The following is a 60,948-nucleotide window of genomic DNA, read 5'->3' as shown; positions in this document are numbered from 1 at the left end:
TAGGAAGACCAAGATATAACAAGACTATTGTACTTCACTAGAACTCAAGAGAGGGGTTTTTTTGTGTCTCTTAGAATGGAGGAAAGGAGGGGTTTATATAGTAATGAAGGAGAAAATATGAATGGAAGGTCATTTAATGAGGGTTAACAAAGAATCATGAACCTAGACCTTATTTTAGCCTTTGGAGAAATCTAGTGTATTAAATGTAGAGATTGGTAGGAGTGAGGAGCAAGCAAAATTCAATTTTCTTGTAGCTATTATAACAGCTTGTAAAGCCAACTTCAAAAAATCATATATTACTCAATTCTGATCAAAATTGCCTCATTTTTGTGCTCAAATTGAAAGCCAAATGTCTAGTTTCTGAGAAAAGTGAGCTCATTCACAGATTCAAAATATTTTGAGAGATATCAATGAAATAGTGAGTAGAGGTCATTTGTTAGAAAAGAATTTCATCACAATTAACATTAATAAGTCCCAAATTAGTTTCCAATTAATATTAATAGGCTCCAATCACTCCCATTTCAGACTTAGCTAGTTCCAAATTTACTCTAATTAAAAGATAATTGCACAAATTACTCATTGAATAATTAATGTTTGACTATCTAATTAATTAAGTGTGTGCAACTTTACTATAAAATGTTGTCCTAACCAATCAAATTATGACACGTCATTAATCTCAAATTAATTATAATTATAACCAATTGGAATCAATTATTCATAATTACATATAGTCAGACTTAATTTGTGATAATGCATCTCGACCATTAAAACTTGATTTGATGATAACTTTCAAATTTGATAATCCGGGTAGGGCCAACTGATTTGATCATTACAATTTCAAGATCATTTTGGTGAAATGAGATTAAGGATCTAATGACTAGAATCAAGATGCATATTACTAAGGTAAAATTATCTTATTACTAAGGTAAAATTATCTTTTTACCCTCCTTGTGAGGTTAAATGAGCACTGTTTCACTTTGACCATCCCTACTGAACATATGCCTAGCCCTAGTAGTTGTTGAATGGGCATTAAGCCAATTATATGCATCTGCATCAACTTCTTTCAGTTCATTCATTGCCCTTTCAAACTGTTGTTTATATGTTGCCTTGGCTGCTTTCCAGAACAAGTCTCTAATGAGCACACCAGGATAATATAGAGTAATTCACATGTTATTTTGAAAACCAACTAGTTCACATTAAATACATACCTTTTGTTGATCTGAAATGAAAGTCCATCTTCTGTCATCACCTATGTCAACAAGCAACAATCTTAGAAACCAAATCCATAAATCCTTATTTTCAACCTCTACCACTACAAAAGCAAAAGGGAAGTGCTCCTCATTAGGGTCTCTAACAACTGCACCAATCAACTGGCCTTTTGTCTTAGTCTTCAAATGACATGCATCCAATTAGGGGTGTTCACGGTGCAGTGTGGTGCGGTTTTGGGCCATTTTTAGCACCGCACTTTGCAGTACAATTTAGCTAAAACCATAACTGCACTGCATCTTATTTTTGCGGTCAAATGTGCGGTGCGGTGCGGTGCGGTGTGGTGCGGTGCGGTTTAAAGTTTAGCCAAAACCATAACCGCACCGCACCTCACCTCATTTTTGCAATCACATATACGATGCGCTGTAAAAGATGCGGTTTGAATGATTTGAAATTGGTATATTTTTCAAATTTTGGGCTTTTTCTATTCAGCCCAAAACTAATTTTTCCCTTTATTTTGGTCCAAGTTTTAAACTATTAAGTTAGTTTTTCTTTATTTTGGGCTAGCTTTCCTAATCAACACTTGCTAGGGTTATCAAAGTTTTTTTTTTTTTTTTTTGGAAAACTAGGGTTATTGAACTATTAATAATATATTTAATATTAAAAATAATTAAATATATTAATATATGGAGAGGGTGCGGTGCAGTGCGGTTTTCTTATTGTAAAACCACAAACCGCATTGCACCATGAGGTGTGGTGCGGTGTGGTGCACTATTACTTGCGGTGTGGTGCGGTGCGGTGCGGTTATGCTATTTTATGGGCGGTTTTGGTGCGGTTTTTGCAGTTTGTGCAGTTTGGTGAACACCCCTACATCCAATCCAATGATTAGTCTGCATCCAGCCAAAAAACCCTTCTTGCAACCCTCTAGGCCTATCTATAATCTTTCAAAATAAGGTACACCAACTGTCAAGCCCATCTCAGCTGCTAAATCACCATCATTGAAGGTGTGGACCTTCATCAATACTGTGCTGCCAGGACTACACCTCATTAATTCTTCACAACACTCCCACAGTTGGTTGTATTATTGTATATGAGCTCCATCAACAAAATCTTGGGCCTTCTCTCTAGCTCTGCTTGCTTTGCCTACAATTATATTCACTATATATTTCTCATAGATAACATCTTGAATATCTTTCAGTTTTATGTCTGGCTGCCTCCTAACCGTCTTCACCAACTTCTTCCTAATGTATGCAGAAGTACACCTTGGATTTTTATAACTCCTGGTGCATGTGTGTTCAGTTACTAGTGTTTTTAATTGATAGCTCCTTTCCCTTGACACCTTTGTAAGAAATGTTGTATAATAGCATCCTTAAATTAATTAGGTGAAGTAAAAAAGCATATCTTTCTCAAACCTAATATGCTTAGCTTTAGCTATAGGCATAAACACTGGAAACTTCCTTCTCCTAATAGAATGGTCTCATCTTCAGCAACAAGATGGTCATCATCACTGTCATCCTCACCCTGAGAAGTGTCAGATGATGATTCATCAAGACTAAGCAGCTCCTCACTCTCATAATCTGAATTCATTACCCCAACACCCATTTGGATTGGTTCATCATGCACATCTTCCCTGTTGTCCCAACTGTCACTACTGTCATCATCAAAACTCCTTCCAGTAGGGTGCAGGTCTGGTTCCTTTCCTAGGTCACTTCCCCTAGACTCGTTACTATCCTCCTCAACATCATTAACTGGGGCCGCATGTTGCTCCTCAATGACAAAGTTCTTTACCAGCCATCCTAGAATAGAATTCTACAGCATCTACCTCAATAGGATCATCATGGTTATCATTATCATCTTCATAAGTAGCTTGATCATAATAATGATCACTAGCATCACCTTTAGAATCAACCTCATCTTCATAATAGCTAGCATGATCATTATAATCTACTAAGTCATCAACTTGAACAACATCTAATGCCTGGTCTACAGTAGGTTCTTCACCAGGTTGTACTATCTCTATTGGCTATATATCCTCAATTGCTATCTCCTCAGGCTCAGCTACTAGATGATCAACATATATATGTCTCTCCATGACCTTGTACTAGGTTTGTCATGAACATTGCAGCATCATCATCAACAACTTGGTGAAAATTCGCTTGGTCTAGGTTCACACCAAGCATTTTAAACCAAATAGTGCCCACTACAGTGTACCCAAATTCTCTACATATACCTTCAATCTCTACCTTTGACTACCTATCAGGGTCACAGTTATCCACAATACTAATTGTCCCTCCACATAGGGAATCCCAAGTAAAATGCCCACCTTGGTGAATAAAGAGACTAAAAAACTCATCCATCCTGCATATAATATACAAAAAAAAAAAAAAAACACTTTTCAATTGATAAAGTAATTTTTATATTAATAAACTAATGATAAACTAATTAATATACAATACATCCAAATACTTTTCAACCGATAAACTACTTTTTAAAGTAATAAACTAATAATAAAAAAATTTATATACAATACAACAAAACACTTTACAACTAATAAACTAAAGTTTAACTTGATGAACTGATAATAAACTAATACAACCAACCACGGGAACATATGGGGTCAAGGGAACAAATGGGAATAGGGGAGCACTTGGACCACAAATAGGAACCATCATAATCACACAAAAAAAGAAAAAGAAAAAAAAAAGACAGTATTATACAAAATTCCAAAACAAAATATTCAGATTTATTTTATCATTCTAGTCCACTAATAGCTATAAAGAGATTGAGAAAGAGAACATACCTTTAGGATATTTTAACGTTTGCCTTCACATCGATGTGGCTACTTTGCTCCTTTTTGGTCGGCTTCTTCTGGGTATTTGGCTTCAACGATGGTCAATGTGGGTAAGGTTGAAGCTAAAGTTTCATTAGATTTGGGTAAGGATAACAGAGAGTCAATGATGATGGCAGAGGATGACAGAGAGTCAGTGATGGTCAGCATCTTAGGGTTTAACTATATAAGGCGGTTTGGAAATTAGGGTTCTATTTGTCACACGCGTGGGTTAGCAGTGTGAGGGTGTCACGTGGGGTAAACTTAGGTGGGAAGATGAATGGGCATGAGGTCTAGTGACATGTATGAGAGAGAAAATAATATTTTATTCTGCTATTTGCCATCTAGGATTTTGCTGCTAGGGCACTGACAGAAAGGACTACAATGGACGGCGTTTTTCTAAATAGGGACTAAATATGGTAAAAGTAAAATGTAGGGACCAAAATGAGAATCGGGGCAAAATGTAGGGATGAAAAGTGCATTTTTGCCTTAGACATATGAGCTCATATTAGCTCATAATGATTAATAAAAAAAATTAAAGAAAGACAAAGAAGAAGAAGAACAAGGATTATAACAAAGCAGTGAAAAAAAAAGCTAAACAATTACTTGTTGAGCTGTTAATAATGTTCCCCATGAAGGCGAATGAGAATGAGAAAATGAGGGAATGAGAGGAAAAAAAATAGAAAGAGAAAATTAATTAGAGAAAAAATGACAAAATGATTATAAATTACTTATTACTCATATCGATCTTTTAGTGCACACATACCATGTGGGTCCCAAGCCTACCCGCGTCACTGACGTCAGATCTTTTGTGCAAGGGTTATATGATTTTGGAATTGTTTTGATTATTTGGGTTTGTTTAGGTGAGTGAGGAGGTTGGTTTAATATAGTATTACTAAGGTGTCCAAGGCACACTTACTTTGACTTCGTACACACTTTAGCAATAGAATTAATTTCATCTGATTTCGTACACACTTTAGTAATAAAATTAATTTCTAACTGAAATATTGAGTGTCATCCTTAGTTTCTTTTATCGATTTTAGTAAAAAAGAAAAAATTTTTGAGGTTGGCATTTTGGCATTTTAGTCTCTCATTAATTTTTCTCTTTTTGTTTCTCTGTCTCCGTTTCTCTCTCTCTCTTATTCTCCCACTTTCATTTTCTTATTTGCTCATGGGAAACATCAGCTTAACAATAGGTAATCGTTTAGCATTTTATTTTATTTTTTTTATTGTAAATCCTATTTTTCATCTTTTTTCTCTTGTTCTTCTTCTTCAATGGTTTAGCTTTTTTATTTTTTTTTATTGCTCTATGTTGTTGTAGTCTTCTTCTTCTTCTTTACTTGTGTGTGTGGTAACTACTAAGGACTCTTTGCTCCTCATACACCAAGTGAGTCCCAAGCTTATGCAAACGGCGTGGGACTAGGCCAAATATTGCATGTTGGCAATGGAAATTTTCTATATGTGGGAGTGGAATTTGAACTATTTTAAATATATTAGACATATTAGCTTATAGTATAGGCCTTAGCCTATAGTATAGGCCCTAGCCCATCGTATAGGCTGATTACAATATAATGATTAATAAAAAATTAAAGAAAGACGAAGAAGAAGAACAAGAATTACAATAAAGCAGTAAAAAAAGAGCTAAACAATTACCTATTGAGTTGTTAATAATGTTCCCCATGAAGGTGAACGAGAATGAGAAAATGAAGCAATGAGAATGAGAGAATGAGAAGAAGAAAAAATATAGAAAGAAAAAATTAATGACAGAATGATTATTTATTACTTATTCCTCAGATCGATCTTTCAGTGCACACATACCACATGGGTCCTAAGCCCACCCGCGTCACAGACGTTAGATCTTTTGTGCGAGAGCTATATGATTTTGGTTCGTAGAGTGGCTAGCTAGGGTCAAGTGTTTTGGAATTATTTTGATTATTTGGGTTTGTTTAGTTGAGTGAGGAGGTTGGTTTAATATAGTAGTATTAAAGTGTCCAAGGCACACTTACCCTGACTTTGTACACACTTTACTGATTGAATTAATTTCATTTGATTTTGTACACACTTTAGTAACAGAATTAATATCTAACGGAAATAAAGAGTGTCATCAGCAGTTTCTTCTATTGATTTTAGTAAAAAAGAAAAAAAAAAGTGTGATGTCGGCATTTTGGCATTTTAGTCTCATGTTCATTTTTCTCTTTTAGTTTCTCTTTCTCTGTCTCTATCTCTCATTCTCCCTCTCTCTTTGGAACACCAATGTTTCAAATTTTTCCTTTTTCTTGGCAGATTATTACTTCATTTGATTTCTCGAATTTTTTAATCTCTATTTTTTTTCTTCTTTTGTTTCTTAATTCTCAACAAAGAAATGCTTATTGAACTTTGGATTGGATGTATGGAACCCAAATGTTTATGTACACGCAATGAATGCATAAGCCATCTAATTGGGAGCACATTGAAATCCATGAATTGCCTTCTTTTTTTATTTATTGGTTTTTTGGATTATACTAATTTGAACAATGCTATTTACATATTGCTTTTAATTTTTAATTTTTTTTGTGACTGCTGATATTAATATTTGCTTAAGAGTAATAATTTTTATAGATGAGTTCTTTGGAATATTGGTTTCTTTTTAAATGTTGTGGTTTTATTTAAGTAATCATTTTTTTGGAGCTAATGCACAATGTAGCACATTGCATTTTAAAAAGCTAAAAATGATGCTACAATCTATGACTTTACAACATAAAATTGCTTTTATCTAAATAAATATAACATAAATGACAAAGCTCTGTAATAGCACTCTAATGCTATGCTTTGGATATTAGCTTATAATTTTAGGTTTTGTCCAATTGAAAATTTTCTTATAGAACGGATGTATCCAACTCGTCTTTTACATGTATGTGGGATCAACCAATGTAAGCTCTACATACATATTCATATGGTATATTCAATTTGTATTTGCCAATTGAGTTTGTGTATGACCTTGGGTCCTTGCTATCTAATTGTTATGTTCTCTCTCTCTCTCTCTCTCTCTCTCAAAAGGTTGAATACCTTTTTTTTGTTGAGTTATTTCGGTTTTTTGCATGTAGACTTTGGGTTAGTAAATAAAGGGTTCCAGTGTTGATTAGTTCCTTTTTTTTTTTTTTTCTTTTTTTTGTGTAAGGTGCATATACTTCATAGGAATTTGTAAAATTTTTGGTGTTTTGGCTGCTTTTAGTTCAGGTGAATTTCATGTAAAATGAGGTTAAGATATTTAATTTTAATTGGATGTGCAATTGACCTCAAGCACTTATAGGCTATAAAATCATACCTCTGATAAATATAGGATCATATCTCTTAAATTTGTTTTCTCATGTTTGTGTTTTGATTAAGGGTCTTTTTTGGTTTTCTTTTTGATTCCACAAATATTGGAGCAATTTAGAGTTAAATAATTTTGGTATGCATTTTTGCAGGAAATTTGGACCAGGGAGAGTGTTAAGTATAAATAATTATTAATATTGTTAGAAATACTGAATTCAATAGTATTGTATTTCGTCAAGTAATAGAATATACATGAGTGCCTTTATATAGGAAGTAGAGTGTGCAATACAAGTAAGTGTGCTATACAAGTAAACAAGGTGGGCCTAAAGCCCACATACCTTAATACACGTTAACAGCTCTCCTCAAACTCAAGGTAGATGGGAAACCAACTTGAATTTGTCAACCAAAGTACGAAGGAGTCCCTTAGGATGTGATTTGGTGAAGATATCTGCAAGTTGATCTTTAGAGGAGATTGAGATCAGCGTGAGAGCACCATGGACAAGATGATAACGGATAAAATGACAATCGATCTCGATGTATTTAGTCCATTCATGGAAGACATCATTATGAGCAATATGAATGACACACTGGTTGTCACAATAAAGAGGAGTAGTAGAGGATGTGGACACTCCTAAGTCTTTGAGAAGCCATCGTAGCCAAAGGAGCTCAGATGTGGTATCAGTAAGGGCACGATATTCTACTTCAGTACTGGAGTGGGCCATATGAGTTTGTTTCTTGCTTTGCTAAGAAATTAGAGAAGAACCAAGTAGAAAGTAATAACCAGTAGTGGACCTGCGATTAGTGTGATCTCTTGCCCAATCAGCATCAGAAAATGCACGGAGAAGAAAAGGAGACTGAGTAGAGTAGAAAAGATCATGGAAGAGAGTGCCCTTTAGGTATTGAAGAATGCACAGAACAGTAGAATAGTGAGTCGATCGTGGAACATACGGATACTAGCTCACTTGATGAACAACACAGGAAATGTCTGGATCAGTGACAGTGAGATGAACTAGGTTGCCAGCCAAGCGTCTGTAAACAGAGGGATTAGACAATGGTTTCCCTTTCGAAGGAGTCAGATGCACATTAAGCTCAATTTAAGTGTCAACTATCTTACTATCAGTGAGTCCAGCTCGAGTCAAGAATTCAGAGGCATACTTGGCTTGAGTAATATAAAGTCCGTTTGTAGAATGAGTGATTTCAAGACCCAAGAAGTAGCTGAGATGTCCAAGATCTTTCAGCTTATACTGCTGACTGAGAAAATCCTTGAGTTCTTGAATGCCACTAAGGTCATCACCAGTTATGATCATATCATCCACATACAGGAGAAGTAAAATAATGCATTTGTCAGTGCGATGAAAAAATAAGATAGAATCATAATGACTGGCCATGTAACCCAAGCAAGAGATGGTAGAACTGAATTTGGCAAACCAAGCTCATGGAGCTTGTTTAAGGCCATAAAGTGCACGTCAAATGTGACAAACCTTGTTTGATTCAATAAAGAGACCAAAAGGAGGTTGCATATAAACTTCTTCACTTAAATCCCCATTAAGGAATGCATTTTTGACATCCATCTAAAAAAATGTCCCATTTACTAGTAGCAGCAACAGCTAAGAGAGCACAAACAGATGAGATATGAGCAACCGAAGCAAATGTCTCTTCATAATCAATTTCATACTCCTATGTAAAACCTTTTGCAATAAGACGAGCTTTGTAGCACTCAATGGACCCATCAGAGCGAGTCTTAATCTTGTAAATCCACTTCCAACCAACCATAGATTTCCCAGGGGAGGGAGTCACCAAATCCCAAGTATGGTTTTTAGATAATGTATCAAGTTCCTATTTCATTGTAATTTGCCATAAAGGGTCAGTGGAAGCCTCATGATAGGTGTGAGGCTCGTGCAATGTAGCAAGGGCAGTGATGACATCACTGATGATGTCAGTAGGAACAAAGGCCGGCTATGACCGAGGCGCAGCTTCTTTGGGCGGCGCACGAGGGCACGTGCAAGCTTCGATGACTGCGAGACTTCCACGATTGAGTAGATCGGGGGGATACGATCACTATGGTACCTGCAAAATACTTATTGGAGTAAGATGCACGGCGAAGATGGTAAGTGCAGTGGTCTGTGTGGTGCAGGACTCCTCAACAACGGCGGCTGCAAGTCCGGAACCCAAGGACAACGGTTGGAAGACGTCGGAGTTTCTACGGCAAAAGGTTGCGGTGGCTACTGTGACGGTGGAAGCGATGTTGAGAATGGAGTAACACCAATAAAGACAATGCTACTAAGAAAAGGTCAGAACATTGGCTTTGATACCATGTTAGAAATACTGAATTCAATAGTATTGTATTTCATCAAGTAATAGAATATACATGAGTGCATTTATATAGGAGACAGAATGTGCAGTACAAGTAAGTGTGCTATATAAGTAAACAAGGTGGGCCTAAAGCTCACATATCTTAATACACGTTAACAAATATAACTAAAATTAGTAGTCTAATTTTTGTGTTGATGGTTTAATTAGGCTGACAACTGTTCACAATAGCTTATTCTTCATTGTCATGATTCTTTTGAACCCTTAGAAGGGTGAGCTTCGGTAATTTGAGATAAAATGATTCAGAAAGAAGATAAGTTTTTTCACTTATCAAAAAAAAGAACATAAGGTTTTTGACTATTTGTCAATAGGCTATCTATGTGGGCAGAAGGCTAATCTTCATTTTCCACTATTTACCCCTTTAATTGGGTTTTCACATAGGTTTCTCAACCCAAAGCAATGCTTGAAACCAAATGCTTTAATTGATTTAGCTGGGATTTGCTGATTTTGTAGATTGGTTTTGGCTTTGGAAAAAAAAAAAAATTTTGGTATAAGTTTTTTTCTTAGGAAAAAACTTAGGTAATCCTAGAGCAGTATTCCGAGCTCTCACAAAAAGAGTAGGAACCCCACATGAGGATAGATTCCCTTTTCTTAGGTTTCATTCTTTAGCAGTTGGTTAATCTTCATAAACCTGCCACAGCTTCGACTTTCCCCAATGATAGGCAAGACACTTCTGTCTTTAAATTGAACCTTCACCTCTTCATTATTGTAACCGTGCAAGACAGATAGCACAAGCATTGTTTCTTGCCAATACCTTCGAAAGTGAAGCACAAAGTTAATAATAAAGAACCATAAAATCTGTCAATAACATTTACAATACAAATATGAAGGTCGAATTACAAACTATGGCAGAGAATAGAATAATTGGCCCCACTCGTACACTACATTATTACCATATAAATTTATTGGATCGAATTTTAACCTCATTTGCTTAAGTTAACAACAATATGTCTGATTGTCTAATGTTCTTTGAGGTGCACGTGTTTCATCGTAAGGTCATTCTTATATTTGTTGCTCTTTTCTTAGATATAGTCATTTGCTCGCTCTAATGCTTAAGGTGTGTGACCACAAAGGGTGGTTACCATTAATTGGTTGTCAAAAACCATTATAAGTTGGTAAATTCCTATGATACGCTATAGAGTATAGAATAATAGAGATGTACAAAATATCAAGTAATGGTTATGTGACACAGTTTTAATTTAGAATACAAGGCATGGTATTTCTTTGTGAGATAGCACTATTAAGTATAATCAATGACATTCTTTTTCTTGCCAAATTGACATAAAAGCATTTAATTTGCTAAAATTTTAGTGTTACTAAAAATTTTTCCGTGCATTGCATGGGTAAGAGACTATATAATGAAAATATAGCTCTTAAATTTTTCTGTGCACATTTTGGGCACACTTAACAAAATACCCTGTATAAGAGGGAGAAAGTATACTCTTAGATTACACAATAACAAACGTGATTTAACATAACTCATAATAAAAAATTAAAAAAAAAGGATCATGCTAACGAGTTCCCTCAGGGGTAATAGTTAACAATTCAACATAAGAAAATTTTGATACTATTTTTATGAAAAATAAAAAAATTGTCAAAATATTAATTATTTTTTTCTCTTTTCTTATAAAAACTTTCTTTAAAAAAATTGTTAACCATTTTCCTAAAAACATCTGTTAGTATTTCTCTATCTTAAAAAAAAAAAAAAATAGCAACAATTTTTTTTTTTCCAGTCAATTGAAAATGTATAAGGTAGCTTTCATAATTTATATCTTTCTTGGAAGAGAGAAAATGTATGTCTTTTCTTTTCGGTCCAAAATGGGGATGACTATATGCCTATCATAGTTTTTAATTGATGTGGCAAGTTCTGAATGGGCCAGCTAGATTTATTTTTTTTGGTATTATTGGGCCAGCTAGATTTTAATGCCCCATAAATCTCGCTGGTCCAATAATACCCAAAAAAAAAAAAAAAAATTGAAGATTTCAATGATTTTAATGCCCCATAAATCTCAAAGATTTCACAGCTGAACGGTGGTCTAAAAAAAGAAAATTCGAAGAAGAAGAAGAAGTTGAGATTATAGAACAAGATGCAGCAGAGAAAATCAGCATTTGGAAGACCTTCTGGGACGGACGGCTCAGATTTCTCTTATCGTATGGTCGTCGATTCACGTAAGCTTCACTCTCAATTCAATTTCCCCAAAGTCTTTGTTTTTTTTCTTATTCTCTGTTTGGTTCCCGAGAAAGTCTTGGAAAGGAAATTTGTGTCTTTAAGATTTGAAAATTCTCTTGAACTACTACTTTCTCTCGCATTTTCTCTGCGACCAAACACAGAGTATTAGGGTTCTTCACCCTAATGCTTTCTTTCCTTAAATTTTAGGGTATCAAAAGGTAGCAAAAGGGAAGTCTCGTCTCTACGCTCTGATTTTCATTCAGGTTCATACATTTCTCTCTCTCTCAAATATATATATTTAATTACCATTTTTGATAATGTATTTCTCTTGTTCTATAGTTTGTATGTATTTTTATTGTCCTGAGTTTTTAAATGTATATAGGAAAGCAAATTTTATTTTTAAGAATTGAATTTTTATGTGTCTTATTTTTCTGCATGTGCGAACTTGATCATATAGGGAACCTTTTTTAAAGAACCAATAGTTAGTCAATTATAAGATTATATGTTTGAACTTATCTAAGCAAGAAAAGATGGTATTTTCGAACTCTATTTTAAGCTGTTTTTCGTTTCTTTCCTGCACGGTGTGAGTTATAAGGTAGTGGTTGCTCTAGTGGAATCCGATTATTACTGGGAAAAATTGTTACTTAAGATAGTAAAGAGTTTGACATAGTCTATTGTGGTAAATGACCATGGTGACCAAAGTTGTGTTAAGTTATTGCTTCTGGCTAGTAAAATTTGAGTTGGGGAAAGTTCTGTCTGGTGGAATGTTGGTAAAGAATGGATCTGTTCAGGTGTTCTAGGTTTTAAAACATTTAGAATTGTTAGATTAGCAAAGCATGATTTTTGGGGTTATTTCAATTGAGATGGTACAGATAACAGTAGTAGTGTAAATCAAAATAGCCCAATATGTAAGTGATTACTTCTATCATTTTTATTATTGATCATCACACACACACATTGGTTTTTGAAACCAAGAGCTCATTCTCTGCCTTATTCATGCAAGGAGGGGAGGTGCCATTTGGGCTAGAGCTCATTGGCCGTGATAACTTTTGTCATTTTCTTTCATGAAGTATAGTTTTGTATCCAACAGCTTTTATCTCAAGTGGTTGCTGTTGTAATTTATGTTGTTTTTTTTTTTTTTTTTTTTTTTTTTGCAATTTTTACTACAAGCGGTCATTCATTCAATTGGAGCTGTATACACATTTCTGACAACATTAAAGGAGGGTCCTGATAGACTTGCTATTTCAACTATCGTCATTGGTTTTCTTTCTTTCATAATAGGGGAATTAGGTATCTAATCAGACTCTATGCATCTTTTTTGAGCTACTGTGTACTTGTGCATCTGTTTCCAATTACTGTATCTATGTCCTTGTTGTTTTGAAGGTCGAAGATGTAGCCGAGTGAGTTTCTTAAAAGTTTACATTGTTGCATCTACTGCGGCAACACTTCTTTGGATTGCTTATGTAGCTAAGAGCAATTTTGCATTAGAGGTAAGAAGGTTGAATTTTTTTTTTCAATGTTGATTATCATTGAGAACTTCAAAAGCAATCATGGAAGATAAATAAGAATATTTGATTCTCAAAAAGAAAAAAAAGAAGATAATATTTTTAAAAAATCAAGCAAAATAAGCTTAGAGAAACAAGATAAAATGAATATTAAGAAGTAATAAAAAAATAAAATAAAAATAAATAAACAAGGACAGTTTACATTTTATACCTAATAATATTTTTACAAGACTTTTTGAAGAGTTAATAGAATATAAGAATGCCTATCAATAGTATTTAAGTGTATCCATGCATATGCATGAGGTTATAAGCTAATATGAATATTAATAGCCAATAAAAAAATTATTGTTTACATAATCATTTCTTTTTATATTCCAGTTACTCTTTTTGTATCTTTTGGACAATCTAATATAATATATCTTTGTTCGCTTTACTCTTTTCTTCTCCCTTTTCAAAAAAAAAAAAAAAAAAAAACCCCTCTTTTTTGTTCAAATCTAATTCTAAAGATCTATAGATCCAAGTCCAGTGAATCAATATCCACTTCTCTTCGATCGTCTTTGTCAGCTTGAATCTTACAGATCGTCAAGAGTAGGTCTAATGGCGATAGTGCTAACATTGAAGATGTAAAGCATTTGTTTTCTATTTTGATAGCTTACCTGACCGACACAGAAGGAGTAGAAGCTACAGAAGGTTTGATGGTTCGAGTGGATCAAGTGAGGCATATAGCATATGAGACTCACGATGCAATTACAGAGTTCCTGCATCGTGGCAGTGTTGAGGAACATGGCAGTGTTGAGGAACATGATGTAGGAACTCTGTAATTGCATCGTGAGTCTCATATGCTATATGCCTCACTTGATCCACTCGAACCATCAAACCTTCCGTAGCTTCTACTCCTTCTGTGTGGTCAAGTAAGCTATCAAAGTAGAAAACAAACGCTTTACATCTTCAATGTTAGCACTATCGCCATTAGACCTACTCTTGACGATGTGTAAGATTCAAGGTGACAAAGACGATCGAAGAGAAGTAGATATTGATTCACTGGATCTATAGATCTTTAGAATTAGATTTGAACAAAAAAGAGGGTTTTTTTTTTGAAAAGGGAGAAGAAAAGAGTAAAGCGAACGAAGATATATATATATATATATATATATATATATATATATATATATATATATATATATATATATATATATATTTGATTGTCCAAAAGATACAAAAAGAGTAACTGGAATATAAAAAGAAATGATTATGTAAACAATATTTTTTTTTATTGGCTATTAATATTCATATTAGCTTGTAACCTCATGCATATGTATGGAAACACTTAAATACTATTGATAGTCATTTTTATATTCTATTAACTCTTTAAAAAGTCTTGTAAAAATATTATTAGGTATAAAATGTAAACTGTCCTTGTTTATTTATTTATATTTTTTTAAGATTAGAGAAATCAAGAAGTTGAGATTAGAACAAGATGCAGCAGAGAAAATCAGCATTTGGAAGACCTTCTGGGACAGACAGCTCAGATTTCTCCTATCGTATGGTCGTCAATTCAATTTCCCAAATTCCTTTTTTTTTTTTTTTTTTTTTTTCTTTTCCTATTCTCTGTTTGGCTCCCGAGAAAGTCATGGAAAGGAAATTAGTGTCTTTAAGATTTGAAAATTCTTTTGAACTACTACTTTCTCACGTATTTTCTCTGCGACCAAACAGAGAGCATTAGAGTTTTCACCCTAATGCTTTCTTTCCTTGAATTTTAGGGTATCAAAAGGGAAGTCTTGTCTCTATGCTCTGATCTTCATTCAGGTTGATACATTTCACTCTCTCTTTCTCTCAAATATATATATCCAATTACCATTCTTGATAATGTATTTCTCTTGTTCTATGTTTTGCATTTATTTTTGTTGTCCTGAGTTATTAAATGTAGATAGGAAAGCAAAATTTTATTTTTAGTAATTGAATATTTTATTATGGGTCTTATTTCTCTGCATGTGAGAACTTGTATCTAATTTAGATAGTCAATTTAATTATTTTTGATCAGTTTAAAAAAGAGCTTTTGGACTCGCGTCTAACCAGTAAAACATATGGGAAACTGACTCCACCCGTGACCCTCCAGAATCAATAGTTATTCAATTATAAGATTATATATGTTTGAAATTATCTAAACAAGAAAAGATGGTATTTTCGAACTCTATTTTAAGTTGTTTTTCCTTTCTTTCTTGCTCAATGCGAGCAAGAAGGTAGTGGTTGCTCATGCTCTAGTAGAATCGGATTTTTACTAGAAAAAATTGTTACATAAGATAGTAAAGAGTTTGACATAGTCAATTGTGGCAAATGAACATTGTCACCAAAGTCGTGTTAAGTTATTGCTTCTGGCTAGTCAAATTTGAGTTGGGGATATTTCTGACTGGTGGAATGTTGGTAAACACTAGACCTGTTCAGGTGGTCTAGGTTAGGTTTTAAAACATTTAGAATTGTTAGATTAGCAAGGCATGATTTTTGGGGTTATTTTAATTGAGAGATGGTACAGACAGTGGTAACAGTGTAAATCGAAATAGCCCAATATGTAAGTGATTACTTCTATCATTTTTATTATTGGTCATTACACACACACACACATTGGTTGAAACCAAGACCTCACTCTCCACCTTATTCGTACAAGGGGAGGAGGTGCCATTTGAGCTAGAGCTCATTGGTCGTTATAACTTTTTTTATTTTCTTCCGTGAAGTAATGTTTTGTATCCAGCAGCTTTTATCTCAAGTGGCAGCTGTTGTATTTTCTGTTGATTTTTTTTTTTTTTTTTGGTTGCAATGTTTACTATAGGCTGTCATTCATTCAATTGGAGCTGTATACACATTTCTAACAACATTAAAGGATGGTCCTGATAGACTTGCTATTTCAACTTTCATCATTGGTTTTCTTTCTTTCATAATAAGGGAATTAGTTATCTAATCAAAAACTCTATGCATCTTTTTTGAGCTACTGTGTACTTGTGCATCTGTTTCCAATTACTGTATCTATGTCCTTGTTGTTTTGAAGGTTGAAGAGGTAGCCGAGAGAGTTTCTTAAAAGTCTACATTGTTGCATCTACTGCAGCAACAATTCTCTGGATTGCTTATGTAGCTAAGAGCAATTTTAAATTAGAGGTAAGAAGGTTGAATTTTTTCAATGTTGATTATCATTGAGAACTTCAAAAACAATCATGGAAGATAAATAAGAATATTTGATTCTCCAAATAAAAGAGAATATTTTAAAAATCAAGCAAAATGAGCTTAGAGAAACAAGATAGAGACACCCTAAAAAATTGCAAACGACTGTTTGATGATCTGATGAAGTTCTTTAATTAAAACCTTGAGTAATTCATAAAAAGAAAAGTTTATGATTTCTGAAGTCATTGGCATATAAATCCAAGTTCATAGTGGATTTATAGATGACACATATTATATACTCACATGTCTTGTTGCACAAAACTGAAGTTGTTTGAAGAGGAACTACAGACAACAATTAATTCCTTTGCTAAAATTGATTCCACGATATATGTTTAACAAATTCAGAATCTGTTTTTCCTAAAATTATACCTTTTCGTTTCACCCAGTACTATTGCTTGAGGAAAAAAAAATCCCTATATTGCTGAAAGTCTTCTGCAGTTTGTTATTTTTGAGGATGGTTGTGTTTATAGTTGATAATTTCACCAGATCTAGTATGGTGCTAGATAGGAACAAAGTGATTTGGTAGATGTTCTTGTTTCTATTTAGTAAAAGCTAGATGGCTTATTTTAGTTTCTAAACTTGAGTGTTAATAATTAGAGCTTTGCTGAAAATCAGGCTCTTCATCACACAGTCTCAAAACTATTTAGCTCAAGGAGCTTTTAGATTTGAGCCAGTGAATCTAATTAAAGTACTTAGCTTTTAAATATCCTTTGGTCATGAAAGCTTCAACTTTTGTTTTTAATTTTTCGGAGTATATGTGTACACCTTGTGTGCATAACATCTCCTCTATCTCAATAAAATTCTTACTTATTAAAAAGAAAATGAATGCTTCAACTTGTGCATCCTCTCATACTTATAATGTAACACATAATACAGTTAAAGTGCTAAATTTTGCTTTTAAGTCCCAATTCTGTAATGATCCCCATCTTCACCTCTTTGTTTTCTTCCTATCAACTTTTTCTTTAGTTTATGTGAATTTCACCTATCTCAAGCTAGGATGCACGGACGTGGCAAAACGCCCGCCGCACCACGTCCGATGCGGTGACGCGCGAGGGACGCCTCTGCACGCATGTCGGTGCCGCGTCCCTTTTTTTTTTCTCAGCGTAATACGCGCCGATTTGGGCCGATGCGCGCAGAATTGGGTCAATCTGTGCCGAATCGGTCCGTATTGGCGGCAGCCACTGATACCGGCGCCGAATCGGCTGATTCAAGCCGAAATTAAAAAAAAAAAAAGCCAAAGGTGTGAAACGCACCATTCAAGCCAAAGGTGCAACACACTGTTTGGACTTTGGACAAAAACCCTATTCAGACTTCACTCACTTCAGCTTTCTCTCACTCTCTGCCTCTCGACCCTCTTTGGTCTCTGTGCATCTGCCACGACGTCTCCTCTCTCTCACACAATCTCAAGCTCAAGTCTCAAATCAGTGACTCAATGACTCACTTTCACACTCTCAAGCTCAACTCACTCTCACTCTCACTCTCTGTCTCCCCTCAAGTATCAATCTCAAGCTTTCAATCTTAGTTTTTCAATCTTAGGTCTCTGTGATCTGATTTATTTATTTATTTTTATAAGCTGTTTGGTAATAATGTTGTGTGTTGGGTTTGATTTTTTATTTAGTTAATAGTTATTACTCATTGTGATTTGTGATTGTGAATCTATGAACACTGAACTGTGATTGTAAATTTGGTATATTTTATATAATGTGAAAAAGTATGCTTAGCAATATATTAGAAATATAAATATAAATATTTTTAATAATTTTTTAATTGCCGCACCCTGCCGCATCCGTACCCTACTTTTTTAAAAATTGCCAAGTCCTGCACCCGCACCCGCACCCGCACCCGCACCCAAATCTGGAAACGCACCTGTGCTTCATAAATATCAAGCTTCTCATATTGTGAATGCTCCCTAGTCATTTGAATGGCTCACTCTTCTTCCTCTTCCTCTGTTATTGCCTATGATTGATCTATATATTGCAGCATCATATAGTTTTTCTTCCACCAACCCCACTCTCTGATTTTGGGGTGAGGTATGAAAAGGAAATCCCAAATGGAGTGGACTCCAATTGAGCTGGAAGAACCCTAGCTAATCCCATCCACAGGGTGTTTGCTGAAGCAAGTAGACCCTGCCAGTATCATGCAGCCTCTTTTCTTGTATAATGGAGAATGTGTTCGTAGCCATGGTCTTTCATCCTGTAAGCTTTGCCTTAATGTAGCTGTTAGTGATGCTGTGTAGGTCTTCAACGTTTCTTTGGGGAATTATAAATAATAATAATAATATCAACTATTCCACTTTTAATCTACTTTTAGATTCAAGGAAGTCTCCTTTTTAGTATTAGTTTTTAGTCAAAGTCCTTGACATGTGTGTTTTAACAAATATATTTTTTGCCAACACTAAATAACTGTTTCATCATCTGAATTTTTGAGGTCAACAAAGGAATTGAGGCCAATGGTACGTAACCCCATTTTTTTTGTACTTTTCTTCAATCAACTAAACCAAAGTATTCTAGTTTGATTGACCTCAGTCACTGACCAAGTGGTTGTCCACTCGGTCATAATTTAGATAAATCCTTTCCATATTATGCCCTACAAACCCCATAACTTGAGCAAGCCCTGTCTCTCTTACCTTAATATAATTCTTTCCTATTTGAATTTCTCCTGTAAGTATAAAATTCTTTAAGCAAGAAACTCAAACTGCTGCAACTCATTTATCATTACAACTTTTTATGTAATTGAATATATGACTGTTTCATCTTATGTCAGATGCTTGATGTCTGTTTGCAATGTGCCAGTTACTACTTAGTTACTTTGATAGGTGTTAGTGTGTATAAATGCCAGTAGTTGTACTTTATATTTAATTTTACTTTAATGATTGTATTACTATTAACAAAATATGTATAAGACGTGCGGCATGTTGTCATGTTTCCAAGATGCTAATATTTTGTAATTGTATAGAATCTATTTAAACTTGACTTGTGACTTATCAGGTCTATGCTGTGGTAAAATCTTCCCTTCTCGTATGTCCAGGCATTAAATTACCTGTAAAATAGTTACTAAGCACAAGAACTCAAAGATGGGTGTCCTTACAGGATTCTATATATGTAGTGGCCCTAGTGAGAACCAATTACTTACTCTTGGAGCTTCCATATTATTTCTATGAAATTTTCCTGATCGTTATTTTTAATTACTGAGTAGGTTATCCAAGATCCAAGTAACTGGGAAAAATATAAGTTCAAACTTTTGGAGACTGCTCGCATTCTAATTGGTGAGTTATTTATCATTTTATACTGATTGTAAGTGTGATGTTTATTTTACATTTGGATTGCATGTTTAATCTCCTTTCATTGAACTTTCACAGGATTGCTGATACAAATATTTACAATTGGAACAACAATTTCTCTTATCGGTAACATGTCTCCTCCCAAAAGGGTCTCTTAACTACTTCTTACCTAGAACAAACTCTCCATGTCAACGACTCAATGGCTAAAAGTTTTTTTTTTTTTTTTTTGAGTGCTTCATAAATTATATAAATTAAGAAAGACTGATTCCTTCATTTTACTTTTTTGATTATTAGCCTGCTGAGCCCCATAATTAGAATGAATATTTCATTTCGTAGCTTATGCTCAAGGTACTGGCATAGTCAACTAATCTGAATCCTATTGGTAAGTAATGGGATGAACCCTTAATAAGTGATGTCATGAACTCGTGTGGGTATGGTAGTAGGTTTAAGTACCCTAGGCCACTGGCCAAGTGTAGCCCCTATCTTGATAATGGGCTAAAACATCTTAACTTGTCTAGCAGCCTGATTCCTCTTCACTGTGTTTATACTTGATTCCATTTTGTTTTTGGCCTAAGTGCTTAATGGAAAATGATAGTGGTGGCCGTATACCCTTCAAGGTCAAGTTAAGAAACTTTGTTGTTCAGGATTAATATATTAGGGACTTTGTCAACAGTTCAAGTTAAAGACGAATTTAATGCTTTATTATTCAAAATCCTAAAAGCATTATGCACCTAGGGGAATATGAAAGTGACTGCAATTACAGGAAACCAACCTTGGTTGCACCTTGTTGCAGGGCATGGTACTTGCTACCTAGAGATCTCAACATGAATACAAGTCAAATGTTGAAAAGCTCTTTGATAGTAATAATCATGATGATGCTGTGACGATTTTACTTAACTAATGAAGTTGGAATATTTTGGGACCAAGAGCAGAGCTAGCCAGGAAACGAAAATGTATATGTTTCAGGTTCAAGATGTAATAATGTCTATAGCATAAATTAGGGACCTCCTGTTATATTTCCTAGTGACGCGTGTGTACATTAACAGCCCTAATAGATTCTAGGAAAAGGGTTCAATTAGGCCACCATTGTTTTGTCAAAGTCTATTTATTAGCTACTGCATTGTACCAAAAGAACATGGCACCAAAAGAACATGGCACCAATTGGCACTATATTAGCAATTTGCAATTGGCACATTATTATCAACAATTGGCATTATCGTTGCAAGCTATGAACTGAAATGGTAAATAGAAATGAAGGTACATTAGTATTGCTTTAAGAGAGCCACATCCAACATTTGCCTTCCTCAACTTATTGCAAAAAAGATGGAAACACCAGGTAGGGGATTGAACAGTTTGGCACAATAAAAATCAATAGAAAAAGAATATAAATGTGAAGCCCTTTGGATAGTTTCACATGGTTTCATTGAATAAAATACCAAAGGTCTCCACTTTTTTTTTTTTTTTTGGCTAAAAGATCCCCCACTTGCATATTCTTGGGCAGGGCATGTGAAATGTTTGCTTTACTTGTCCTCTCTGTCTCTCTTACTCTCCCCCACAGATATGCATCAATCATGCATCCAATTGAAAAATATATGATCAATTGTACGAAGGAATCTCCATTACTTGAATTTTGCATTATACAATGGCAAAAGTTGCAATTTGCAACTTGTTCACAGATATTAAGCAGAGAACTCACTATTTTAATGCAACTTGCTAACGCCAATAATCTCAAGCTCTTAGCTCCACGGATCACAACTTACACTATACATCAACCAATTTCATACATACAACACCAAATATGATATTGCATAGACATCGAGACCTATGGGTTTTTTTTTTGTGTGGGGGGGGGGGGGGGGGGGGTGGTCTATATTATGCAAAAATAAAATGATATAATCACACATAGGGTAAGCTAATTAACCATGAAGAGAGGCATATCGATTAATCAAAGCCAAGGCATTGCTAGTCAATTGTGCAACGTTCACAATCCTACCCCTCACAAGGGTCTTCACGTTCCCATTCTCGGCTTTCCCTTGAAACCCATCAGTGCACGTGGTCTCATCCGTCAAAGCAGCGCTAACCCAAGTCTGTATATCACTTATCATTAGCTGAAAGTTAGAGCCCTTAACATTTTTCATCTCTCTTATAGACTTGTTCAGCTCGTACGCCGAATCACTAAGCTCCTCCACACAGTCCTTCATAGCAGCAATAACTTTAGGACTCATTCCCTGGCTTTTTGAGATATTCACCATCATGGTAGAGGTTGATTTAGCTGATGAAAGAGTCACATTGAGGGCTGTGCTTGCAAGAAGTTGAGGGCTCGTTTGGATTAAGTTTGTATAGGTTGAGAGAGAGGTAAAGCAAAGTTTTGGGTAGGTTGTTGAGCTACAAGAGGTTCTAATGAACTCAGTGCTTGGCTTGTTAGGTGTAGCGGCTAAGCTCGAGTTAATGTAGGAACTAATGGCAAGTAATATGAGAATGGATGCAAAGAAACGTTTAGAAGAAAAGCCTTCCATTTCTCTCTCTTTCTATTATGGTAGTAGAGGTGTTGGATATGCATGTAGGGGGTGAAGGATTACAAATATATACAAACTATAAGGACCCACATCATTTGCTAGATAAACCCAAGAAAGATACCTATTTATCCAAAAATATCTCATTTGGATAAGTCGCAAGTGGTTTCTCAATTTGCTCAACTTGGCTCAATAAGGGAAGCATGCATGTGCAAAACTGGGTCACTTTCGTTGGCCAAAATACCTTCTATTATTTTATGAGTTTACACTTACAATTTCTTTGAGTAGTCCTTAACACTTTGATGGATTTTTTGTTTCATACATTGATTGCTATCAAACATCTCCAAATTGGCCAATTGCGGTCTAAATAGCACTGTGAAAGGATTCCATACAGCAATACTTATTAAGGGGTCTGAAGGAATTGTTGGGCTCCCCAACTTTGAGTAAATTTACCTTCCCAAGCGGGATGGAAAAAGAAAAGTCTTGGTTTTAATATACCTTACAACTGCTGGATCATCAAACTGCATTCTTTCATGGATATACTTGGGACCTGCAGAAGATATTTTTCTTTTGGTAGTTAGGAACACAATGTTGAAGATTTATATATATATATATATATATATATATATAAAATAAATAAAAAATCCACAAGAAGCTAAAGCTTTTAAATCATATTATTATGATGTATAGGGGCCCCAAAATTGTGCCACATGTCTTCAAAACTAGGCTCATGAAATGCTAGGTGAACATATACGGATATACTTATCGAAAACGAGGAGTGCTGCAAGTACTACAAGTTTTATTATATTAAGCTTACAAAAATTTTACCCAAAAAATAAAAATAAAAAAAGCTTACAAAACTAATGTGTTACTTATCACAAAGAGACAATTCAAATATTCATATATATATATAGGCAACGCTAAGGGATCCCAATTATTGTCTAATTTACTTTGCACCATGTATCCTATTTAAGTTTTTAAATTTTTTTTAGGTGAGTTAATGAGGCGCAAAAGACGAAGAATCTAATATAAATAAATCATCAAAACTCCCAAAAAGAAAGAAAAAAAAAAAAAAGTAAACTCATAAATATAAATAAATCATCAAAACTCCACAAAAAAAAAAAAAAAGTAAACTCATGTATATCCAATAGAAATTAAAATTAGAAATAAAAAAAATAAGAGATAGAGTATAATTTGAATCTATATATATGTGTAATTGTAATTTTTTTAATTGTACAGCACATATGCTGTGGGAGGTAAAAGCTATTGAATAAACGTTTGGGCTTTGGGCCTGATCGGTTGGTACCAGTCTGTTTTGATCAGGGCCTCTAGGCCTACAAGTCAATCCGCACTGTAGTAGTCCGAGGAGTTTTCCGAGGAGGAGTGTCTCCTCGGACAGGTCCAGCAGTGACCTTGGGACTTGCTAAATGGGTTAGAGGCAGAATTCTGGAAGAACTGATGGGTAAAAGGGTGATCCAAGCACCCTTTAGAAGTAGGGACATGTGAGAAATATCTAAGGAAAAAGCTGCTACCGCCACATTAAAGGCTCTACATCTACCTCCCTGGCCGCATTAATGGGGAAATGACCTCTGAACAGTAGAATTCAGCCTTCCTGCTATTATTTAAAGACTTCAAGAAGGTGGTGGATGGAACAAGTATCCAAGGGGAAGATTTGTATGACACGTGGATGAACCAGTGAAGAAGAAGTCTATAAGGAGACGAGAGAGGAAAGAGAGAGGGATCTGCACTTTCTGCTGAGAAAAATAGGAACTAAGAATTGTAAACTTTGGTATAGAAAGAGAATATATATACAAATCGTCATCGGCTTACGTCCGAGGAGGTCTCTTAGTCATATTCGTTTATCATTTGCACAGATTGTGGCACTCTAACCTGTTAATCAAACTTCCAACATCTCGAACCTAGATTTCAAATCCATACTCTACAAATTTTATTGTATAAGGCTCATTGGGCCTGAGCCCAACACTTGTTTTTGGGTCCGGGTACAATTGTGCATTTATATATGCAATTATACACTAGTTTATAAGATGGTTGAAGCCTATCAATTATATTCATTGTTATATTAGTTTATAAACTTTATGCAGTAAACTTGCAGTACCTTAAACATTTTCTATTGAAAAATTCCCAATAAAACCCAAAGAACACAAAGACTGTTTCAAAATAAATGCACTGTGATATTTTGAAGCCTATTAATAAAGATTAATTTTAAATAATGTGGCATTATCTATATATCTTTTTAATGCATTAAAAACTAAATAAATATTCATTGAAACAATCCCTCTCCAGCTCAAACACATATTAAGATAATTGTAATACACAGATAGGACCATTTGATGGCTAAGTTGTTGAACCAACTCTGCTCGTGCTTCCCGTAAATTTTTTTTTTGCACGTGCAATCATCCATATGCGAATGTGGCTCATCTATAATTGATAATAATTCAATTTGGATGAAACTTTAATTCATGAGATTGACATTAGAAATGGCTGCAAAACTAGAGCATTGACTCTTGGTCATAATGCTCACTATTCAAAAAAGAGCTGGCCTCCCTTCCCTTTTGTTCTCCTATGTCCTATCCTCCTAAGTGCCACTATTGGATTTTATATTTATTTTTTGAGAATCTTCACTATAGGTTTTGATACTAATATTAATATGATTGCTATATATAATAGGCTATATTTTTTTAGTAGATAAAAAAAATAAAAAAATATATATTTAAATATTATTATTATCGCTATATTTTCCTAAATATTAATATTATCGCTATATATAATAGGCTATATTATCTTTTTTCTTTTCTTTTTTTTTGAAACCGGCTATATTATATTTTTAAATATAGCCTATTTTATATATGATAAAAAAAATTGAATATTAGGTACAATCTATAAGAAAATTTAGATCGGAAAGATTTAAAAAGACAAACTCCCATGAAGTGGCTTGGGTCCAATATGCACAGAGCACTAGATTCACAACTCCCATCTCTACCAAACGAATATAAATATAGCCTTTTTCTTCCATATGGTATCTCTCGATGACCGACAAAGACTCAGCCGCCAAGCAGCCATTATGAGCTCTAGAAACCTCCATTGAATCTCGGACTGACACGTACCCGAAATCGAGAGACCTCATTGATCTGGCCTTGGTACGTAGACTCGAGAAGGGCCCATGTCCTGAAATTGAAGATTGTGTGAATAATTGACAATTTGATATCCCACTCTAAACCTGTTTAGGTATGACCTCCTCTAATTAGAATCTCCTCCAGTTAGAGTCAGTATGTAGTTCGCATACTTACAAAATTTGTCCATTTCAAAAGAGGTTCTCTTTGAGTCGTCTATCTATGCATAATTGAATCACATGTTTGCTGCTTTAGGTAATAAATAACAAAAAATTTTGGCCTCCTAGACAGTTGCAATTGAGCAATGCGATGTGTGGTCCTAAAGCGATATCATTGTAATCTATTTCGAGTTGTTATATATCATCATCTACCAATTGGATTAGCTTCCCAATCTCTGCGGCTTTGCTTTTTTTTTTTTTTAGTTTAGAGCTTAAGCAATTGCCAAAAGTCAGGTGCACAATGAATACATGCGCAGACAACACATGCACAGACAACACATGCACACATACAGTAGAACTATTTGTCTACGTAAAAATACAATTACTGCATTCACCTTCCATGGGATTTCAAGTACTTTCTATATCTGTATGCATCACGTAAGGTTATTTCACTTGAATGATGGAAGAAAAGATTCTTCCATGCTTGTGAACAATTTTGATAGTTTGTCACTCAAGAAACACCTGTCTTTTTCATTTCTTTCTTCTTCCTCTTCTTCCTTTTTTTTTTTTTGTCTTTTCTAGCATTTGCTCTATAGGTATCAAGTTAGATTAAAGGAACAATTTCATTGAATAATATTGTTTGCACAAACCTTATCTCACAAAACTTTAAGAAAAAAAAAATCTCTTTTATTTTGCAATGGCATCAAAAGTTTCAGCCCCACCATGAAAAGCAATTAATCAAGCAGTTTTCTGTCTTCTTTTTTTCTGCGTCAATCATGCTTCCAATTGTACAAAGGAATCTAGAGAACTTAAATTTTGCATTTTACAATAGCAAAAATTGCACTTTACAACTTGCTAATACCAATAATGTCAAGCTCGTAGCTCAATCCTTAATATGATATTACAACTTACACTATGCATCAACTACTACCACATACATGGGTACCACCACACCAAATATGATATTACATAGGCATCTACATTTTTTGTGTTTTTCTTTTTCTTATCTTGTCTATATTATACAAAATTAATATGGTATAATCTCACTTAAAAGTAAGCTAATTAACCATGAAGAGAGGCATATCGATTAATCAAAGCCAAGGCATTGCTGGTCAAATGCGCAACATTCACAATCCCAGCCCTCACAAGGGTCTTCACGTTCCCATTCATGGCTTTTCCTTGAAACCCATCAGAGCACGTAGTCTCATCAGTCAAAGCAGCACTAACCCAAGTTTGTATGTCATTTATCATAAGCTGAAAGTTAGAGCCCTTATTTTTTTTCATCTCACCTATAGACTTTTTCAGATCGTAGACTGAATCCCCAAGCTCCTCCACACAGTCCTTCATTGCCGCAACCACTTTAGGACTAATCCCCTGGCTTTTAGAGAGATTTACCATCATCGTAGAGGTTGATTTAGCTGATGATAGAGTTACATTGATGGCTGACATGGCAAGAAGTTCAGGGCTTGTTTGGATTACATTTGCATAGGTTGAGAGAGAGGTAAAGCAAAGTTTTTGGTAGGTTGTTGAGTTACAAGATGTTTTAATGAACTCAGTACTAACCTTTTTAGGTGTAGCAGCTAAGCTTGAGTTTATGTAGGAACTGATGGCAAGCAATATGAAAAGAGATGCAAAGAATTGTTTGGAAGATAAGCTCTCCATCTCTCTCTCTCAAATGTGGAGGCTAGAAATTTGTAGGGGTAATGGATGCATGTAGGGGTGAAGGGTTACCAATATATACAAAATATGAGGACCCACATGCCACATTATTTGCGGAGGAGCCCAAGATAGATACCTAATTATTTGTCCCAAATATCTCAATTGGACAAATTACAAGAGGGTTCTCAATTTTCTCACATTGGCTTGATAGGGGAGCGTGTACATTTTGTTAAAGGTCACATTCGCTAGCCAAAATAGCTTCTATTCTGAGTTAAGTTACACTTCAAAGCTTTTTGGAGTAGTCCCTAACAATTCTCAGGATTTTTTTTTTTTTTTTTGGTTTTATACACGGATTACTGTCAAAGATCAGCTTCTAATTTCACCAATTATGCTGACTCCTAGAGATAAATACTAGGACATTTATCTTTTTTTTTTTTTTTTTTGAGAAGGACTAGGATATTTATCTTTTTGAAATATTAATAAAGCAATTAGATAATATATAATACTCAAATCAAATATAAATATCCTAGTAAAAACAAAAAAATATATATAAATATCCTAGTAAAAAAAAATATCCTAGTGTTTCAAAAAAATAAAAAATAAATATCCTAGTAAAAAAAAATCCTAGTGTTTCAAAAAAAATATATATATAAATATCCTAGTATTTATCTCTGGGAGTCAGATATTTACATTTGATTTGAACTTGTATTTATTTAGTGTTTATCACTTTGTAATTTAATTTATATAGAATAGAACTCATCAGTAACAATATATATACGGTAAATACTAAATACAGATCACTTTGATAAGGTCTTGAAATCAAAGTTTTTTTATTTATTTTTTAATGACACTTTCTAGTGTACAGTTCAATAGCTTATTTGCGGAGATTTAACTCAAAAAAAAAAAAAAAAAGCTTCTTTGCGGAGATGTGGGAGGTCGGCTATGGTGGGCTGCTAGTATATGTAAGGTTGGTAGGTTATTGAAAATGAGAGTGCCCTCTAATCATGTGGAAAACAATAAATAAGGTGGGAGAAAACAAATCCTAGTATTAATTAGGTAATAAGGTGGAAAGTATTTACACTTAATGATGTTTTTTCAACTGTTAAATCTCTTAAAAAATGTATAACTCTCATGGTGTTACATCATGTGTAATTTTAATTTACAAGAGTTATACAATTTTTAAACCATTAATTCCTATTAAATTTAATGGTAGATAGAAAGTGTCATTAGCATCTTATTAAATGTTTTGTAACCTTATAGAAAATTCAAAAACTTTCCTTTCTTTAGTATAATTTTCCCACCAAGTTTTCTTATAATTAATTTTGTCTCTTTTTGCCATTATAAACATATATCTTCCCACCTCAGTTGATCTCCATGGCACTTGGCAAACACCGATAATTACTCTATGATCTCTTCTGTGGTATTAGGCGGACTCCCAGAGATAAATACTAGGATATTTATCTTGAAATATATATATGGTGATGTTGATATATATATATATATATATATATATATATAGAGGTACATATATTATTTCTAATCACAAAAAATTCTTAGGAGTGTAATGAAATAATTATTTTACCCACAAACAAGTATTACTTATCATACCTCTAGGAATTTTTTGTGATTGGAAAATATAAGTATCTCAAATTATAATTAATGCAAATTATTAACCTTTATAAAAAAAAAAAAAAAAAGAACCTCACGCACATCTTCAGAAGCTAGTATATATTTAAGCCTTATTTTTCATATATTATTAAGCGTAATAATGGATAATAAAGTAAATTCATGGTCATTAAATGATGTTTAAAATATAAATTAAGGTCCACAAAAGTTTATAGAAGATAACTAGACAATTGTTCCACATTGAAAACAGTAAAGAAAAAATAATAATAAAATTCTTCACAAGTTTGAGCTATCTCTTAGGGTATTTTTGTTTAAAGGTGAAATAGGATGGATGGAAAATAAAAGAAAGAAAATAGGAGATGATGGATTTTTTTATTTGTGTTTGGTTGGAAGAGGGAGAGAAAAAATTGAGGTGGGGCCCAGGTGTTTTCTCCTTGGACCCACCAAAAAGTTTTCTCCCCAGAATGGGGAGAAAACTGGGGGAACAGGAGAGGATGAGCTGGGCTAACGAAAATGCCCAATTCATCCACATTGGGTTGCTTTTTTTTTTTTTTTTTTCATTGCACATACACAATTTTTTTGCTAAAAAAATGTGTTTTTTTTTTTTAATGGGGGACATAATTGTAAATTTATAAAAATTTCATTTTCTATCCCCTCATTTTTCTTCTCAACCAAAAAAATATGATTTTCATCCTTCCCCTTTTACACCCTTCTAACCAAACACAAATGAAGGAAAACTAAATCTTTTTTATCCTGTCACTTTTCTATCTTCCCAACCAAACAGACTCTTAGACTCTTACTATCAGGAGGGCTAAGTTACGACTATATATATCCAGGCATACCTTGAACATATTCACACTTTTTTCACTCAAAAAAAGAAGAAGATGGAATTAGCATGCAAGTGTATGTTAGAGGTACCTAATATGGATACTTATCGGATATTGGTACTTGTTATCAAGGCCAACCCTAGGCCTAGGACACTTAGGCTACCGCCTAGGGCCCCCTACTAGAGGAAAGCCCCCAATTTTTGAGGCAAAAATTGATATTAAAAATATTTTTTTTAGAGATATAGAAAAAAAAATAGTTTTACATTTTTCCTTTACTTTTAAGAAATCCCAAAGAATTGAATAATGCTAGAGATAATACAACTTTAAGTACATGGGTCTTACAAATTGAGTAATGCTAAAGTACAAACTATTTTACAACATTTTTATAAATTGTTATTGCACCAACTTTTTATTGGTTTTCATCCGAGCCCAATAACATCACTTTTTTATTTATGAATAATCACTCACCTCATCATTAGTTTGTAAAAGTTTTTGTAACTAAATTTGTATCTCTAGTATTTTCCTTTATAAATATGTGTCACTAATCACAAGAAATAATATAGATAGGAAAATGCTACAAACTATTTTACAACATTTTTACAAATTGTTATTGTGGCCCACTTCTTATTGATTTTATTCCGAGTCCATCAATGACATCACTTTTTTATTTATGAATAATCACTCACCACATCATCAATTTGTAAAAGTTTTTGTAAATAAAATTGTATCTCTAGTATTTTTCCTTATAATTATAAATATGTGTCACTAATTGCAAGAAATAATTTAGATAGTAAAATGTTAGAAATATTGTTATTATTTTTATAAAAGATAAAATTTCTACTCTAGCCTAATCTAAGTCTCTAGGAGGGAGAAATATTATTAATTTTGCTTTAAAATTTTACAAATTGATGTGACAATTAATATGATACGTGGACATCAATAATTTTTTAAATGCATTTTTGAATTATTTTTTGTGATTGGTGATATATATTTGTAAGTCTCATGTTGTAAAATTTATAATATTCTTAACAATATTCATTCAAATACTTGTTTATTATCTTTTTGAAGTGTTGCTAATCGCATTCATTTTTACATCGTTTGTAAGTTTTTTTAGTAGAATTTGTTAGAGTTTTAGCATTTGTTCCAAAAAAATAAAAACATATTACAAGATAAAAAAATAGATTTTTATTTTTAAAAATTGTGATAGTAAACACTAATTAATTTTTTTTTTTAAATCTAATTAATTATTATTATTTAAATAATAACAAAAATATCTCATTTAAATATATCCTTTCCAGTTTGTTGTATCGGGCTACTGGCTGCTTGTTATGCGCTCTAACCAGAGTAAATACTTTTCCACTTGACATGGTATGGCAGAAGGAAAACCTTGGTGTAAATATACGTTACAACGGATAGATGCATGGAAGTACGACGGAATCCGCCAAAGATTTTTTTTTTTTTCTTTCCTCTTTTCATTTGGTAATTAGGACTTAGGAAGCAGAGCTAGAAGTTTTTAATCATATTATGATGTATATAGTATAGGGCATTAGGGCCCCCAAAATCATGCCACACGTCCTCAGCGTCAGAGTAACACACATGACATGCTAGCTAAAAAGTTGCATATATCTTCCAATAAACTAAATCCAAATACTTTTAAGTAAAAGCATTGAGATATATTTTAAAGTTTATTGCTACTTAATAATTTTAAATAACGTAGCATTATGTATATTTTTTAATTTACGAAAAACTAAATCTTTATATAACAAATTAAGATAATCCTTATATGTATATATATATATATATATATATATATATATATATATATATATATGACCATCCCGCCTAGATTTTTTTTTTTTTTCTGAAAAAATAGTAATACTTATTAGAACACAAAAACGTAAGAGCTAGTATATAAAGTTTTTTAAATTGACTTATAATTTATTATATAACCAGAATACCACTATAAAAGGGGCCTAACTTTTGTAGTAATAGCCTAGAGTTATAAGAACTGAAACTCTAACACAGACAACCATATGCACATGCTACCATCCATGCATGGCTGAGGATGGCTTTTGTTAAGTTGTGAAATATTTAATTTGGACGAACCTTTAATTCATTAAATCAACATTATATATTGCAAATGGCTGAAAAACTAGACCATTGACTCTTGGTCATAATGATTACTATTCAAACAAGGGCTGGCCACCCGTGCCTGTATTCTCCTATCCTTTTTCTTTCTATCTTCATCTTAAACATAGAAATATGGAATAAATTATGATTTTTTTTTCAAATGTCACTATTGGTTTTTTGATATTATTATTGTAGGGTCTTGATTTGTACCTAAGCTCAACAAAAGAAATGGTATAGGCCTAAAGAGCCCAATACAATAAATTTGTAGAGAGTAGATTAGAAATCTTGCTTCTAATGAGCTTTCATGACAACAACAATGACCCAAAAATTCAATATGATAAGAATGGATTAGTTTGTATAAAGAAAGTTGTACTCGAACTCAAACCGAGGAGTAGATTCTTATATTTCTCACTCCTTAAAGATTGATTACAGATATTTAGTCTACAGTGTTTTCTCCTCCTTTTTCCCGGTCCCCTTTCTCCAGGTCCTTCTCCTCCTTTATATCTCCTCTTTCTTGTTCTCCACGTGTAAGTTTAGTCTTCTAACTTTGATACTTGTCCTATCAGCACCTTCCGGAAGTCTTTAAGTCATAACTGTAAGGCTGAAAATCATTGTTTAAATATCACTTTCTCATTAATGCGGCTAGAGACTTAGATACAGAGTATTCAATGCAGTTGTAGCAGCTTTCTCTTAGATATTTCCCAACTGTTCCTGCTCTCCGTGCCCCTATGAAACATATCCTCATCTATAAGTTCTCCTAGAAGATCATCCTGGACAACATGACGCACCATTTGATCATTACTTCGCTTAGCTGAGGAGATATCCCTCCTTGGATTACTTCCCTTGGCTTCTTCTACCACAATTTGCTCGTGGGTCTTTAGGTTTGACATCTTTATCACTGTCAATCCCTCCTCGGACAGGTAAACGTCCTCGAATAAAGCTCATGACCCAAAAATGCATCTTGGGCCTTTTATCCCCACAATTATCTTGTATAATTTTATAGTAGGCCGGCTTTTTTTTTCTTTTTTTTCCCAACAAATTATTCTTACAATGAAAATTGGTTATTGCTTAATTCAAAATGGATTCTCTAGAGCCAAGATAGTAGATGCTAAAAGGCTTGCATTGTAACTTATATGGATAAAATAGGAGTAGAGATTTGAATATAAAAGGGTCCTAAGGTTGTACCTAAAAAAAATGTAAGATAAGGTAGACTCAAGTACCCAACATCGTAGAAATCATATACATTTAGAATCATTATTGTCTTGTAAAATAGGATTTTGATTCTAGTAATTAGTTTTTTCTTCTTTATATTCCCCTTCTTCACTCCATCTCAGTCCTTCACATGTAGATTAGATTGTTGACTTTGATACTTATCCTATCAGTACTTTTCTGAAGTCTTTGTGGGTAGCTATAAGACTGAATGTTACTATTCAGGTATCACCTCCACATTAATGCCGCCAAGGAGTTAGCTGTAGAGCATTCAATGCGGTGGTAGCAGCTTTCTTCTCAGAAATTTCTTAGCTCTCTTCTGTCTTATCTCCACCTAATGTTTATCATCGCCAGTATGATCGTCTAGTGCCTTATTCTTGACGAAAGGTTGGACTTATGACCTCTACTTTGTTTAACCGAAGAGGTACTTCTCCTCAGACAACATTTCCAGTTCCTCATGATCGAACTCCTTCCACGGGCCATTGTTTGTAGGCCTCCATCATTATTACCTATCCTTGGACTACTTGAAGTCCTCGGACATGGCCCACAGCCCAATACCCATATCTGGGCCCTTTATCTCTACAACTGCTAAATGCTAAAGTAGTTTATAGAATTTTTTAAACAGGCTTATAATATATTACATAACCAGAGTACCACTATAAAAAGGACCTAACTTTTGTAGTAATAACTTGGAGTTATAATAACTGAGACTCTAACCCACACAACCAAATGCATATGCTGCCATCCATGTGTGACTGCAGTTGGCTTTTGTTAAGTTGTGAAATATTTAATTTGGACGAACCTTTAACTCATGAAATCGACATTATATGTTGCAAATGGCTGAAAAAACTAGACCATTGACTCTTGGTCATAATGATTACTATTCAAACAAAGGCTGGCCACCTGTGCCTTTTATTCTCCTATCCTTTTTCTTTCTATCTCCATCTTAAACACAGAAATATGGAATAAATTGTATAATTGACTTTTTTTTTCAAATGTCACTATTGGTTTTTTTTAATATTATTATCTTTTATAATTGTATAATAGGCTAGCTTTTTTCTTTTCTTCCCAACAAATTATTCTTACAATGAAAATTGGTTGCTACTTAGGCTGCGTTTGTTTTGGCTTCAAAGGACTTACGGAAATGCTTTTACACTCGTGTGTGTGTTTGGTAGGTACTGAAAATTGGGTCAAACGGAATTGGTATTCTGCATTAACTGTAAAATAAGGCATTTCAGGCGTAAAATGAATGCAGGTTCAGTTTTACCTTCAACTCATTTCCGGGCTCACAGACGCGCAAAGAGAGAGAGAGAGAGAGAGAGAGAGAGAGAGAGTAGAGAGAGTGAGCTAGATTGCGCCCCAACCCTAGACGCACCGGCGAGATCCCGCAGTCGAGTTCGCGCCGCCGAGATCGCACCGAAAGCTCATCGGCAAGATCGGTGAGATTGTTCTCGTTCTCGTTCTCAACCTAAAGCTCATCGGTGCCGTCGATCTCGTTGTCTCAATCTCATCGCCCATGACCGATCTCGTCGTCTCGATCTCGTCGCCTATGACCCACGACCGATCTCTCTCTTTCCCTCAATTTTCAATCACTCTCTCTTCCTCCCTCTCTTAGTTTGACCAAATTTTTTAGTTTAATGAATTTTTTTTAGCAGATTTATGTTTCTTTAAGTGTATATATTGAAATTTTCTGTAATAAAATTTGTTTGGATGCTAAGAAAATGTGAAAAATTTGTAGGAAAATAGCATTTTTAGAATGTTACTAAACACCGAAAATCATTTTCCGGACTATTTTCCATTGCACAACCAAACACCCGGATTTTATTTTCCTTACGGGAATTCATTTTTCCCTGCATTCATTTTATACTCGGAATTCGATTTACATTGAACCAAATGCAGCCTTAATTCAAAGTGGATTCTCCAAAGCCAAGATAGTCGATGCCAAAAGGCTTGCGTTATAACATATATGGATGAATTAGGAGTAGAGATTTGAATATAAAAGGGGTCCTAAGGTTGTACTTAAAAAAAAAAAAATATATATATATATATATATATGTATATATATATATATATATATATATATCTTAGATAAGGTAGACTCAAGTACTACGCAAAAATCATTCTCAAAAAAAAAAAAAAAAAAAAAAAAAGTCCTTCGCAGAAATCATATACATTTGGAATCATTATTGTCTTGCAATGCTGTGGATTTGAATCTAGGTTCACCCCACATAAATGTTGGCTAATACTGCTAAACTATAAAACTCTTAACTCGTAATTAATACCTAATTCTTATATTTTATTTTAATTTAGGTTGAGTGAAAGGAAAGATGAGAGATGAGAGATGGATCGTGTAGGTGGGTGGATCAAGATTGAAAAAGAGTAGAACCACAGCAAGGACTTCTAGTAAGACCAAGCACATGTGGGCTTTTGCTAATACACCAAAACGCTACTTAGAAAGAAGACGTTAGTATAATTAGGGTAACAACAACCAAAAAATTGCACACCTTAGCGATGTGGTAATTATAGGGTGGGGGGATTTGACGGGAATTATCCCTAAAATTATACTTTTCAATTGTTCTCATTGGTTGGCTATAAGGGGATGTTTTCCGAAGAAATATTGATATAAGGGGGAGTTAGTGTCATTTGGACCCTCTTTTTCGGAGGGCCTATCGACCTAAGAAAGCTCAACTACCTAGCGTATTGTGAGGACTGAGGACCAAGAGCCTTCCCCGAATCTCAAATTGACGTGTACTTAGGTTAAGAGACCTCATTGATTTAGCTTTGGTGGGCCCAAAATTATTTACTTGAGAATTCTTTTGGAATGTTAATATTCCACTTTGGACCGAACAGGTCCAACCTCCTCCATATGAAATCACCATGTAGTCCACTTCTTTGCAAATATGTCATTTTCAAAGAGTTTCTACTTTCTCCTAGTCAGCAATCTATGATTGAATTACTCTAGCATACTTTGAGTAAATCAACAAAAAAATATTGGCCTCCTTGACAATTTGCAAGTGAGCAAGTCGACGTGTACTTCGAAAGCGATATCATCGCAATCTATATTGGTTTGTTATTGGTATATATGGATATGGTCAATCAATTGGATTTTTTTATTATCGGTATGTATTAAGGGTATTTTTTTCATTGTCAAAAATACCCTCAATTTAATTAATCTATTCTTATCTCTTAAAAAAAGAAGTAAGGTTAAAATGGTAAATCAACTAAAATTTCCCTTTTACCCTCACACTTCCCACTTCCCACTTCCCAGCCCCACTACCCCACGTTTCTAACCAAAAATAAGAAAGAAAGCCACCTACCAACAGTTCCAAATAATAATAAATAAAAAGCTTCCATAAAAAATTATTAAAAAGAAACTACTCACATCACATAAAATTAAAAATACACTAGCCTCTGAGCAATTACTCACATCACATAAAATTATTTCATCACAAATGCTTAAGACTCATCACACTCTTAGGTTTTTTTTTGTAATTGGAAAATATATTAATCCCAAATTATAAATTATGCAAATTATTAATTTTTATCCAAAAATAGAATAACCTTTAAGCACGCATATGAGCGAGTGCTCAGAGGCTAGTTTAAATAAATAAGATAGAATTTCAATTTATAAGTTATAGCGTTTACTTTACGATGATTGTTCTTATCATTAGACTAAGACACCGATTGATTTTTTGTGTAAGCAAATTTCATTCTCTAAATTTTTTATTTGACGGACAAAAATTTTTACTAATTAAATTAACTAGAACCCACACCTTTTTTTTTTTTTTTTTGTCACACCAATTAAATTAATTAGGTTCCCTTTGTGACTATTTTTTTTTTTTTCACTTTAAGGGTGTGTTTGTTTAGGGTGAAAATAGGGAGGATGGAAAATAGGGTGGAAAATGTTGTTTTCCACTATTTGATTGGGGAAGGAAAATAGGGAGGATGGAAAACCCGGGAGAAAATTTTCTTTCTAGGCCCACATTTTTTTTCCTGAAAAATGTGGGGAGAAAAGTGTTGTAACTCTTTTACAAAAATGGCCAATTCCCACCAACTCATTCATGACCACCTATTACCCTTTCACCTATGTAACAAGGGTATAATAGTCAATTTATATAAATTATATTTTTCATCCTTCTATTTTTCTCTCCAACCAAACAAAAGAGTTTTTCACCCTCCCACTTTTCCACCCCTCCAACCGAACACACAAGATGGAAAATTAAATATTTTTTATCCTCCCACAATTTTTCATTCTCCCACTTTTCCGCTCCTCCAACTGAACGGACCCTAAGAGCACTACCATCAGGTGTGTCAAATGCCAAATATTTGGCATTTAACACACCAAACACTACTGTTCAAGCCTCATGAGGTGTTTCAAATGTATCAAAATTTTGACACATGCTACAGTACCATGATAACTTTGGCACGGTACGGAACATTTTAACACATCTGTTTATTATTATTTTATTCATCTTTCTCTCTCATCCCAATTAAAATATCTCCTCCTCTTCACCGACCAATGTTTGGTCTCTCTCTCTCACTTTCACCATTTCTTTGCTCTCTCTTCCTCCACTCCAGGTCACTGCCTCCCTCTCCGATGAAACCCAGGCCGGAGCATCAAGCCAGGCCGATCTCTGTTTCTGTGGGTTTTTTTTTTTTTGGTAGTGATTTGATACCCGGTTCGGCAGTGGGTGGGTTGGCTGGTGATGGGCGAATCAATGGTGGGCGAATCGGTGATGGGAGAATTGGCGGTGGTGCTAATCTCTATTCTGATTTGTTTTTGTTTTTGGATTTTTTTTTATAGTTTTGGTGGTTGTGATTTGATGGTGGATTTGGCGGTGGTTGTGAGTTGATTTTGGTGGTTATGGTTTTTTTTTTTCCTGGTGATTGTGGTCGCAACAATTTTTCTAGTTGTTGTTGTTGTTGTTGTTGTTAATGATGATGATAGGAGAGGAATTTTTTTTTTTTTTTTTTTTTTTCTGGTGATTGTGGCCACAACAATTTTTCTGGTTGTTGTTGTTGACGACGGGAGAAGAATTTTTAATATATTATTTTAATGTGTTGTAAATATTATTTTAATGTATATAATTGAAAAATAAAACATTTGTTGAATGAGATATTATAAAATAATGTGATAAAATAATAAAGTAAGTTTTTGATGCGCCAAAATATCATTTTTTTTTATAACAGGAAATGCTCTACACCTTAACAACTATCAAAAAAACATGCGCAGATGATAAGCATACGGTGAAAGGACTTGTCCACTGGCGCATTTAGCTTTAATGGGATTTTTACTTTTTTAGTGCTTTGTAGCTGTTATGCATCACACCCATAAAGTTTATTGCAATTGAACTATGGAATAAATTTAGATTATTTTTAATAGTACCTTTAGGACATGACATCGTTCAATTTATTTAATCTTAGCTTTTTATATTTTTATTCGTGAAAATATTTTGAATATTAAATTGCTTGAAATTATATGCTTATATATGATAATAATGGGTCCCATACCTTCAAAAGAAAAAACACAAATGTATTATAGAATTTTTCCCTAAAATGGTCATACAAAATAAAAAAACGAAGTGTTACAAATTAGGGCAAAACTTAGCAAGCTCCTTAGGTGCAATACATTGAATTTCTTCATTAAATTCAAACACTTTTTTTTTTTTTTTTGAGAAGAAAACACACAATGGTATTGAGTATTGAGTCTATTTACTAACAATCATAAATTATTTTACATTTTCTAAAAATAATTAAATTCAATGCATTTATATGTTTGAATTTATTAAGGTGTGAACTTTACCTAACCCTTCTCTTGTAAATTACTATTAGGACCAAGAGCCCAAGGCCCATAAAACAATTTGTATACAGATGAAATAAGTATAAGAATTAGAAACACCAACTAGGAGTTCATCAAAAAAGAAACACCAACTAGGAGTAAAACCAAAAATAAACAAACAAATAAATATAATCTCAGCTCTATATAACATTTCAACTCCAATTGGCAACAGTACTCCAGCTTTGATCAATTCCACATAAAAGTATAAAACAATTGCTTTATTTCCTATCTACCGTATAAGTGTTCATTGATATCTAGCTAGCTAATTAACCATGAAGGGAAGCATATTTATTTATCAAAGCCAATGCATTGCTAGTCATACGTGCAATGTTCAAGATCAACTTCCTTACATCATTCTTCAAATTCCCGTTCATGGCTTTCCCTTCAAACCCATCTGTGCAAGTGTCCTCATCCGTCAAAGCAGCACTAACCCAAGTTTGTATGTCATTCATTATAACTTGAAAATCGGAGCCTTTGATTTTACCCATCTCTTCTATAGACTCTCGAAGCTCATACACCGAGTCACTCAACACTTCAAGGCAATCCTTCATGGCACCTATTTCTCTTGGCTTCAAACCATGGCTTTGTGAGAGGTTTAGAAACAGGGCTGAGGTTGATTTAGCCGCTGCAAGAGTCACGTTGAGAGCCGTGGCGGTGAGAACTTTAGGACTTGTCTGGATTGAATCTGCATGGCGTAAGAGAGAGCTAAAGCAAAGTCTTGGATAAATTGTTGCACTACAAGATGTATTAATAAAATCGGTGTTGGGTTTTGGGGCAAGGTCTCTAGAGGCTAAGCTTGGCTTTGTGTTGGAAAGAATGACAAGTAGTATGAGAAGGGAGATTACAAATTTTTTAAAAGATGAGCCTTCCATGTCTCTCTTCTCTTGGGAGATCTTTCCTCTCTCTCTAAATTAAAGAGGTAGTGAAGTTTTGATAGTAGGGAATGGAAACTTTACCAATTTAAAGAATTAAAATAAAATATCTCTCTATTCAAAAAAGAAAAAGAAAAATATCTCATGAAGGTGACTTTGACCTATCACTAAGACAAGGATGATTCTTCTTTTAAAAAAAAAAAGTAAGATAAGGATGGAGTTATTTATTTTATTAATTTAATTATATATATATATAAATATATAAATAAATACATGGGGTCGTCATTAATTATGAAACAATTTTATAAAACAAAATTAGAGTTTTATTTAATTCAAGCCAGTGATTAATTCGTTTTATTTCTACAAAACCAAATTGATATGCATACAAAAAGGTTTTTCCTACCTATCAGGAAGCCATAAAATCTAATGGTGAACAATTTTGTTAATGATATGCTAAATTGATCCATGTAAGAGTGTATTTCTAACACCATATAACAAAAAAAACAAAAAAAAATTATCAAAAAAAAATCCGATAAAAAAAATTAATTTTGGATATTTAATTTGTGGCCAGTAGCGTTTCAATTTGCTAAAAACATATGGAAGACGGTCAATTTTGATCTAAGAGAACCGTTAAATATAAGTAGACCACTATTTTTTTTTTTTTTTTTTACTTTGACTAATTGGTTGTGCAACTGCCATCCAACTTGTGTAATTAATTATTTGTAACTTTTTTTTTTTGGGAAAACATCTCAACAAGAATTTGACGGTGGGGTTGGTATTATAATTCTTGTGGCCCATGCTCCAACGGATATTTAAGTAAATGAAAAGACCGATGTTCTCGAAATAACGTACATGATATAATTAAGATGGTAACAAAATAAATACATGATTAGGACCCGAAAGTGAGAGTTTGTTTGAGATCTATTTATTTTGTTAAAATTAAAAAAAATTTGTTAAAAATATTATAAATAAAAATAAAAGTTAGTTAAAATAGTAGAGTGAGACTTATAAATAATACCAAAAAGTGTAATAGAGTTCATGAATAATAATAAAAATAAATTAAATAATAAAATAAGCTGATTTTTTAAGTTAAAGCCAATTGCACCATAAGCGTTCGCTTGGTATGCATTTTTGTCCTCTGCATTTGCCTTTTTTTTTTTTTTTTTTTTTTTGGGACCAGACCCTAAATAAAAATTAATTCAGCAAAAAAGTTAATGAAAATTAAAGTCATTACCTTTCAAAGCACGTCCATGGGTGGCCCTAAAGTCTAGAAATGAGAGCCCTTGCCCAATAGCCAGCAACTTCGTACCCTCAGAATTGGGGCGCAGAATTGTATTCGTACTCTATTTATTGTGAATTGTGATAAGGTTGGGGACCAAACTTTAAAAATTCAACTAAACGTGTGGGGGCGGAGGTAAGTAATAGGTTGGGGGCCCCAAAATTTTGAATTTTTTTTAATATATATAATTATTTTTATATTTTAAAATTTTATATACAAAAATAAGAGTTCCCCCGTATAATTGAATCGGTCCAATGATGTCCTTAAAAAATAATAGGTCTAATAGTTATAGAAATATAATTTTATTTTTCTCAATTTTATTTTTTATTGTAAAATGTGCTCTTATATTTGTAAAATATTTGATAAAGTTTGGCACCAAACATGTTTGAATCTATCTCTTTCAACTCGTTATGTGGCGATTAACAAGTTACTAACTCATTAAAAAAAAATCTTGTCACTAAAACAACACATAAAATGTCTCTTTAGTAGCTACATAATGAATTAAAGCAAGATAGCTTCAAATATGTTCATAGTTAAACTTATTCCTCCAAGTTTTAAATTAGTTTTTGAAAATTGCATTACTTCAATGGAAAGATTTTTTACTAACTTTAGTATAAAATTTGATAATTTGTATAAAAAATAATACATTTTAAGAATTTCACTATGAAAATGGTAAAATGAATTTTATTTTATGAAAAATCGCCATCAAATATAATTTTGATAGAAAATACTAAGTTTTTTGTTGTTGTTGGGTGTGTGTATATATATATATATATAACTTATGAAATAAAAAATGTGTGTATATATATATGTGTGTGTGTATATATAATAAAAAAGCGTGTATGTATATATATATATGTATATATATATACATATGTGTGTGTGTGTGTGCAGAGTTATCTTGATAAATATATTAGTGCCGCAACTTGGCCTCCCAAACAAAAATTTCTAACTCCGCCTCTGTGTGTGGCTGCTGAACAGATTTTGTTCTATCATAATGGCATGAAGGTAGAGAAAGTATTTCTTACACCTGCTTTATAGAGTGGGCCTTTTACATCACAGGTCTATGAGTCTCATGCAAGTGAAGCCCGTTGATTTGTGAGAGGCTCGTTCCAAGGAGAGGACATATAAGATACATACTGGTTACGATGGATCATTGGATTATTGATATTAGGTTTATCATCTACTTGCATATACTAGTTACGACGGATCGTTGAATTATTGGCATTAGGTTGATCTTCTACCCACTTATCTTGATCCATTTGATAGAATTAATTTGACTTAAAGGGTAGGGGATGTGTTCAGCCATATACGTTTGATGAGATTGCTTATTTAATGTTAAAATAAAATTAAGTTGAGTTTGTGGACTGGTGACTAGTTTAACAATATTTAATCCACTTGCAATCTAACTAAAAAATACACTTAATTCTACACATATATAGACTCTCCATTGACAGATTGGATTACACCCCTTATCCATCATATTTATCTTCCTTCCTTTTTTTGAATTTTTTTCATCATTTTCATTTCAAGAGTTCTAATCTCTCTCTCTCTCTCTCTCTCTCTCTCTCTCATCAACGACGAGATCAAACCAACATATCAAGGATGAGGACTTGACTTACTCTCAACTCTTATAGTCGCAAAGTAGTACTTCGACCTTGATCTACTATTGCAACAACTCCTCCTCATTGACATCATGTCTAGCCAACATTTCCTTAATGCTTTTACGTGGTTTTACCATCTTATAAGATTGTCGATCTTGATGAGGATTCAATGTTGTCACGTGGTTGTTAGAAGACTCAAAACCACAATCCAACAGGGTCATATATTTGTTTATTTAAGGAAGAACAAACAAGAAAACTAAGAAATAATTTATATATATATATATATATATATATATATATATATATATATATCTATTCGATTATAATTTTTAGATTAGAAGAAACTAAAATAAAAATAGAAAATTACAACACCCTTTCTCTTGTTTACAAACTGAAGGGGAATAAAAATGGGCATGACAGGTCCATCACGTTTGGTTGATATGACAACATGAGTATGACGGTCCATACTTAATTTGACCAAGGAGGAAGGATCAATTGTGGATGGACGAGTATAGTGCGGGGATCATCTTTCCCGGATTGTCTGCAAGAAACCTTAAATGAGGAATCATGCTATATTATTAGGGCTGATGTGGCCTTAATTGTTATCTACGTGAACATATATATGAAGAACTCTTGCGTCGCACGTTTAGCCTTGATCGAAGGATTTCAATAAGGAACAGAACTCTAGGAGGTATCCAAAAGCAAAGAGTTATAGTCCTAGAAGGAAAGGACTTCATAATTAAGGCATGGATGCTAACCCTACACCAACATAAATACCCCAAGAATCCTCGGATCAAGGTACGCATAATTAACTCGACTCTGGCACTCTAGGGTTGTGAAAATACTCTAACTTGACCTTTGGAGGGTTTTTGGCCGGCATCACACCGGTGCTCTCTGTTAGGTCTTTTTTTTTTTTTTTTGCAGGTGTTGTCTCGGTGTGGGAGTGCTTGCAGCTTACTGGTAATTTTTTCGGCATCATCAGTTGGCGCCGTCTGTGGGAAAGCTAATTTTAGCCTGTGCTCTATCCTTGAGACAAAGAGTTGCATGGTACTCACTCGATCGATGGTAACAACCAACAATCAAGGCCATGAACCGCACGCCACAGCCCTAGAGAGGCAAGTCCAAACGCTTGCGGCGGAGGTTGAGCGCCTCACCAAGCAGAATCATGATTTAGAAGAGCAACTGCGACAAAGGAATGCACACCCAAGTGCACCAGAGGAAGACCAGGAAGGTGCTAACCCGGAGGGGAGGAACGCGGAAAGGCCTGAGGGTAGCAATGCTCCGACTAGACCGGAGCGACAGGAGACCAACCGGCCATCCATCTCGGACACCTTGCCGACTCACATAGCAGCTGAGATGCAGGAGATGAGGGAACCTATGGATGTGATGATGAACGCCCTTAGAGGACGAATATCCAACGACCTGGACGACCTAGTCCATAGAACGGATTCGCCTTTCACAGCGCTTGTGAATTCATGCCCCCTTCCTCCAAAGTTTCGCATGCCTCAAGTGGAGAATTACGATGGATCCAAGGACCCATTGGATCACTTGGAATCTTTCAAGACCCTAATGCATCTTCAGGGTGTACCAGATGAAATCATGTGTAGGGCTTTTCTCACCACGTTGAAAGGGCCCGCAAGGGACTGGTACAGTAGGCTGACACCTAACTCCATCAGCACTTTTAAGGAATTAGGCGCACAGTTCGTATCACACTTTATCGAGAGTCACCGACATAAGAAGTCTACTGCGTGTCTGCTGAACATTAGGCAACGAGAAGACGAGACCTTAAGATCATACATAGCCCGCTTTAACAAGGAAGCCCTCTCGATAGACGAGGCAGATGACAAGATACTTGTGGCAGCATTCACAAACGGGTTGCGAAAAGGTAAGTTCCTGTTTTCTCTGTACAAGAATGACCCAAAGACTATGTCCAAAGTGTTTTACAGGGCAACGAAGTATATGAACGCAGAGGATGCCTTACTGGCTCGAGAGGACAAATCCAGAAAAAGAGAAAGGCAGGAAGATACATAACCGGACAAGGGACAAAAAATGGCAAGAACTAGAAAACGATGGGAAGATCGACAACCCAAACCGCCTACGGGAAGTTTTACAAACTTCACCCCCTTCACAGCCTCAATTGACCAAGTGTTAATGCAGATCAAATATGAAGGAACCTTGACGTTTCCTGGCAAGCTGAAGGGAGATCCGAACAAGAGGCCAAGAGACAGATACTGCCTCTTTCATGGCGATCATGGCCACGATACGACGGATTGTTATGACTTAAAAGCAACAAATTGAAGCCCTCATTAGGCAAGGAAGGTTGCAGAAGTTCGTGAGGAAGGAGAGAACGGATCAACTCCAGGAACAAAATCTCCGACGGGAAAACGAGCGTCCCAGACCACCTGTAGGAGATATACGGATGATTGTAGGGGGCACTACTTCTACAGGGTCGTCCAAAAAGGCCAGAAAGACCTACTTGCAGATGATTCAAAGCGTCTAGTCGACAGGTTCCTCACAAAAAGTGACACGATGAGATAGCCCCAGCATCGGGTTTTCAGAAGAAGATGCGCGACGCCTTCACCACCCACATGACGACGCGCTCATGGTTAGCATACGGGCAGGGGACTACAACATGCATCGAGTTTTGGTGGACAACAGAAGCTCAGCAGATATCCTCTACTACTCCGCATTCCAGCAAATGGGGATTACTAAAGAGCAACTGATCCCTACGAATGCACCCCTTGTTGTCTTCGGAGGAACAAGGGTCTATCCTTTAGGCATCGTCACGTTGACTGTGATGGTCGAAGATTACCCACAGCAAATAACCAAGGATGTAGCTTTTCTTGTGGTTGATTGCTCTTCAGCGTATAACGCCATCCTCGGACGGCCCACTCTCAATGTATGGAAGGCTGTCACCTCTACCTAGGGGTGGCAATTCGTGTTCGCGTGTCGGGTTCGTGTCGTGTCAAGTCATGAGTATTCGACTACATAGGTCAACACTAACCCGACCTGTTTATTAAACGGGTCAAGATTTCTCAACCTTAACACGACCCATTTATTAAACGGATCAGTCGTGTCGACCTGTTTATCAGATTTTATCAAAATGAAAAATAAAAATTAATGAAAAAACAAACAAATAAATATTTTTAATATAAAATTCAAAACTAACAAGTAACTGCATCACAAATAATCATTCAAAATTAAAGCATATCCCAATATCACAAATAATCAATCACAATATGTCAGAGAAAATAAATCACAACAACTAATAAGTTTATATACCTAGAGTTTGAAGGGTATATTGGTAAAATATCATTTAATTAAACGGGTCAGACGGGTCAAACAGGTTCTATGTGTTCAATACTAACCCAACCCATTTATTAAATAGGTTAGTCGTGTCAACCCGAATATGACACGAACCCGTTAAGCCTCAACCCATAACCTGCTAATTTCGTGTCGTGTTGTGTCGGGTTCGTGGGTCGTGTCAAATTTTGCCACCCCTACCTCTACCTACCATCTAATGGTCAAATTCCCCACCGAATACGGAGTTGGAGAGCTGCGGGGAAATCAGGTGGCTGCACGAGAATGTTACATCGCCATGATGGAAATGGATGACCACCTACAAGCAATAAGCATCAAGGAACAAAGAACAGTGGCAGAACCGGTGGAAGAGTTGGAAGAAGTACAATTGGACGATTCTAGGCCCAACCGAACAATCAGAATCGGTACCCTCACCAACCAAACAGTTTGACAAGCGCTCGCATTATTCCTCAAAGAAAACCAAGATGTTTTTGCATGGAGTCACGAGGATATGCCGGGAATAGATCCAACAGTCATAGTTCACAGGTTGAACGTGTCACCCTCTTTCTCTCCTATTCGACAGAAGAAGCGAGTGTTCACCCCCGAACGAGATCGAGCCATAACAGAAGAAGTACAGAAGCTACAAGAAGCAGACTTTATACGCGAGGTGTACTACCCTGATTGGTTGGCAAATGTAATAATGGTCAAGAAGGCCAATAGGAAGTGGAGAATGTGTGTCGACTTCACGGATCTGAATAGGGCCTGCCCTAAGGACAGTTACCCACTCCCACGCATTGACACCCTAGTAGACTCCACCGCAAGACATGAACTTTTGAGCTTTATGGATGCCTTCTCCGGCTACAACCAAATCAAATTAGATAAGATTGATCAGGAGAAAACCTCATTTGTAATGAGTCAGGGGCTTTTTTGCTACAAGGTAATGACTTTCGGGCTTAAAAACGCAGGAGCCACATATCAGAGATTGATGAACAAGATGTTCGCGCACCAAATTGGCAGAAACGTGCAGGTTTACGTGGATGATATGTTGGTAAAAAACGTAAGGGTGTCTGATTACCTGAGGGACCTCCAGGAGACTTTCAATACTCTTCGAACATACAAAATGAAGCTAAATCCGAACAAATGCGCGTTCGGAGTAACCGCAGGAAAATTCTTGGGATTTATGGTATCCCAAAGGGGCATTGAAGTCAACCCAGAGAAAGTAAAGGCGATTATGGAACTGTCTCCTCCAAGGACGGTAAAGGAAGTACAAAGCTTGACTGGGAAGATAGCAGCCTTGAACAAGTTCGTATCAAGAGCGACGGACAAATGCCTCCCATTCTTCCGAACACTGAAGAGATCATTCAAATGGACAGACAAGTGCCAAAAGGCATTTGAAGAGTTAAATATATATCTCTCCGCTCCGCCGTTGCTTAGCCCATCTATGCCGGGGGAAGAATTGTTCTTGTACCTTGTCGTCTCCTCAGCCGCGGTCAGTGTAGCTCTCATTAGAGAAGAAGGAAAGGTACAAAAGCCCGTGTACTTTATAAGCCGGGCACTAAGAGGAGCAGAAGAGAGATACCCTCAGATGGAAAAACTCGCATTTGCTCTTATAATCACAGCTCGGAAGCTCAAGCCATACTTTCAAGCACACACCATAAATGTCCTGACAAATAAACCCTTACGGAGAGCAATGAGCAATCTTGAAACTGTTGGACGGATGGCGCTATGGGCAATCGAGCTAAGTGAATTCGATATCCAATATCAGCCACAGACGACAGTGAAAGGACAGATATTGGCAGACTTCGTTGCCGAATTCACTACCGCAAAGGAGCAGGGGATAGAAGAGACGCCCATATGGAGAATTCATACAGACGGATCTTCTAATAAGCACACTGGAGGTGTTGGAGTCGTACTCTACACCCTCGGAAGAAGACAAGATTCAATGCATGATTTGTCTGGACTTTACCACTACTAACAATGAAGCGGAATACGAGGCCTTGGTTGCGAGACTGAAGCTTGCGATAGCGGCAGGAGCTAAGAGGGCGGTCGTCTACTCCAATTCTCAAATCGTGGCCAGTCAGATTAATGGGAGCTATGATTGTAAGAATGAAAGGATGAAAAGGTACCTTGGGGAAGTGAAGGGTCGAACGAATAACCTTCAATTCACGATGATTCAAATCCCAAGGGAGGAGAACCAAGAAGCGGACCGACTCGCAAAGGCAACTTCGACCGAACCCATGATCATCCTTGAACATGTATTGTCCTTCGTCCAGCTTTCATCATTATTAGATGACATTAGCATGCAGGAGGTAAGCAATGAGTATTGTTGGATGGCTCTAATTATGGCGCATCTCAAGGAAGGCAAGCTGCCCGATAACAAAGAAGACGCAAGGAAGTTGAAGGTTAAAGATGCCCGGTTCGTCTTGATTAAAGACGTCCTATACAAAAGCGGATTCTCCCGACCATATCTAAGATGTCTCGGCCGCGGAGAAGCAGACTACGTGATGAGGGAGGTCCATGAAGGAGTTTGTGGAAATCATTCTGGATCAAGGTCTCTAGTGCATAAGCTACTTCGAGCAGGATACTACTGGCCAACAATGCAAAAGGATGCCCACACATATGTTAGAGCTTGCAACAAGTGTCAACGATTTGGCAATTTCATTAGGCAGCCAACGGAAGAACTTACCCCTATGACGGCTCCATGGCCGTTTGCACAATGGGGGTTAGACATCATAGGTCCATTCCCAACAGTGGTGAGACAGCTGAAGTTCTTGGTGGTTGGTATTGACTACTTCACCAAATGGGTGGAAGCAGAGGCTCTGGCTACTATCACGGAGAAAAACATCCGTAGTTTTGTGTGGAGAAGTATTATTTGCAGATATGGAATTCTGAGGGTGCTCGTTTCAGACAACGGGAAACAATTCGACAACGACACATTTAGAGACTTTTGTTCTCAGCTTGGAATAAAAAATCACTACTCATCACCCGCCCACCCGCAGGCCAACGGACAAGTTGAAGTAACGAACCGGTCCTTGTTGAAGATTATCAAGACCCGGTTTGAGGGGGCAAATGGCATATGGCCAGACGAATTACCAAGTGTTTTATAGGCATACAGGACGACAGCGAGAACACCGACAAGAGAGACACCGTTTCGACTGGCGTATGGTACTGAGGCCCTCATACCGGCAGAGGTAGGATTGACAAGCTACTGTGTGGATAGCTACGATGAGAGCAAGAATGACGAAGCTTTGCGTTTACAACTCGACCTTATAGATGAAGTCAGGGCAGCAGCTGCACAAAGACTAGCGCAATACCAAGACATGATGGCAAAACATTACAACTCCAAGGTTAGGCACAGGGATTTCCAGGTGGGGGATCTGGTCTTACGAAAAGTACTCGGCGCTACAAAGGATGCCTCCTAAGGAAAACTGGGTCCTAACTGGGAAGGACCATACAGAATCATTTCATGGCATAGGAAAGGAACGTACTACTTAGAGACATTAGATAGAAGAAAGCTGAGCCATCCATGGAACACAGAGCACCTTAAGAAATACTACCAGTAGACGAAGGACAAAGACAACAGCAACTTCTATCTCCTCGTTTCCAGTTTATTTTTAAACAGTCATAATTTTTACTTATTAAAGCCAAAGTTTTTTATTTTCCATGAACAATATAGTCTACCAGTATGTCATAATGAGAGGAGTTTTATTTAAAACGTATGAAATATGTATTGCTCAAAATCTACTAAGTCCGCACAGTGGACAAATCATCCAAAAATGATGAAAATCCACCAAGTCCATACAGTGGACGGATCATCTAAAAATGATGAAAATCTACCAAGTCCACACAGTGGACGGATCATCCAAAAGGATGGAAATATGTTAAGTCCACATAGTGGACGGATCATCCAACCAGGATGAAAATCTACTAAGTCCGCACAGTGGACGGATCATCCAAAAAAGATGAAAATCTACCAAGTCCGCACAGTGGACGGATCATCCAAAAAGGATAAAAATCTGCCAAGTCCACACAGTAGACAGATCATCCAAAAGGATGGAAATATGTTAAGTCCACATAGTGGACGGATTATCCAACCAGGATGAAACTCTACTAAGTCCGCACAGTGGACGGATCATTCAAAAAGGATGAAAATCTACAGTCCACATAGTGGACGGATCGTCCAAAATGGATGAATATCTACCAAGTCCACATAGTGGACGGATAATTGAAAATGTATTAAGTCCACATAAGTGGACGGATCATCCAAAGTGAATGAGAATATCCAGTCCACATAGTGAACGGATAATCCAAAATGGATGAAAAGTTTTTACTTCCACAAGAAGGACAGATCATCTAAAGAAAGATGAAAATGCATCAAGTCCATATGTGGACCGGTTATCCAAGAAATATAAAAATACAGTAAAGTCCACAAAATGAATGGATTGCCCGACGAAAAATAAAAAACCGACTAGATTATAAAAAGAGAGAGTCATACACATTACCAAAATAAAGTTAACAAAAGACAATGATAAATTGTTTTCGTTCACTACAAAATTTACATTAGTCTTGAACTACAACGGTCTCTTTGTTATTCTCGGGACCTTCTGGCAACGGCTGGTGGGTGTCGACAACGACGGTCTCTTTTTCTGCTTTGGTGACCCCGTCATCATCAGGAACTTCGCCAAAAAGTTCCTCCGTCCCTTCAAAGTCGATGGGGCGAGCAGGGGTTTGAGCCTCAGCGTCGATATTGATGTGAGCCAGGTCCAGGTCAGGAAACGAGGCCTTCACCTAATGGAGGCCAAGCTCGGCTCGGCTAGAAGGGAGTCGGAGTCACGGTATTCCCTAACAGCTTCAATTTTTGCTTGACAAATGTTGTCGTTATTAGCTTTTACTGTTTCCCTCAGCAGCTCCACCTCTTTCTCCAAGTTCTCATGAGCTTGCTCGGATAGATTCAATTTCTGCTCATGACGAACCCTCCAAAGCTTTAATCCGTCTAGCTCCTCCGCCGTCGCCTTTGCCTTTGCCCGTACTCGTTCAAGAGCTCTCTCTTGGGCAAGACAACGGTCCATCAAGCCTTTGGCCATAAGGACCCCCTGCATTAATATCAATAAAAAAAAAAAAAAGCTTAGCGCTGAGGAAATGAGACCAAGCTAAACAAACATGACGGGTAAAGTGAATGTGATGGATGACTACCTGAGTTAAGCTAAATAAACATGTTTCCCCCATCGCTTCAGTAGCATGGTTTCCGAGATCCTCGTAGTCTTCCTCCGTGATAATGGATCCAATTCGACGGAAGGCATATTGGGGGTCTTCCCGGAGTAGGACGGGTGGTTTTTCCTTGACGGGGTCAGGATTGGTCATTAGACCCTTACCCTTATCTAATCCTAGTTTAGGGGGCAATCTTACCACGCTGGATCCTTAACTGGCAGGAAGTCCCGTCACCAGCTTTTGTTTTTTGCTATGACAGTCCCACTTTTTAGTGGAATGTCTCTTTGCAGCTGGAAGAGACGAACCCGTCCGGGCAAGAAGATCACCTCCTTGTTTTTTCTTGGCCGCTTGTTGCTTGATAATGGCCCTTCTCCTTGCATCGTCCATTTCTGCGAAAAGAAGACGGTTAGAAGGAGTGGTATAAGTTAAAATAACGACGGAAGGATCTAAAACTTATGTTTGCGTACTCCGGCGTCGTATTGACAGGCTGCAGCTGTGGGTTCTGGACCCTCACAATACCAGTGCAGCGTGTCTAAGGTGACGAGTTTTGACCAAGTCCTCTCCGACAACTTAGTTTTTTGTAAGATTTTCTCCAAAAAACCGAACTGCTCTGTCGTAACAGGTGGACGGTCCCTCGCTGTAAAAAAAAAAAAATAATAATAATAATAAAATAAAAAAAAACACTAAGAATAAATCCATAGAAAGAAGGGGTGACGATTAAGAATAAGACGGGCTCATACCAGACGGGGGCATTATTCCCCATGTTTTATCTACTGGCATATAGTCGTCGTCACTTGGACGGCACATCCAGTTATCTCCTAGAATGAAGAAGTATCGATCCTTCCAGTTATGGTTGGAATCTGGGGTCTCGGACACTAGCCTAAGTACCGGACTCCTCGGCACGAAGCTGTACATACCCTTTGATTTGGTAATCTCAGACAGACGGTACCAATGAAAGAATTCTTCCACTGTTAACCGTCTCGCCCCGTCAGACATTACACCGTACAACACCTCGACGCTCAGAAAACCCTCCAAGCGTTCGGTGAGATTTGAGTGACAGCCAAACCTAGGTATTGAAGAAGACGACGGTGTAATGAACTCAAAGGAAAACGCAGGCCAGCTTTTAGCATCTGCTCGTAAACCCCGACGTCTTCAAGACCGTCATAATAACATTTCTCTGATTTAAATGGAAGACGGATGGGTATGGTGTCGGGTATTTGGTACTTTTGCCTTAGCGTATTGAAGTGCGCTAGCTTGATGGAGGAAACGAAGTCGTTTACCGTCCACAAGGGGAGCAGGACGAATTCTCTGAAACCATCAGGGCCTATGACGAATTGGACCGGTGGATCTATACCATCTAGGTCATCGGTCGAGTCATATTCTGACCCGTCCCCATCCTGCCCTTCATCTTCCACATTGGAAGGAGAGCTGGCTGACCTGACGGGAACACCTCTTCGTAGCCTGCTCCCTCGCGGACATAAGACTGACTACTTGACGCCTCACTAGACATCTGACACCTACAGATGACGGGTAAAGGAAGCCTAAGACTCTAGATCTGTACCGTCGACGGACCAACGTGCAAAATAAAGAACAAAAAACTAAATAAAAAAGGTACTTACAGGTTGACAGCAAGGAAATGCGACGGACTAGCTAAGAGAACGCTGGATATCGGCTTCTAGAGGCGACGGATCACACAATGTGGACGGTTGCGCTCTGAACAGCAGAAAACTTTCTAAAGTGTAAAAATTGAAAACGGTGGACAGTATATATAGAGGGAATGGCGCGGTAAACGAAGGGGCGCATCGATTCCAGCGAACCACCAGTAAAGCGTCCCCACATGTCCCGATGCATTTACGATAACATTCCAGCCTGTCCATTAAAAATACACCTGTCAAGTGTTAAAGCTAACCGTCATTCCATGAAATCGCAGAAGAAAGTCGACGGTCTCATAAAATGAGGGGGCAACTGAAGGGGAATAAAAATGGGCATGACAGGTCCACCACGTTTGGTTGATATGACAACATGAGTATGACGGTCCATACTTAATTTGACCAAGGAGGACGGATCAATTGTGGACGGACGAGTATAGTGCGGGGATCATCTTTCTCGGATTGTCTACAAGAAACCTTAAATGAGGAATCATGCTATATTATTAGGGCTGATGTTCTTAATTGTTATCTACGTGAACATATATGTGAAGAACTCTTACGTCGCACGTTTAGCCTTGATCGAAAGATTTCAATAAGGAAAAGAACTCTAGGAGGTATCCAAAAGGAAAGAGTTATAGTCCTAGAAGGAAAGGACTTCATGATCAAGGCATGAATGCTAACCCTACACCAACATAAATACCCCAAGAACCTTCGGATCAAGGTACGCATAATTAACTCGACTCTGGCACTCTAGGGTTGTGAAAAGACTCTAACTTGACCTATGGAGGGTTTTTGGCTGGCACCACACTGGTGCTCTCTGTTAGGTCTTCTCTTTTCTTTTTGCAGGTGTTGTCTCAGTGTGGGAGTGCTTGCAGCTTACTGGTAATTTTTTCGGCATCATCACAAACTAAGAAAAAATTATATTGGCTTGATTCCTAGTTTGATTCTAAAAATGTAAAAATTACATGGAAAAAGCTTGATCTTGATTTTTGAACAATTAATATAAGAGCGAAATTAGGTTACAAAATGGGAAGACTTTAGATATCTATCTTGCCCCCATCTAAAGGGTCTTTCAAAATTTTAATAGCATTTCATATCATGATTGTGTTGGTCTTCTAGAAATTTAATGGCATTTTATATTATGAATTTATGATTGTGTTAGTCTTCGAAATTTTAATGGCATTTCATTCATAATTTTTCAAAAGACTATCATTATCTATTATTTGAAAAATTATGAGCCATTATTTATTTATTTATCATCTAAATAAATAAATACTTGCCGCAAAACTCGACCCAATTTGATTCCACAGCAAAGTTTATTAAAAAAAAAAAAAGGGGGGGGGGGGCGCAATATTCTTTTTTTTCTTTTTTCTTTGGAGGTGCAAGATGTGGGTCAATGTTGTATCCAAGTTATGCTAGAGCCATCCATAAAGCCCAAATCGACTAATCTGCCCTGGGCTCTCATGGTATCCAAGTTACTGAATGGGTATAAAACCTAGAGACACGTGCAGCTCTCTTATTGGGTGAGCTTGGGATAATTTGAAGCCCATCTGAGAGAGTCTCACTTTCGCAAACCCCCTTCCCCCCCCCCCCCCCCCCCCCAAAAAAAAAAAAAAAACTTAGATGCCAATATGATAGTTTATATATATTGATGGGATATGATAGTTTCTATTGTTGAGAACCTATTGAGCTTCAACCACTTTGGTGGCAATGAAGGATATTAAGGGCCTGAGTTTGAAATGAAATGAGCAATGTGACATTAGCTATCATTAGTAGTCACTCTCATTGGGATTTCATGCCCCAAAATTTTTTCCTAATGTCCATCAATGTCACAGTCATTTCTCTCTCATTGTAAAGAAATCTCTAACCAATTTTCCTGCTTTCTGTTTCTATCTAACTAATTGGACTGGGTTTCAAAATGTCAACAATTAGAGGTCGAATTATTGTGATTAAAAACCTGACTATGATGTTGTGACGCTACATATATACTGTGTGCTCTGAAGTCAAATGAAAGTGAAACCATTCCATTTTTCAGATTGATATATGCAAACAAATTGGTTATATGTAAGGTTTCATTACCTTCATAACTAGTCAAATATGAAATGGGAAAGATACATTATATTTATAGGTATATGATTTGGTTTTTTATTTTAATAAGCAACGAGAAAATTGACATGTTGAAAAAATAAAATAAATCGTTAAGAATGCGAATAGTGATCATACACGTATGCCGTGGATTTAAAAATGCCGATTTGTTAGGTTACAAAATGTCTTCACTAATTAATCAAGTAAATTCATTTTTTTAGTACATGTACGCGTACGTCTCCATCAATTGTTTTGGTGGTGGCACTGGCAATGCTAAGAATAAGATAATGAAAAGTAATTGAAAATATATCATAATGAAATTAACTAGTACTCTAGAATAAAGTTGGATTAAAATCCAACCATCCAAATTATAGAACATTTCTATGGGATTCCAGATTTTTAAAAAAGTATGAGCAAAAAGGAAAAGGGAAAAAAAATATGTATGATGGTCATACATACGCATATGCAAAGGTAGATGCATTTTAATATATGTATATATATACTAGTCTCATCACATGTACTTTACGGGTGCGATGAGGCTTTTGTTAGGGGTCTTATTTTGTAGAAAAAAAAAAAAAAACTTGTGTTCATATATATATATATAATTTTATTTTGAGAATCTAATTTATAAGTCGAATAAACAATTTAAAAATCAACAAGAGAATGACTCTATTTTTAAACCATATTTTAGTAAGAATTAGAGTTGTATTTTAACTGGATTGTCCTTTAGCTAGGGCTGTAAATGAATCAAGCCGTTCATAAACAGCTCGGGTTTGGCTCGATAAAAAGTTCATTTGTATTTGTTTGTTTATAAACAAGTCAAGCTTAAACTTTAACTTTAGGGTTTGTTTAGATACCTTTTATTTTGCTGAAAACTGAAAACACTGTAGTAAAATAATTTTTAAATGTGTAAATAGTGTTGTGCTGTGGAACCAATTTTTAATAAAAGTTTTGTTGAAAAAAGAGGTTTGTGGATCCCTTGAATAGTGCACGGGACCTATTGGAACTCTCACCACAGCCATAAAACGCCCCAAAAAATAATAATAAAGAAGAAGAAGGAAACGCAGTCGCAGACGCGTCTGATTTCATCAGTACCCAAACGGGTACTTAGGCTTGTTTAATAAACAAGTCGAGTCCAAGTAAAAAATATTATTCATGAACAAGCTCATGAACATCAAGGCTCAATATAAAAGTAACAAAACAAGTTGAGCCTAGGCTTATTTATGAGTTTAGTAATAAAATTGATATGAGCTTGACAAGTAAATTCATATCCTTCTAAAACTTTAATTGATTATAAGTTGAGATCACTCATCCAAGCCAAATAAGCTAGATAATAAACTTGATATAAGCTTGATATTATACTTGTGTTAGATCTCAAGCTCAAAAGCATGATATTGAACCTGAGTTTGGACTTGATATTGAGCTCGTGCTTGACTTGACTAATGAATCAAGTCAAGCCAAGCCGAACTCAAATTTTTATACTTTATAACCAGCTTAAGCTTGAACATTATTTTTAAGCTTGTATCAAGCTCAAGTTAAGTTTGAACATTCTACTTTTGCTGTTGAGCCGAGCTTGAACATTCATTACTCGACAAAGCTCGGCTTATTTACAGCCCTACCTTTAGTTTTATCTCTACTTAAACATAGGAGTGTAGAGACATTTTTGAAAAAAAAAAAAAAAAAGGATCCAAACAGGTGAAGCCTCTTAAATAGTAGTATACATAAATATAATTCCAACAACCTTATAAGAAAAAAAAAAGAGGAATTCACCTATATAGAGATTGCAGAGACAGTGTAATGCGCTTTTGAATAAGGTTCTATGATAGTATAGGACACTTACGCAACTTAGGAACAGTACTCGAAAGTTGTACAATAGTTAGTTTTTCATATCATTCAAGAGGCAAAGGATTGAAACATTGCTGGTGTACGAGGAACCTATAGAGTTTTTTCTCTTCTTCTTTTTTTTTTTTTTTTGGGTCTTGGGGTCAGAATAAAACCTTCTCAAAATGTTATTTTGTGGTGAGGATCAATTTGACAAAATGATTGTCCTCAAAATACAGATACGGTCTTTGAGTGTGTTCGATGAATTCAATTAAGATCAGTTGACTTTTTTTCTTCTTTTTTGTTTTCTCACTTAAACTTGTTGAGTCAGTGGTACTTATAAACGTAATACGACATGTAAACAAGTCTCCATGAGTTGCACTTTTGATTCTAAAGGAGTAAAGATGCAATTCCGTAGCCATTTAATTTCCTGTACTCTCACGCTACAAAATACACAGCATGTATGTATAATTGTATATAGTTTTCATGTTCTATGAATCATGACATCAACTTCATATATTAGTCTCTAATCTCTATTATTTTCTCGTGGGATAGGGATAGCTAGATGACTTACTAGTTACAAAACAATACATAAACACGTCCAGATCAGTTGCACTTTTGATTCTCATCAAGGAGCTTCCAGTACTCTTCACGGTTTTAACTAATCAAAGCACAATCTCTATTTGTTCAAGCTGTTTCTGCCACTTCAGTAAATACATAGAGAATTGTCTTCTACGAATCCTTATGGAGTTACTGATTATGGTATGAAAAATTTCAAGTAAATGCAACTTTTTTTTTATTATATGAAACTTGTAACTGTTATTAAAACGAAGATAATATCGCTACATCATGAGCCACAGCAGACTCAACGTTAGGAGGTGTTTCCTCTATCCAAGTTACATAATCAATAATATGCCTAGCATATTGCACTAATAAATGGGCAAGCCAATTACCCTGTCAATCAACATGTGATACTTGTGCATGTCGAAAATCTTGCAATTTGTATCGAATACCGTTATGTTGCTTATTACTAAAGGAGGATCACTACATCTAGTCACAGAATCATAGACAATCTTGGAGTCACATTCAAATAGAACATCCTGAAGTCCCACACCCCAAGCAAATAGTAAGCTCTCCTTCAATGCTTTAGCTTCAGCCTCCAGTGGCCCCAACAATAAAAGAAGTGATTTACTAAGAGCTGCTTCAACATGCCTACCATGGTCTCGAATAATAGCTCCCAATCCGGTTGAGTTGTTACTAGTAAAAATTGCAACATCACTATTGTCCTTGTACCATGGTGCAACTAGAGCCTCCCATCAGACCTCATCCTTATTTTTTACCTTAGATAGCTTCAGATTTGCCGTTTGGAATTCATCCCGCATGTATCGTGCCTTTTACAAAATAGCTAGGCTAGTTTGTCTAGCTTTCTCTTGTCGCACTTCATTACGGTTGAACCAAATTGCCCAAGATACCATAATGACAAGTTCTAGCAGGTCATTCCCTATTCTTTGTCCAAATTTCAAATACCAAATTGGGTCCTCAAATTCTGGGAAGTTAACTCCATGTGCTTTAAAAGGAATAGCTGATGGTGCCCAGATTTCCCGTGCTTTCTCACAACCCCAAAATACATGCCTACTACTTTCTAGTTCCGACCCATATGCCTCACAGATGGAATTATCAATTACCTTCCATCTACACAAGTTAGCCTTTGTTGGAATGATATTTCTACATGCTCGCCATGCAAATGACTTGACTTTATTAGGAACGTTGAGACCCTAGAATGTCTTCCAAAATATATTACGATTCTAGTTGTCTAATGCTTCCCCCAAGTTTCCATTAATCACCTCATTCAACACGATCTTATAAGCACTGTGAATAGTAAAATCCCCTTTCGGAGTTTAAGCCCATATATATCATCCGATCACTTGGAAGCTGAAAACTAAGGGGAATGCTTAAAATAGCAGAGGCATCCAAAGGGGTGAAGATCTGTGTAACCATGTCAGCCTTCCAAGCCCTAGTGTAAGGATCAATAAGTAGAGACACTCGAGCATCGAATGGGACACTAATTGGTCTGGATGTAAGTTTAAACGTAGATGTTTCATTAAGCCATTTATATCTCAAAATATTCAATGAATGTACATTCCTAACCTGCCAGCGATGCCATCTTTGTACAATAGGCTGTGCTGCTAAGATACTATGCCAAGCAAATGACGGATGGTTGCCAAGTTCAACCAATATAAAGTTCCCATTGGGGAAATACCGTGCCTTTGTAAGACTAAATATATATGTTATTTAAATTATTATACAATCACACATTTAGTAGTCAATAATGGATGTTATGTGATGATATAGAACAATTACTAGACAACACGGGATTTCTTTGAACAAAGAGACCGTCAAAAGTCAATCAAGAAATCTTAAGAGTACTAATAGAAATTATCGGAACCAACAATAGAATTGCGTAAAATTTTGGTGATCTGAAGGGTTTGTGAGGATCAAAACTTGTCGTCTTTGACTATAACATACTTTTTTCTTCAGAAAAATTCTTTCATTAAGGCCTTTAATTAGTCATTCATGCTATTTATGGTAACTTTTTTTTTTATGATAACTATTGATTTATATAGAATATGTTTCTCAAAAAAAAAAATTAGAATATAAATTAAAGCCCAGTATATTTTGGGATGTCTCCTAGAGACCATAAGATTTTATTATACAATTTTCCCAATTTTTTATTATTTTGGGTGATTTTTTTTTTTCTATTTTTAGCCTAATTTTGTAGTTAATAAGAATTAGGGCATTTTAGCATTTCTTAACCATCCTAGGAGTACTTAGGGTTTTCTAAGGGTCACCTAGCAAACTTAGGGGTTCCCCTCTCTTTATATGCAAAGTAAATCAGTTTTTAATTAATAAAGTTTTAGGGTCTTTTTAATTTCTTTTGTCGATTTCGGAATATTCTTTAGGGATTCAAAGAACCCCTTGAATCATTATCATTTTGAAGCAAAATGTTGGGCCCCAAATAATATTTTCACCAAAATTATCAATCCAAAATAACAGTTACACACAAGAACATAAATATTTACGTGGATAACCTTTTTTTTTCCTTAGAATGAAGAATTACGAGACAAACTCAGAATAATTTTACTATTATCAAAGAAATTACAATAATTCTCAAGTTTGTGTCCAACTTAAGATTCACCAAATACAATAATAAATCCTCTTATATATGTCTCACGACTAAAGAAATTCTCTTTGTTTTCTTTTCTCTCACGCACCAATTATTTCTCTAAAATGGTGCAATACTTTGCGCTCTCTCTATTTTCTTCTCCATGCAATGCACCGTTCTCCCTGTGCGGCTCTTCTTTTGGCATATGGATTCCTAATATAACTTGAGTTAGGACTCTTCTTAAGCTTTGGGCAACACTCTCATTAATTAAGCTTTCACGTGGGCTAGACTTTGTGCACGTGGTGCACCCAACACAAAATGTTCTGTATTTTCTTTCGGTGTCACATGAGCAAGTTTTGTGATATCCTGAATCGTATGAATTTGTATGGTTTTAGATTGTAAAAGTGATACGTAGGTGTTAGGTTCTAAGACTTTAAGTTTAAATGTATTAGAACTTTAATTTGTAATGTTAGCAAACCATGATCAAAACATTTAGTCTTGGTTTAGACTTGCTCAAAGTATGTTTAAATGTAAAGTTGGAATCGAGTGCATTGTAGGGATTTATTGTGTAAATCTATCTAGCTCGATCGATCAAAAATTAGACTTGATCGATCGAAGCTCGTGCAAATTGTTTTTCTACAGAATTTTTCCAACTTAGCCCAAGCCTTGTTTGACGTGTAGGGTTTTATATTTTGCCCTAGGTATAAAAGGGAAAACTTTAGCCATGTTTTCAAGGTTGTTGCAGTTGTTGTTTATGTTGTATATGTGAATCTCTTGTGAGATCTAGATGTGTTTGCCTTCACATATACTTAGGGTTATCAAGAATCTAGATTTATGTCAAGAGCTTGATAATCATTCAGTTGCTGCACTAAAAGCATAAAGATATACAAGCGGGAGTGCTTGTACTTGCTGAGAATCTAAGAAAGAAGTAGTTCGTGGACTCAGAGCTGTCACGTGGTCGTGGTAGTAAGTTTCCTACTTGATATAGCAATAGGATGTTAGTGGTCTATGTC

At 35.6% G+C, this 60,948-nt stretch overlaps 3 protein-coding genes and 1 long non-coding RNA gene across 7 annotated transcripts; 1 reads left to right on the top strand and 3 right to left on the bottom strand.

Annotated features, from left to right (window-relative positions):
- The first annotated feature begins 11,663 nt into the window (after nucleotides 1-11,663).
- Nucleotides 11,664-21,069, top strand: LOC142618558 (uncharacterized). Of its 4 annotated transcripts, none has more exons than XR_012841314.1 (9): nucleotides 11,664-11,866; nucleotides 12,075-12,130; nucleotides 13,038-13,157; nucleotides 13,251-13,357; nucleotides 15,133-15,178; nucleotides 16,413-16,519; nucleotides 19,778-19,847; nucleotides 19,941-20,244; nucleotides 20,656-21,069. It is a non-coding gene; the product is annotated as an uncharacterized LOC142618558 (long non-coding RNA). The 4 variants fall into 4 exon arrangements; XR_012841315.1 differs by having other exon boundaries at nucleotides 19,570-19,847; XR_012841317.1 differs by having other exon boundaries at nucleotides 11,665-11,866; nucleotides 19,941-19,988.
- A 386-nt stretch (nucleotides 21,070-21,455) lies between these two features.
- On the bottom strand, nucleotides 21,456-22,436 carry LOC142618557 (21 kDa protein-like). Its single transcript, XM_075791505.1, has one exon. It carries the CDS (start codon nucleotides 22,376-22,378, stop codon nucleotides 21,779-21,781), a length of 600 nt encoding a protein of 199 aa, XP_075647620.1. The 5' UTR covers nucleotides 22,379-22,436; the 3' UTR covers nucleotides 21,456-21,778.
- Nucleotides 22,437-26,465: 4,029 nt separating this feature from the next.
- Nucleotides 26,466-27,356, bottom strand: LOC142618556 (21 kDa protein-like). Its single transcript, XM_075791503.1, has one exon. It carries the CDS (start codon nucleotides 27,324-27,326, stop codon nucleotides 26,727-26,729), a length of 600 nt encoding a protein of 199 aa, XP_075647618.1. The 5' UTR covers nucleotides 27,327-27,356; the 3' UTR covers nucleotides 26,466-26,726.
- An 11,721-nt stretch (nucleotides 27,357-39,077) lies between these two features.
- LOC142619054 (21 kDa protein-like) lies at nucleotides 39,078-39,901 on the bottom strand. Its single transcript, XM_075792131.1, has one exon. It carries the CDS (start codon nucleotides 39,824-39,826, stop codon nucleotides 39,221-39,223), a length of 606 nt encoding a protein of 201 aa, XP_075648246.1. The 5' UTR covers nucleotides 39,827-39,901; the 3' UTR covers nucleotides 39,078-39,220.
- Between the last annotated feature and the right edge of the window lie 21,047 nt (nucleotides 39,902-60,948).

The sequence above is a fragment of the Castanea sativa genome, chromosome 12, assembly GCF_040712315.1.
Source record: "Castanea sativa cultivar Marrone di Chiusa Pesio chromosome 12, ASM4071231v1".
NCBI classification, from domain to species: domain Eukaryota; kingdom Viridiplantae; phylum Streptophyta; class Magnoliopsida; order Fagales; family Fagaceae; genus Castanea; species Castanea sativa.
This window is presented reverse-complemented; position numbering and strand designations above follow the sequence as displayed.

Coding starts and splice junctions, on each gene's coding strand:
- LOC142619054 (XM_075792131.1), bottom strand. CDS start 39,826: ATGGAAGGCTCATCTTTTAAAAAATTTGTAATCTCCCTTCTCATACTA.
- LOC142618557 (XM_075791505.1), bottom strand. CDS start 22,378: ATGGAAGGCTTTTCTTCTAAACGTTTCTTTGCATCCATTCTCATATTA.
- LOC142618556 (XM_075791503.1), bottom strand. CDS start 27,326: ATGGAGAGCTTATCTTCCAAACAATTCTTTGCATCTCTTTTCATATTG.